This window comes from Stegodyphus dumicola, chromosome 1 (assembly GCF_044657685.1).
Source record: "Stegodyphus dumicola isolate Sdum_Otavi_A_Nest chromosome 1, ASM4465768v1".
NCBI lineage: Eukaryota > Metazoa > Arthropoda > Arachnida > Araneae > Eresidae > Stegodyphus > Stegodyphus dumicola.
In genome coordinates, this window is record NC_140768.1 from 392613 (window position 1) to 464701 (window position 72089).

Sequence of the window (72089 nt, forward strand, 5' to 3'; positions counted from 1 at the left end):
AGTTACATAATTTGGACTTTAACTCTTTATAGTAGTGTCTTTTGCCATTTTTGTTTTTAAATATTAAGTTCACTTTTTATTTATTTATTTTTGTTTGAAACAATCTCAATTTCAGCTTTAAAAAATTACTTAAAAATTACTAATTTATATAATTTAGTTTTTTGTTTTAAAATGCCAATATGTGCCGAAAACGTTTTATAAACTTCCGAAAGAGAAATACATATTATATAAGTTTCGCAATTTAAAAACCTTAGAAGTTCTGCAATTAGAAAAGAATCATTTATTTATTACATAACAGTGAATGGTTTAAAAACGAGTAATTTAAATCAGAATCTCTCTAATTCATTTAGCAGAAAAAAGTCATATCAATCATGAAATTCGCAACTATAATACAAGTTCAAAAAATTAAGGAAAAGTCGCTTTCCAAATAATTCTTGCTCTAAAATACCGGATTTATAATCTTATTAATTCACAGTAAGGGAGGGGGGAACGAGGACCATAACGAACAAAGTTTCGTTCACATCCTAATACCTATAGTAAATGGTTCATTGTGCGATAATAATCACGAACAATTTTGTAATTAAACAGTAACCATAACAATACGATATGCTACGAAATCGGTAGCACCCATATAGTGCCACCTATTCCAACTGCGCAGAGAAATACGAAAGATTAAAGCAAGTCACAATTTTTCCTTGCTGTAGTATTTTGTGAACCGAAGTGGTCCTTTCATTTATATCCATTTACAAAAAGATTTACAACATTTCCATACATTGGTCAAACATTAACATTCAAGCATATATTACTGCAAACTGACAAAACAGCAGAGTGTGTTATGAAGGATTTCAACAAAGGTGTGTTTCTTCGTTACATATATACAAAAAATATCTCGCTACAGAAGTAATAATAATATTGTTACGGATTTGGTATTTAAGTAGCTAATGTTAGTCGAATTATAAATTAAATTGTTTTATTCCCCGTGCAGTGCAGCGCATGACGAATATTATGAGAAAGCTAAGCCGGAAAAATTAAAAATACAAGAGCACGTGCATTTAACATTTAATAAATATCTCTTTTTGATTTCGAGAAAGTTCCAGAAAATTCTCTCGCGCGATTTAAAAATCTTATAAAAGGAGTACAACTTCTCAATTCGTAGTGAATGTGAGTGATTAGTTAGTTTGTTGTTGTTTTAAGAGTTTGTTTAGAAAACTGCTCTTGTTGACTGTAGCGAATTCGCGGATTAGCTTTCTCTAGCTGTTTTGAATTAAGTTCTCTTGCACGTTTGAGTAGTTAAAAGATAACTACGGTGAGATATTGTAATACTGCACAAATACTTCAGGAAATTTAAGCATATTTGTTGTGATTGTTGTGATAATAATAAATTTTTGTTCATTTTTCATCGGACTTGTGCATTCATTTCGTAACGAACCCCTACGCACGCAACAATATTATTGCAAATAATATGATTTAGTATCACAAGAATAACAGTCTTTTTGGGGGGAACAATTTACTACAATATGCAAGTAAGAAGCTACATTAAACAACATGGTCTCGTAGAACAGTTCTAATTCATTAATTTTAATTAGTTTCGCTAGCAAAGCTTTTGAAAGTAGAACTCAAGAAGTTATATTCTCGTGTACTTTTAACTCAATTAACATCCGAGTTATAATTTATAAGTATAATATGGGCATACTATAATATATAAAATCCCTTTGTTTTTAAATCATTTAATCTAATGATAATTTTTGAAGCAGCTGCGTGATGCCATTTTTAATAAGCAAACTATGACTCTAATGATTGTATTCTACAAAACATAGAATTTGTTATTAATAAAATAGTTTAAATAGTTTTCGACACACTTCAATCTGCGTATCGCTTTGCCATGAACGCTTGTTTGTTTAACATTTCTTAAACAAACAATTTTTGTGTTAGGTTAATATACAATAATAATAACAAGTTTAAAATTTTGTAAAGTACCTAAGAATCGTAGTAGAGGATTCATGAAGTATTCCTACAAAATTCCAAGTATTCTGGAATGGTAACTTTCTCCTCTTATAGATAATGATAACAAAAGCTGTACATCGACAACAAATTTCGAAATCAGAACTGTAATTAAAAAATTAGTTTGAACGTTGTAATAAATTTTACACTTCTCCATTTAACGCGTTTGATTAATTCTATCCAAAAGTGCTCAAAAACTTTTCTATGATATCACTTTACTAGCTTTCTATGAATTATAAGCAAATTTCTGAATCAATGATATCCTCTCGCAAAACATACAACATTTTCTTACATTGTTGCACTTCAGTTCGTGAATTTGTAATACATTTTCTGCCATCAGTCTGAAGACGTTTAAGGTTCGTGCACAATAAAACAACACAAGACTGCACAGAAATCGCCTCTTCTTCTAAAATGCACATTTCACAAAGTTTTTTGCAAAAATCTTTCTTTTTTTTTACTTAAACACAGTAAGTGTTTGACAGCAGTTTTTGTTGCCTTATTAATGTGTTCCTTTATTCTTTCTACCATGCGTTGGTCTTCAGAAAAATATGGCGACTGAAAAAAAAGCTAGAATGATGGATAAGAAGCCACTGCTAAGTGGACCCATGGGAGCACCCGATTTGGTAAGATCACGCCTCATCATCATTACACGATCGATCACATGTATGACGCCATTGACAGTTTGCACATCTGGGGCGGACGATACGAGCTTGACGACCTTCCCATTCCAACAATAGTTCACCTAAATTCAAACGATATTAAAATAAATATTTAGTCACTATTTAAATAAATATTTATTCATTCATTTAAACACATAAAACATAATAATATTAAAAGAACACTGTTAACATTGTTATTTAAATATTAGCTTTCCCGAAAGCTAAACAAACATTAACAAAATTTAAATATTTTTTATTTAAATATTAGACGAAAATTAAGATATTAGCTGAGAAGCTAAATATAGAGACATTGACTAAGTCAATATTTAAATAAATATTTATTCGTTTAAACACAAAGAACAAAATGCTATTAACAGAACACTGTTAGCAGAACATTGTTACGTAACGAAACATTGTTATTTAAATATTAGTTTTTCCTATGAAAATTAAGATATTAGCTAAATTGACGGAAGACTTGGAATATCATAAGGCTTACCTAGACGTTCTCTTTTGACTGGAACTGACCCCGTCTGATGATGTCCCAGCCAGTTATTCAGATTTTCCCGCTTATGTGTTCAAATTTTAAAAGTCCGGAATACACTCAAATGATATTAATACGAGCCCACAAGAGCTGACAACATTTTACGACACATTCTTTCGGACACTGAGGCATGGGAAAGAAGTTTTGATGGAACAAAACCTTTTATTTGGATATACAGCAATGAATGAACATTTTCTGAAATTGAAGCTTCGAGTGAAAGTATTAATGAAGTTCTCGCAAATAATGCAGTAAGCATGGATCATCCTTTAGATGAAGTTGATGCTTGCAAAGGCTTTTTGGCTAGCTATTTGGAAAATCTGGACCGGGATAATTTGCAAAAATAAATACTGTGAAGAAAGATGGATACTTTTCGGGCATTTCAAAGGAAACATCTGATGTGTACACCACATTACTTCCTTGTAAATATTAAACTATACGCATTTTTTCTGCATTTCGTTTAATTGAATTGAATTGAATTTACTTCGTCGATAGCGCATAAACCACAATAAAATAAATGTACTCTTTAAAATTCAGTATTTATTTACCATTACTCTGGCTCTAGGTTGCTTAACAGCGTTACATTTCATTCATTTTATAATTCAATGCACAAAAATTATGTCATCTGAAGAACTGCATACTTTCCCTAGACACTGTATATAATACCTAAGCTCTCTATAGAATGACAATGATCTTTATTAAAAGATGTTCATTCCTCAAAAGTACAAATGTTATTTTGAAAAAGTAATGAAAGAGTCCCATTAAAAATCTATCATTCAAAATACGTAAAAAAGTAGTGAGATGAATTTGATACAACATTATAAATTTCTATTTTTTATCTGGCCGAGACTGGGAATCAGGAAAACAACAATCTACCTGACAACGGAAATTAATTTCAGAAATAGTCATAAGTTTCACAAACAGAACCTTTACCTTTTAACAAAAAGGTTATTAAACAAAAAGGTATTTAAACAAAAAGGTTATTAATACCTTTTTGTTTCTTCTGGCAGGGCTCACAAAGGTGGTTGCACAGCTTATAAGGTATTTCTCCCACTTCCCTAGCGTGCCTTCGTGGTGTAGTGGTTCTGTACGCTGAGCCGGTATTCCAGAGGTCCGTGGGTCGATTCCCGGCGAAGGCGGTTGCATATTTTTCATCTTTTCTGCTTCCAATTAACCTAATGACTCTACAAGCTCAGTGTCATGACGTGTAACATTTTTGTATTTGGTGGAAAGTTCTTTCAACATTCTGTGGCCTCGTCCGTTCCCAGTACTCAAATGTGCTTTTATGAAGTATGGGAAATAACTCGGCGTCCGTGACGTAGTACTGTATAGTACTGATGCTTTCTTTAACAGAATTAATGAATGTACTTTTGCCTTCCACAAACATCCCATCCTAGCGATTCAGGGGCCAGTAGTCCTGTGGTTTCTTCTGAGTGGTCGTATTGGCTATTATACATCATTTATTAACTTCTAGTTGTAAGTAGTTTCGGTTCTTCGAAACGAATCGGAAATGTATTTCCTACTTTGCCATTTTGTCATTTAGCATTCCATAGAATGCCTAGGAAGTGTATAAAATATGAATATTTTCATAGTATAATATGAATAGTTCATTGCCGGCTAGCCAGGAAATATGAATAGTTCATTGCCGGCTAGTTATAGGTATTATATACAACCGCCTAGGCATTCTACAGAATGCCTGATTTTATACTCTGCCGGTAACATATATAATATGAAAATGTAAGATTCGAGTTTCCTTTTTGTAGTACTAAGAATTCATATTTCACGAATCAGCTTCAAGAATTAGATATAAAATATACAAACTAAAAAATGTGTATTTGTAACTCAATGCACATGCGTGGCTATATTAGCTATTCATATTATGTGAAAGATGTTTATTTATAAGGAAAAAAAGTTTACGTAAGAGGATACTAAATAATTTTTCGAACCACTTTTAAAAACGACTAATAGAAAAAAAAAAAAAAAAAAAGGTGCTACGGAATTAATCTGACTGCTCTACATTGAAACAAGAACTATTCTGCTGCAAATAACAAGAAATGTTAAACATTCAACAATACAATTGAAATAACTATAGTGAGCAGGGTGCATGCACATTCCTTACTCAACTAACGGGATATATTGCTCACTCCTGAATGCAGCACAAAAAGATGTGAATTAAAGGCAGGCATATTACAATTAACAAAGTGAATGCAAATTGCATTGCTTAGTAACTGCTCAAAAAAAAAAAAAAAGGGGGGGGGGCGCAGAGTTCTACATGTCCCGTCCGTTGTATGGGCCGATTGAGGAAATTCAACTTGCATTTTTTATGTCTCGCAGCTCCATTTAGGATACTCATTAGATTTATATTTAGCATTGTTCTTATATAGCTATCCTGACACAAAATCGGACTTTCTCTCAAATGACATGCCAATTTGTTTCCATGTTTCGATTCAACGACTCAAATTATGCCAAACTGGCAAGTTTTATAAAAATCGCGTGAGAAGTTTTTCAAAAATTAGCTCTCAAAATTCTAGCTCCTCTCAATGTTAATTGAATTTGATATATATTTATTAATATGTCTCTTTTATTAAACTTACTTAATTCCTTCTTCAACAGTTCGAAATTTAGTTTCGTTCCAAATAAAATTTGCCCATTTTTATGATTCATTTTTAAAATTTGTATTTTTAAATATCTTTTATAAATTTTTCAAAAACATTTTTAATTACAACCTATAAAATTTTTAATATCTTCTTAAATAAGATGTATTTTTAAGCATACATGCAAAAAATTAGAGTTTTTTTATTCAAAATTTCCTAAAACATACACGAATTTATATATTGGCGCGTTTTGAAACTTGGCATATTTGTTATAAGCGATAATAACGCCAAATTTGGTTTAAGACTTAGTTAGAATTATTTAAAAGTATGAACGATGACTATTTTTCCCCGCTCGTGTGCAATGAAAAAAAGGGAAAAAATAGATTGCTATAAATTAAGAAGCGAAATATAGAAAACAATTGGCTTGTCATTTCAGAAAAATCCGATTTTGTGTCAAAATACCTATGTCAGAACAATACCATATATAAATCTAATATATATCCAAAGTCGCGATTTCGAGACAAAAACGCATTTTGAATTTCGTCGATCAGCCCAGTAGAACGGAAGATATAGAACTGTCCCCCCTTTTTTGTGCGCAGTGTACCTTTCTGTTGATATTTCTCTTAGCAATACGTAAATTTGTTTTGTAATGTATTGCATAATAATTTTAAAATCCGTTATTATTTTAAAACTTGAATGTATCTCTGGGACATGTAAACGTACATTGCGATACCTGATAGCACTTAATACGTGAAGGTGGATGTAAGTTTGTCGTAATGACTGGTAGAGTGAGAAACATTTCGAGAAAAATATGAACATTCTGGGTGTCTTGAACATGCTGCTGAATAGAAGTACAAATGGCTTGCGGGTGCGTCGACACTTGTGGGCAACTGTTTCGATCCACAGGCGCTGACGTCACTCTGGCTACACCGGCACCCCTTGGACGTGCCACATTTCCTTGTTCTAACCATCGTCGTCACAGCCGGAGCACTATGGGCGCGTCCAGGTGTGTGTCATCTGCGATTTGGACCAACCTGGTCTTCTTAGACCAATAACCATGCCCCTCTGAAATCGTCTGTCTGCTAGAACTGCCTCTGTTAAAGACGGCCTGGCATTCTCTGTCATTACACGCGTCCTCTGAGAGAAGAACAAATTTTCTACGATAACTTTCCCGGCAGAAATTTAATGGCACGAAAATGGAACATTCTGCAGGTTACTTGCGTTATATCTTCAACGTGCGCTGGAGAACCGCTCATTTCGCAGAACTCGGTGACGTGCAACTACCTGAAATTTGCATAATTTTCGGGCCACTCCTTCTTGCTGTTACATTTTCAATGTCAGGTAGGGTACATAGCTGGTGAATAGAAGGTTGTTTGCACTCCTCCCCCTGAAACTGAGGAATTCTCCCTTTTCCTCCTCTGGTTGAGAACCTCTGGTTTAGCTCTTCTCGATTTTTGTTATTTTTTGTTGCTTAAATTCTCTTAACACAGATTCAGAAGATGCATATTTATATGCAAATGAACGTAGCACATTTTGGTGTAATGTGTCGTGTGTAACGTATCGCATTTTAAAGTTTTCTCGGGTGTAACGTATCACACCTTAAACGTACTACATTTTAAAGCTTTCTTGGGTGTAACGTATCACATTTTAAAGCTTTCTTGTGTGTAAAGGACATGCTTAGTAAAAGCCATTTCTTATGTGTAAGTGAGAAATAAAAATGCATCATTTTGTTTTGCATCATCTGCACATCCTGTGCAATAATTTCATGCAAATTACAAATAATTACATTGTATCTACAGTACTCAACAAACAATGCAAGATATACATGCATTTACTTGGGAAAACAAAACAGTATCAATATATTAGTAGCAAAAACGTTACATTGAAAATGTTCTGAATTACATTAAGTAATGCAACAAATTCATTCAGAGGATAAATATCTGGTGCTATTTAATAAAGAACAATCAATGCAGATTATTTCAAACAACTATGGTTATTTTACACATCAATATAATACACATAAGCACTTCATAAGAACTCCGTTTTGGAATTAGATTTGCTGCTTTTGATACAATATATAATACAATTTGTAATCACTCTCAATCAGAAATTATGTTAATTTTCAAAATATTATTATTGATAAATATCACTGACACCTCGCCCAAAACCACAGTTCTGGAGATCGTTTTTTTCGGGGGGGGGGTAAAACAATTCACAAATTGAATTTAAGTACATACTGCATGGATTTGATACGAATCAGAAACTGAATTTAGTAAATACAAGGATTTGTAATCCTCAAATCCTAATCCACGAATCCGTAGAAACGCAAAAATACAATACACGGATTTTGATATTTTCAGAATTCCAGCGATCTTTCAAGGACATCCTCTGACCCTTTGAAAAATCTTATTCAAGCGAGAAAAGCCAAGTAATAGCAATCGAATGCCCCTTCGAATAACCTTCCTCATATGCAGAAATGTAATGTATTGTGTACCTGCTGCGCGGATCTTCCTTAATCGCACTACACAGCTCATCATATAGCTTCACCCCATATTAAAAAAGAGAAGAGGGCTTCCCGAGCTGCTCACGCCCATGGAGAACCCTATTCCAAAATGGTGGAATTTTTAATTTTTCGTTTATACACACTCCGAAAGGTGCAGAGTTTGTAGAAATAAGAGTTTGAAGGACAAGCTGTCACTTATCCACTTCGATAGATGTTAAGAACCGGGTTCGTGTATTTTACACACCAGAGCCGAGAGCGTCACGATACAGATCTGAGCTAGAATAAAAATTCTTTTAGTGGAATCTTACTTGAGAAGAAGAATAAATATTTAACACGGCAATAATATATATCTCATGCATATTAGTATTATTTGTTTAATTTGAAAGGAAATTTGAAGTAATTTTGCACAATAAAAGAAAATTAAATTCTTGAAGTTATCTTCGATTTCTTTAGAGGTGGTATTTTTTGTCAGAATGTTAAGTGTTTCAAATAATTTTTATATATAGCACAAAGCGAATTTTGAATATTACGGTTTAAGACTCTTTTATAAATAATTAAGTAACATAAATAACATCTTTCCAGGCCTGGATGTCTTCCAGGTATTTTCAATAAGTTAGAAGAGCTTCAAGTGTTTAACATAGCTTCCAATAAGTTAAGGGGACTCATACACCTTAAACCTGTCATGATCTTCGAATATGTGACTGTTGCAAGAATTGGGATATTTTATTTATTTTAAAAGCAATTACTTCCAACTTTTTACAGCTGACTACATAATATAGCTGCTTTGGAAACTAGTAACCAGAAAGTTTGTGTTGCCACAAATATTTTTGTAATTTAATTCTCTTTGTGACAAAATATTTCGCCATGTTTCCACCTTGCGCGCATGATATTTTAAAAATGGATAATGGTACGTACTTGAGATTCGATGGAATTCTTTATATGGCACTATTTTCGAACTGAACCAACAATCTGATGAATATTTTAATATTGAAAAATGTTATGGACCAAAACATTACAAATTTTGTTAATAAAATACATTTTATAGACTCAACTCAAAATAAAATTAAAATTTAAAATGGAATGTTTAGAATTTTAGGTTCACAGTAGTTTCCAAATGTTATAAAAGCTATATATTAAATATGTAATTAAATTATGTAACAGAATGTTTAAAACATGGCGAAAAATGTTGTCGCAAAGCGGATTAAATTATAAAAATATTTGTGGCAACACAAACTTTCTGATTACTATTTCAGGAAGCAGCTATATTATGTAGTCAGCTGCAAAACGTTGGTAGTAATTGCTTTTAAAATAAATAAGTTATCCCAATTCTTGCAACAGTCGCCTATTCGAACATCGTATGGGTTTTAAGGTGTATCAGTCCCCTTAAATAAGCGAGACACATCAATCAATATTTAATTATCTTTCAAATAATTTTAATAATTATCTTTCAAATACTATTCACATATAGTTCAAAATTAATTTTGAATATTACGATTTAATGACTCCTTTAGAAATAAATAAGCAACATAGATAACATCTTCCAAAGTCTAAACTCCTTCCAGGTATTTTCAATAAGCTTCAGATGTTTAACATAGCTTCCGTTAAGTTGAATAAGCTAGACTCGCCAACAAATATTTAATAACTTTCAGTTTCTACCGAATGTTTTCTTACCTCAAATATTTATTTTTCAACTGGAAACTTTATTGGATGAATTTTCTCGATACTACTTTCCTCCACAAATACCTTTTACTGTTTTACTGGTAATTAACTTAAATATTTTCACCTTAATTTAATTTGCTCAAGCGAATGGAACTGCATAAAACAAAAGGGTATGATTTTGCAAATTAAATGAAAAGACAGAACTACAGTTTTAATGAGAAACATAACAGAATGAATTTAAGAAAAGAATTCAATAGTAGACTAGCAAGTTAAACAAGCGCAAACGGAATTATAATACTGTTGTTTAAAATAAAATTACGAAGTAATTCTGGAGTGAAGATCAACAGCAAATAATATTATGGATTCGTTACAGATATTCGTTCATTACAGATTCGAAATGTAGTTTCCTTCCAAATAAAATTCGCCCATTTTTTTATGATTTATTTTTAAAATTTGTATTTTTAAATAATTTTTATAAATGTTTCGAAAAGAATTTTGAATTATAGCCTATAAAATTCTTACCCTCATCTTAAAGTAGATATATTTCTAAGCATGCCTGCTCAAAATTTCCTAGAATAGACGTGAATTTATATATTGGCGAGTTTTGTAATTTGGCATATTTATTATAAGCGATAAAAAAGAAAAAAAATCTGAATCAGATCTTCAGATTTTATATTACATCAAAAAGGAAGTTTTCTAACGTTAAACAACTAAATAACAACAAAACCAATCATGTATATAAAAGATTTTCATATTATGTGAGTGGAAAATGCACTTTTTCTAACGATAAACAACAAAATAACAACAAAACCAGTGATGTATGTAAACAATTTTTATATTATGTGAGTGGAAAATGCACTTCCAGTATTGAAAAAGTAGTGTTGTGTAAAAATTACGAAAAGCTTCAAAATGCGTTTTATTAAGGGTAAGTGGAAATTTATAATAAAATATCTCGAAGGAGTTTTAGAATCGCGTTGAATGCAAATGAGTTAGAAGAGGCATTTAAGGAAGATTCAACTTACTTCGATAGAGAGTGCTAAGAGTCCTTAGTGGCAGCGTGAAGAGTGACTTAGCCTTCTAACTCACTTTTCACGCTGTTAGGCTCGGCCGTATTATGCATGCCTTTTGATATTAAGAGGCTAGTTTAATTTAAGAGCCAACTACGTTATATAATTGTATCTAGCCTCTTCTAAGTCTCGTTTAGTTGATTTTAGTTATTTCTTATTCTGAGTTAAGCCCGAGTAGAGAGTTACGACCCCTTCTCGGGCTCTGTAAGCCTGAGAAGGGGCCGACTGTTATTCTTATTTGAGTGAATAAAAAGGTATTTTACCCCTTCTCGAGACTATATCTTTAGTGGTTTGAACTCAGCAATAAGTCGCTAGGTTCCTCGACATTCATCTTAGACAATCTGTGACTCGCCTCTTCTAAGTCTCGTTTAGTTGATTTTAGTTATTTCTTATTCTGAGTTACAGCCCGAGTAGAGGCTTATATTTAAGCTCGAGAAGGGGCCGACTGTTATTCTTATTTGAGAGAATAAAAAAGTATTTTACCCCTTCTCGAGTCTACATCGGTTTGAACTCAGTGATCACTCGCTAGGTTCCTCGACGTTCATCTTAGACAAAGGACAGGGAATCCTACAAATTTATTCTATAATATTTTTACTGTATTAATAATCTTTGTAGTTGTAGAACATTAAAAAATTCTTCATTTTCTTCTTCAGAAAATTTATCCCATAATGCTTATTTCAGGAAAAGGCTGGCAGATGTCCTTCTGCCGTTGATGCTGATACTTGAATTTTTTTTTTCCATACTTAGAAAAAAGTAGTTTAGTACTTAGTTTTCGGATATTTTGGCGCGAAAAAACAAGGTCACCTAAAATTACGTTTCCTTATTCCGAGTAATCCAACAGATGTTTCTAAATATTGAAGAACGAGCTTCTTCGGACATGATAAATCAAAACGAAACTGCATGGGGACTTAATAGCTTACTTAATAGCTTAGCAATATACTTCTGTCTCTGGCAATTTCTGTCGGACTTATTTCGTGATTTTACTTCATTTTAAAAAATGCTGATGTGCACACCACATCAACCTTGTACGTAACATTAAAATATACGCCTTTTTTCTACAGTTCATTTTAGAACATATTTCATTAGAGATATATTTCTCATTCAATTAATACAGTTCGCACTTCGTGGCAAGGAAAAAACACATAAAATCTCAAAAGATTTTTCATTAAAAACTGAAAGACATAGAAAAACATAAAACACCAAATACACTTAATACAATAAAGAAAATTATAATTAAAATTAGAGTTTCTACGCAAAAACAAGCCATTCGGCGGCCAGCAGGCAAGAAGGCAGATTTTTGGGTGCACAAAACTAAAAGTTTCCTTTTGGTGCCACTCCGCAAAAAGACACTCACGGTGTAGAAAAACTTAATTCACTATTCTGCTAAGTTTCAAATGTAAACAAATAAAGCTGCTATGGTTAAAAATTTAGGCTTAGCCACAATTAAACAACTTTTAAATTGTTGATATTTCTACACCGATAACATGTAGGTTATCTAAAGGCATAAAAAACCTTAACCGACATAATTTAACAACATAATTTAATAATTTTTAAAGCAAACACAGTGCACAATTTACCAACATATCAGAATAAAAAATTGAGCTCCCTGAGAAGAGTAATAGAGCGAGTATATATATTCTAAATAAAAGTAAAGACCAAAATAAAAGGCCTATGACCTCTGCTAAAGCTTCAAAGTAATAAACGAATAATTTATAATAAGAATACTTTTCCTATACCGTCTCCAAGGAACAGAATTCAATTAAAACCATGAAAAATTTAAAACACTTTTTAGTCAGAATTTTAGTTAGATTTAAAAATTATTTATTAACTAAATTTATATTTATATATCTTTGGCGCGGCCGACAGCAACCAAAAAGGGATGTGCGCATCTACATATTATAGCAATTCTATGTACAAAATTTCTACGTTCTGAGCGTACTCGTTTATGAGTTATGCGAGATACATACGTACGTACAGACCCCACGAAAAAAACCTCTTCTGAATTCATTTTGAATGAGTTTTATAATTCGTTTGGGGGAAAAGAGTTCTTTATTCTGTCCTTATGTACAGGTGTTACTCAAAAACATCGATCGAAAAATTCGATAGCGGTCAAAATGGATATTTTCCTTGAAATATGATACCCGGAAGTTTTCGTGATTACAAAACTTCCTTTGCTTCGTATAAGTAAAATGAAAAATAGTTTTCAGACATTTTGGCGCGAAAAAACAAGGTCGTCTAGAATTCAGTTTCCTTATTCCGAGTAATCCAATAGATCTTAATCCTAGAAAACAAGCTCCTTTGCAGATAGTAAATCAAAACGAAAGCTGCTTAGCATCTTGATTGTTTCTTTAGCAACATACGCCTGTCTCTGGCAATTTATATCGAACTTATTGAATGATTTTACCTCATTTTAAAAACCCATTCTGAAAAATTTGATGATGTGTTTTTCGCATACAAACGAGTGGGATTTCAGCTATTCGATAACAATACCTGAATGATAAAATTAATCGCGATCGCATTAATCGGTGGATACATTAACCCTTTGCAACACAGTGTGTCCGGTCTGGACACACCTAAAAATTTCCTTCTGTACGCACAGAAAATTGAATGAAAAACGATTTATAGGTTACTCTGAACCTTCTTTTTATTTATAGTACATGGCAGCTCAACACAAACCAGTCCATATATTTTAGCCATGTTTAATTTTTTAAGACCCTCATTCTTCAAAGAAATCTTCCAGATTTTTTAGGGTATAAAAGGAATTGTTTGAAAAGAAATTTCTATGTTAATTTTGGCAGTATGCTAATCTTCTTATTCTGTATTAGTTTTAAATTTTTACCTTAAAATCTTGTCTAAAATCAAACGGCGAACCCTAGGTGTGTCCAGACAGGGTTCACCGATAATCTAGAACAACTGAGAGTCTGTATTCTTTGTTTCTCCGCATCTCATCGGTCAGTTCATTGACAACAATGTTCGTTTGAGCACTCTTTTCGAAGCTCTATTCAATCAATGTGCCCAGTTTGGGCACACCCACAGAATTAAAAGATAAGCGCAGTCTTCACAAAATTTTACTTGTGCACTCCGCTAGGCCTAATTAGACTGATAACCTTTTTTCTTTTATAAAAACTCCAACTTTAAAAGGTAGCGTGCCGGAAAGGGTTAATCAAAAATCTTAAAGACTAAGTGACTAGTCATGAGAAATTCGCATATTCAGGCACACTTGAACTTTTGATGTTATGAAGACCGCTAAATCTTAGTTGCATGCTGCCATTTAGTTCCAGAGGAAAAACTTACCAGAGATCTGGATCCGACTGCAGTTTTAAGAAGACGGTTTGATAGGGCATATTCCTAAAAGTCTGTCGATTATGTGCACCATACCGTCGATGGCTCCGATATCCTCCTTCACTGCTGCGGCTTTGACGCCCATTCCATCCACTATCAGAGCTATGGAAAAAATAAACACTCACTGTATGCTTTTTTGTATACAACTGAGAAAAATTTCAGCTTAAAAACAGATCCTGGAAAAATGTAGAGACTTTGGAATCGAGACTCACAAACGTTTTATCGATTTTAGAACAGCATATGATTGCATTAACAGAAAACTTCTCATAAAAGCAATGCATGAATTGAAAATTCCAGAAAAACTTGTTGTACTTGTAGCCTTGACTCACAAAGAAACCATAATTCAAGTATGCTAGCAGGGTGACATATTTTATTTAACAAATAATTATATTTATTTTCCTTGATATTGGAGTGGCAACGCCATATTTGCATCGTGTAACCATTACTGAGTAACGTCAGATAATGTTTAAAAATTGTTATTCTGTAGGTACCTGTAGTAGATGTAAAAATTATAAAAATCGGAGGCTCTCTTCAGCCCACCTGGACACGAGTGTCACCGTAGCTCAAAAAAGGGGCCCCGTCTCTCCACAAACGAGGGCAGCCAGTAACCCAGCTACTCCCAAACAAGAAACAAAATTACGAAATTAAAAATATGTAAGCACATCTAACACAAAATTACAAACTAACAAAAACTATAAACACAAATTCACAACATAGAGCAATCTAAAATCCATATTCAGTTTTATTCAGTAAACAGAATTCAGTTTTAAGAGAAGATTCCAACAAGTGCCCTATTTTCATTGATAAACTTCATTAGAGCAATAGTATATGATTTAAAATCTTTAAAATTAATGGCACTTAGTACATTGAAAATCAGTATATAATAGGGGCTGTTAAACTACAATCAACCACAAAATGCCTAGAATCACCATCAACCTGACAACTATTACATACACTCATGTCCATAAATGAAGGATAATGCAAAATCAGGCAAAGGAAGAGTTAGAAGCAAAACAACTTTGACTTATTTGTAGAGCTTATTTATTAAACAAAAGGTAAAGAGCCAAAAAAGATGCTATATGTTTGATATTATTATAAAAATTAGCGATTTTTCTCCCTGGAGCAAATTAGAAAAAAAAAAAAAACCTTTTTACAAAAAAACAATATTACATGGTTGGTATGATTGTTAATACATTGTATGTCTCCCAGACGATGCAATACAGTCCGTACAACGCCTAGGCATGCTGAGTATCAAATTATCGATCCGATCTTGGGGGATATTACACCACTCAAAAAGCAATGCTCTCCGAAGTTCCGGTAGACATGTAGGAGGAGGTTGACGGCCTGCAACTCGTCGGCCAAGCATGTAACACACGTGGTGTACTGGATTCAAGCCGGTGAGAATGCTGACCAGTCCATACTGGTGATATCCTCCGATTGAAGGCATTCGCTTACGATGTTTGCACGGTGAGGACGGGCGTTGTCATCCATAAACACAAATTGTGCGCCCATGGTGCCCCGAAACAAACATACATGTTCTTCCAGAATGACGTCCCGATAGATTTGGCTTGTCATGGTTCCAATATGAACATGCAGGTCAGTTCAGGAAGCCAGAATAATTCCACCCCAAACGAGCACTCCTGCACCACCGTAACGGTGTCGTTCAATGATTTTTTCTTGGTGGTAACAGGTACCTGGAGCTCTCCATATTAAAGTCCGGCGAGAATCAGACTGCAAGCTAAACCTGGACTCGTCGGAAAACATCACACAAGCCCACTGTTGGGGTGCATGCTCTCTACTCCAGGCTAACCGCAGGCTACAGTGAGTGACAGTAAGTGGAACGCATCTGAAAGGTCTACGAGCATATAGACCAATCTGCCCTAAGCGTCTGTACACGGTCTGCCATGAAATTGTCGTACCAGTGGCTGAAGAGAGCTAACGAGAAAGGTCTGAGGCTGTGCTCCGCTTGTTTCTTTTGGCAGTAACTGCCAAATAACGGTCCTTATTCGGCGTTGTAACCCTGGGGCGACCTGTGCTGTAACGTCTACTCATATTACCATCATCTTGGAATCGTTGCCAAAGCCTGGAGATGACACTCTGGGCAATTCCAACTTCGTCTGATACTTCCAGTTGGGTACGCCCACATTCCAGTCGGCCGATAATTCTACCACGTCAAAAATCATCCAAATGCGTCCTTTGTGTCATAACTATTCGGTTATTGCACTGAAATGCTTATAAAGCGCCTGGGAACAATTTTACCTCTCTGCCTGCATTCCTTATATATCACTCTCTTACACTCTCGTCATTGTGACGTACCATCGGTGTCATCTGATTACTTCCTGAAATTTGCATATCATTCTTAAAGATGTGTGTACTGATTTTACAGGTGATATATTTATTTTAGAATTCGATTTCTGCGTGACTCCAAATTATCCTTAATTTATGGACATGAGTGTATTACATAGTTGATTTTCCTGCAGATTAAATCGGTTGAAATAGAACAGAAACCTACCATGTCCAGTTAAAACCTAATTAACGTCAATATTGTTCATACATTTCATTGTAATCCTGATTTTAATTAGGAGTAGATGTATGAAAAATTGATAGAGAAAGAAACTAACAGTAAGCTGGATTGTGAAGCTGTAACGGACGTAACTGTATTTAAATTATCTATCTCCGTGAATTGAGATTAAAATTTATGTTTTAATAAGAAGCTCATCTCCTATTTCGTTACATACTGCAAAATACGTTACAAGTGTGAGCTTACACCTTGTAACCATTTTTTACCTTAAGCTGTTACAGAACAGCACGAGGTAAAAAATGGAGTGCGACATTGGCATGCCTCCTGTTTAACCGTCTGGCTGATCATCCCGCGATTTCCGCGGACATATGTTTTTCTTCCTTTATTGAGGAGCGCATTCCGTTTTTTCCCCGTTTAATCATAGAAATAAATTATATACAGTATTAGGCGTTTACTTTACGTTTCCGCCAACAGATATTGTTCAGATATTCCGCCAACAGACCACTAAATTGCGACATTTGAAGGCACGTGGTATTCACGCTTAAACTTCACTTTTTCCCGCTTTTTTCTTACAGAAATGGCTGCTAGAAAACGTTCAGTGATTATCTTGATTATTTAATTAAATTATTTAATTATTAATTATATTTATTGATTAGATTAATAATTAATTAATAATTATTAATTAGATTTATTGAATCTGGTGCAAAGACTGTGATGAATTGTAACCTGTTTTGAACTCTATCATACTAAACTGCATTTCTAAGGTATTTTCCCCTCAGCGCTTCATATTTTCGTAAATTTTATACATTTTACTTTATTATGTTATGCAATAAATAGAAATTAACTGTAATTCGACTGAAATTTATTTAAAAAAAGTTTTTTTTTTTGTGATAACATCTGAAATTGGTTTTTCTGGCAGCTTAAGTTTCTCATGATAAAAATCTATATAAAAGATATTTTCTAGAAAGAAAAAGTGCATTTTTCAATTCTCGAAAATATATAAATTATAGATTTAAAATATGAAGAAAAAAAAAACACAATTTTGAAAGCGATTTCATTCCACAAATTGAGCAGTCAAAGGGTTAATATTGTAGAGACATTAGGATTTTTCGGAAGCAAGCAAGATAAAAAATTAGCAACTGCCTTCGCCGGGAATCGAACCGCGGACCTCTGGGATATCGGCCCAGCGTGCATAACCACCATACCACGAAGGCACGCTAGGAAAGTGAGAGAAATACCTTATAATATAGCACTCGAAAACGTTATTAGAGGTTCAAAGATCAATATTAGAGGAAATATTTTTACTAAGTCTTGAAATAATGTATTATGCTGATGGAATCGGCATTATTGCCCCAACCTCACTGGCTCTCAAACATGGCATTGGAACAAAGTGAAGAACAAAATTTATTTTTAAACTAAAATAAAACTAAATATTTACCTTCGTTAAAGTCTGACTTACAACTTAGTCACTTCGAAATTGGCAGTTGTAAATTTGAAAAAGTTGACAGTTTTACTTAATTGGGAATGGAGATAGATAATAAAAATGTCTTGGCCCCAGAAATATGAAAGAATCATTGCTGCAAATAGCTGTTTTTATATCCTGAAGAGTTATTTAAAATCCAGCTTTCTTAAATTAAGAATTAAATTGCTTCTTTACAGAAGTCTTCTAAGATCTGTCTTGACTTATGCATGGCAGAGTTGGACATTGACTTTACGCGACGAGGAAGCTCTGGGAAATTTTGGGCGAAACATCTTACGTTGTATTCTTGGGGAAGTCCAAGATCACGGAGAGGAAGATCGAATTTAGAACTTTATAAAATTTACAAACAACCTGATATTATAAAAGTCGTCAAATTACAGATTTAATTGGGCTGGCCATCTGGCTAGAATGAATCAAGGTCGCTGTTGCACAAATATCTTTCTGACCTCCGGGCAGAAAGATTTTTTATATATATTTTTATATAGATCCCGCTAAGATCGATCGATTGATTGTGTCGAAGAAGATCTTAATACTTTAAAGGTTAAAAACTGGAAATCACTTGGCGAAAGTAAAGAAGAGCCAGGCCATGGAGAAGGCCAGGGGACCACCCAGGGCTGCCGAGTCATTGAAGAAGTAGTTTGCATTTTTACATTGGTGCAAGAAGACATTTTAAGAATGTAAGTAAGTATCATTCATATGTATAATTATACAAAATATTTATCATGAAAAGCGGCCGAGTGGTAAAATCGCTGAACGCTGCTTGGGTTCGGTTACAGAAGATCTGGCTGACTTCTTGAACGTTTTCGTGGTTTTTCATATGTGCAGCTTGCACCATATATCGAGAATATCAAACAGAGAGTGGTTTCTTCAATCAATATTCTGGAAAAGACCACGGAGATATTTCTCCAGAGATGATGAAAGCCTGCTATCGAGTCATAACACAAAAAGTAATCTTATGTGGAATCTCTGTGTGGGGATCTAGACTTACCTGCCATACGAGAAAGCTGCTACTTTGGATCCAAAGGGCAAACATAACTCCTCTTGGTCTCGAAAATATTGAACCACCTTTGCTGACTCGTTACAGGTTTTGTCAGGACTCCCTCTCCTGGATCAAGTGGTCAGAAGAGTGGCAGCTTTGACACGGACTGCAAGCATTATAAGACTACGTGGGTTATTACTTCGTGGTTTATGAATTATTACGCTATGGACTAAAGGACCATTGACCTGTTACTCTTGGACACGCAGCTGCTTCGGATCATGATGAAGCAATCAGCCTAGAGTATAACACTCCTCATTCGTCATATCTGAATATATATACAGAGGGCTTCAAAAGGAAGAAAGGCTCTGAATGCAGATTTTGTGAAATGAATGACCAAACTGTCAGACATGTTTTGTCTAGACGACTTCATGACAACAACACGGCAGAGGTAGCAGCAGTTGTTTACGTCTTCAACAATTTAACACACAGAACCAGAAGATTCAGTGATTCTTCAAGGAACTGGTCAGAAGAGCGGCATTGTTGAGTGACGTTAGGAGTATGCTTCTGCGAATATCTTTCCCTAACAGAATCTTCCCCTGTTGGGTTTTCGCACATGCTGAAATACTTGGAAATGAGAAGGCAGATAAGATAGCTAAATCCACAGCCAAAAAATCTAAAATGTTAGAGGTGGAGACTTCGTATTCGAAACGAATAACGAAAATAAGAATGATGGAAATTTCGAAACAGAGTTGGGATTATTCTTTAACGGGAAAGGGAGAACCTTCAGCTATTTTCCAAGCTTCAGTATGGACCTGAATATAAAGACGGGTTTATGACCCGCTTTTGAATGGGACATGGACGGGCCATTATTTGAAACGCTGTCACCGGGCAAACACTGTCAGCTGTGAATGTGTGGTTATTGGACATACCAACAGCTATGTGTTTCGATGCCCATACATTGAAAGATTTCACCTTGAGTTGCCTAGTGCAACGAATTTTAATACACGGGCTTTAGTTTTTACAAACATTAAAAATTAACCCCAGAAGAGATCTGGCGTGTGTACGTATCTCGCAGAACTCAAAAAGGAGTAGCTTCGGAAAGTGGAAATTTTGTATCTAGGACGGTTATAACATTTACTTGTGCACCTCCCTTTTTGGTTGCAACCAGCCGCACCAGACGTATATATATATATATATATATATATATTATACACCCCCTCTGTTATTCGGCTCGTTGAGCTCTATTCTTATCTGTTGGCAAATTGTGCATTTTTTGCTTTAAAAATGATTGAATTATGTTGTTCTTATCTTCCGGATTTTATGCCTTTAGTTAATCTGCATGCAATAGTTTATAAGGTGTTCCTCCTGCCTTCTTTGCATGCCTTTATGGTGTAGTGGTCAGCACGCTCGGCGTGTATTGAAGAGGTCTCTGGTTCGAATGCTGGCGAGGGCATTGCTCATTTTTCATCTCTCCTGCTAGCAATGACTAGGATGACTTCCTAATCCTGTAGTGCCATTAACTTAGTTTGGCGGAACAGGTTACGTAAAGTGACCATCTCTTCTGCTACAAAAATTCCTAATGTCTCTACAAGTTGCAGAATTATCCTCGATTTAAAAGTTATTTAAGTGCGGATAAGCCTAATTTTTTAACCACAGTAACCATATTTGTTTACATTTGAAACATAGCAGAATAGTGAATTAAGTCAGTTTTTGCACCTTCAGTGTCTTTTTGCCGAGTGTGACCAAAAGGAAACTTAGCTTTGTGCACGGAAAAATCTGCATTGTTTCCTGCTGCCCGAATTGCTTGTTTTTGCGAAGAAACATTAATTTTAATTGTAAAAAATGTTTTTTAATTGTTTAAACTGCGGTATTTGGCGTTTTATGTTTTTCTATATCTTTCGATTTATAATGAAGATATTTTGAGATATTTAGCCTTGCCGCTAAGTAAGAACTTGACTAATTGAATGAAAAATCTATTTCTACTGAAATTCGAGGAAATAAGTTTAAATGAAATGCAGGAAAAAATGCGTATAATTTAATATTCCGTGCAAGGAAGTCATGTGGTGTACACATCAGATTTCTGGATATTATTTTTAAACAGATAATAAATTGCAATTAACTCACTTTTGTTCTTCTGTCCCAAAATTCGAAAATGCAGGCTGTTTTCTGTTGTCAGCCGATACGTATTCTCTATGCCGTCCATACAGCATGGCATCAACTTTTCATCCCCAGATGAAGCTTCAGTAACTAAAATACATAAAATAGGCTTTAATAAATGTATTAGTATATTAATTTTCCTAAAAATGAGTTTTATCTGTTTCAGTTTACACATACACATAGGATTGTTAGCTCTCACAAATCTTTTATGTACATGCATATATACAAAATAAAAAAGCATCTCAAAACATTAATCTAGCTGCGAAACTGACAGCAGCAAGAAGGGGTGGCCATAATGCAAAAATTTTAATAAATGCTACATTTAAAATCCATCCTACATTCAATTCGGAATAAATCAAGAGCAGAAAATAATAATCAGAAGCACAGTGGCAAACTACACATAAGGGGCAAAAATACAAAAACCAAAATGAAAAAAAGAAATTTCATCTTTCACTGCATCATCATCAGGAGGTTGGTAAATACATAAAATACAAACCCGAGCAAAGTAAATAAAAACCTGAACAAAGACCCAAATTAAAAGTCGAATACTTAAAATAATCTCAGTAATCTGTGTCATCATGAATTCGCTCCCTACAGGCCATAGTAAATAGTGCAAAAAATTATAAAAGTACTCTATCAATACCACAAACAAGCTTAAAGGTTACAAACAAAGTTTAAAATTTAAAACATTTATTTTGAGTACGCAGTGTCAAAAAACCAAAACATGTGAATGCAAGCAAACTAATGTATGAAAAAAATAATACATGAAAATTTTAAAACTATACAGGCCGAAATAAATTTAAAAAAAAATTAAAATTGTAGCATCAAAATTATAACCAATAAATATAATAATAAATGTATAGCTTAATATCAGATTTTATATTAAGCTATACATTTATTATATTGTTATTATAACATAATTACTAGACAGTCTAATCTAAATAGAAACTAATGTAATAATTTTTGCAAGAATACCTAATTCAGCTGTCTAAACAAATCCAGATCGTACCGCCATGATGGTTTAGTTGAAGTCTATCATGAAAAACTCCCATATAATATTTAGACTGACAGCTGTAGTTCAGCAAGCTGTTTTCTTGATGAAATTATGTTGAATTACTTCATCTTTTAGCTCTTTAATAAACATAGCATTCATAAATTCATATTTTTAGCATTCATAAACTTGCAGGACTAGTTTCGAACATGCAAATTTACGAATATTACCTTCATTCTTGCTGCTTTAACTTCTCTAATAATCTTTTTCGGTGTTTATTTTTTACTCAAATCTTTTTTTTTTTTTTGCTTGTTTATGGTTTTGATGCTATACTTTACTATGGACTGATAAAGATACCTATTACTTTACTTGATTTTCTGGAATTTTTGTTTCCTTTTTAAATTAAGAAAACAAATACAAAACTCTTCGTATCCCATGAAGTATTTCACAAGGCTTACAGATATAGTAAATAACTCCTAGTAAAAGGAGTTACATTTCAACAATAAAAGGTCTGGGTTACATTTCAAAATCTAGGTCTGGAGAAAGCAAAGCAAAAATATAAAATACAATACTGTCATAATAAAAATACTAAAAAGTAAATATTATTGAATTATTTTCTACAGTTTTCTTAAACAAGCAAGTTTTATAAATGGCAAACATAGTACTCGAAACAGTTTAGATTAAGTTTCATGCTGAAGTTAGTTTATGCAAGGATAGAACTTGTCTTAAATGTTGAGTTTTAAAACGAAAAAACTTTCACGAAAAAAAGTCACTTATGCTTTTTACTTCCGTAAAAAAAATTTAACGAAGTAAAGGAAGTATTGTACTGAAGAAAAATTTCAGGTATCATATTTCAACGAAAATATACATTTTGAATTTTGACCGCTATCGATTGCTATTTAACGATGTTTTTGCGCGACAGCTGTATTAGCGACAGAATAAAGAACTCTTTAGCTATAGTACTTACTGATTTGTAATCTTTTTCACGCCATAACTTCTTAATAACGCGATCTTTTGCTCTGAATTTGTAATCATTTGTTTATCTACTCATGCATTACATATATGTTAAGTAGTAGTTTGTTTCCTTCTGGGTGCCCTTTTTTTTTTTTTTTTTTTTTTTTTTTTTTTCCGTGATAGAGTGTACTTTTAAGCAGATTAGAAAAAAGCTCAGCAGAAAGATATTCGCATTCCTGATTTAATGCTTTAGTCCAGCCCGCTTTAGAAATCGCTGAGGGATAATTCCTCAAAAATGTGCATATAAAAAATAAAGAGAAGTAAGAGGCTAATTTCGCTTTACAAAGGATCACTAACATACAATCATGAGAACAGGTATAATGATAGTAAAAACGAGTGAATTTCCAACTGCATTATATCATTTTCAATAATGAAATACATTCATGAGCAGTTATATCCAACACCTTCAACTCTGGGCATTTATCAGTTTATATATACTGTTACGAAATGTCCAGCCGCGGTAAGATAGCTTCCCTGCAAAGTGGTTTAGGGTTGCCAGAAAATGTCAAGGAAAGACAGGGTTGCCATATTTGGCGTCAAAATTGGCGATATGTCATAGACAGAGCAAGAATATTCTGGAACGAATTTGCTGAATCTGATTAATCTTCAAATTTTGCGCAGTTTTTTGCGATTTAATCATCAAGAAATTTCTCAAGTTACTGATTATGCCATATTGTAAATGCTCTGACTTCTACACTTCATTCAACCACCTATAGATGTCGACATCTTCTCAAGGCATCATTAACCCTATCTTCAATTTTCTGGCACAGCTCTGATCTCTGACGATAGATGGCGACACCCAATGAAGATTCTCATTTACTACTTCAGATATTCAAATGCAACTAAAACTCAAGAATTTCTCATTCTATGCGCCCTTATAAGTCCTCTGTAGGATAGAATGATCTAGTAGTGTACTTTAGTTAGTACGAAGGTAGAATTTTACAGGAACCACTGACCTGACCTGGAGTATCGTCAGTTTTATCCTGAAGCGTTTCTTGAGTTGTATCGTGGAGTATCGAGAATACGTTGAGCTCAGTAGTAGCATCTTGAGTTCCGAGAGCGATCAAAGAGGTACTTTAGTGCTTTGCGGTGAAGCTATCTTATAGCCCGATAGACTGAGGGCTGTGTTGTTGGCTATTTCAGCGTGTTTATCGTAATTTTTCGACCGCTGTCAACGTGTCTTTGTAACTCTTCTGTCTAATACATTGTGCTTTGATTCTTCAACAAGTGTTGTCTTCAATCATTCTAGATTCACGAACCCTTAAAACTCAACAATATTATACCTCTACCGCCTTTGAAGTGGTCAGTTACATATACAATAAAATGTCAGTTACATCTACAATAAAACAATGTCAGTTACATCTACAATAAAACAATGTCAGTTACATCTACAATAAAACAATGTCAAGTAAACAATGTCTTTATAAACAGCAAGAGGTTCATGCTAGATAAACTGCTATTGAAATCATCTGACTGAAACATCATCTGGATTGGATTGGATTATTGTAATTTGGCACAAAACCTGTCAAGGTTATCTGGTAAAAATGCAATTAGTCATTTGTAAAACCTTCCAGCTTAGGTAAGAGACAGATTACAGTCTATGATAAGAGCTGATATCTTAAAAAAAAAAAAAACAGGTTAAAGTCTATTATAAAAGCCAATATCTTTTAAAAACAGAAACAAATTACGATGATATGCTTTTCCAATTAAATTTTTTAATTCCAGTTCTGAACTATTAAAATGTTTTTGGCGAAAATAATTAAAACTCTGGCATTCCACCAAGATATGATGGACTGTCAGATCTGCATTGCAGTTTGGGCAGCTGGGATTCTCTTCTCCCTTCAGAAGATACTCATGGGTCAGGCGACAATGGCCAATTCTCAGTTGAGTCAAGAGGACATCTTCCTTTCTATTAGCCATACATGGCCAGTATCCAATGGTGGGTTTTACATTTCTCAGCTTGTTACATACTCTGTCATCCCATTGCTTCTGCCATTTGCTGAGGATTTTGCTTTGGACAAACCCTTTGATGTCTGCTAGTGGAATCTGAAGATTGTACATTGTGGTTGCAGTTTTAGCTGCAATATCTGCCAATTCATTCCCCTTAATGGCAACGTGTCCAGGGATCCACGAATATAGAATCTGGTATCCCCGAATTTTTAAAGAATGATTCAACTTTAGGATTCTGATTGCAACTGGATAAGTACATTGAGCGTGATCTGTCATCCCATTGCTTCTGCCATTTGCTGAGGATTTTGCTTTGGACAAACCCTTTGATGTCTGCTAGTGGAATCTGAAGATTGTACATTGTGGTTGCAGTTTTAGCTGCAATATCTGCCAATTCATTCCCCTTAATGGCAACGTGTCCAGGGATCCACGAATATAGAATCTGGTATCCCCGAATTTTTAAAGAATGATTCAACTTTAGGATTCTGATTGCAACTGGATAAGTACATTGAGCGTGATTTTTCAATGACATTAAGGCACTCATGGAATCTGTGTAGATAATAAATTTTGTGTACTTTTGTTTTGAAAGGTAAGTCAAAGCCAGATGGATTGCAATAAGCTCAGAAGTAAGCACAGAGCAAACTGTATGTAATCGAACCCCTACTATTGTTTTCTCTGTGACCAAAGCAGCGCCAACATGATCCTGGGATTTTGATCCGTCTGTATATAGAGGGATATATTTCCTATATTTGTTTCTATGTTGAACAAAAATCTGCTTGTAGATGATTTCATTAGTTTGTGATTTATTCCAGTGTCGAAAAGTATCCAGAGAATGGATTCTCCAATCCTCCCAGGGAGGAATTCCAAAAAAATCCTCCATGTGTATATCTATATTAGACAAATTATACTCCTCCACCAAAGCACTCATCCGCAAGCCGAAAGATGGGACACATGATGGTCGTGCCTGATATAAACGGGAGTGTTGGTCATTAAGCAATATTGACCGCGTAGAATTTTCGGTTTGTGATAAGACTTTGAAATAATGCTTAAAACAAAGATTTTCACGTCTTAACCGCAGGGAGGTCTCGTTACTTTCCACATATAAGCTTTTCACTGGAGAAGTTCTAAAGGCACCAGTGCATATCCGAAGTGCATGGTGATGTATCGGATCAAGTTTGGCTAATACTGAAGTCCTTGCCGACCCATAAATGATCGATCCATAATCTAGTTTCGAACGAATGAGAGCTCTATATATAAGAAGCATTGAGCTTCGATCAGCACCCCAAGAAGTATTTGACAGTACTTTCAGAATATTCATAGTTTTTAAACATTTCTTTTTTAAATATGTAATATGGGGGAGGAACGTACGCTTATGGTTAAATATCATTCCTAGGAATTTTATTTCCTTTTCTACAGGAATCGGCACATCTTGTAGATAACGTTCGGGGTCAGGGTGAAGAATTTTCTTTCGACAGAAATGTACACACACAGTCTTTTGAGTAGAGAATCTAAAACCAATCAAAATCGTAAAAAACAACCTTATATTTAGCGTAGGTATAATGAAACACTCAATCGATTTCGAGGGCAGCTAAAGGTCCCTTCTCATCAGGAGAAAGAAATACATGTATTTCTTTCCTAAATCCTAAATATAATTATATATAATTATTATCCTAAATATAAGGTTGTTTTTTACGATTTTGATTGTCACATTAGCGTGTTTCTCTTCTAGTCTAATCTAAAACCATTTTCCTGTGACCATTTAACAATTCTATTGAGAGAAGTCTGCAATTTACATTCGATGTCTTTCAGGTCTTCTCCCTGGCAACTGACTTGCAGGTCATCGACATAGAGCATACCCTGGACTGCTGGAGGCAGTTGTTTCAAAATAGAGTTGATTTTTATACTAAATAATGTAACACTTAATACACTTCCTTGCGGAACGCCCTCTTCTTGATGGAACATGTCAGAAAGTGTATCGCCTATCTTCACATGAAACTACCGATCCTGTAGGAAATGTTTGATGAATATCGGCATGTTTCCTCGTAAACCATTGTTATATAGGTCACGAAGGATACCGTGACTCGTGGTGGTATCATAGGCTTTCTCTATATCAAAGAAAATGGAAACATAATGATTTCTTCTAACGAACGCTCTACGGATACCTGTTTCTAAGAGTAGGATATTATCGATAGTTGCTCTTCCTTTTCTAAAACCATTCTGATAAGGGGAGATACAATTATTTGTCTCTAAATAATAAACCAGACGAGTGTTGACCATCTTTTCAAAGAGTTTGCAGAGGCAGCTAGTAAGGGCGATGGGACGGTAATTCGACGGATTAGTAGGGTCTTTTCCCGGTTTAACAATGGGGATGACAAAAGCTGTTTTCCAGTCATTTGGAAAGACTTGTTCCTTCTATACTCTATTAAAGAGAAAGAGCATGGTTGCCAATGACTTGGAAGGAAGATGTTTCAGCATAGGATAGGCAATATCATCTGGACCAGGACATGAATTTTTTGTCTGCAGCAGAGCTCTTTTCAGTTCAAGCACAGTAAAATCCTGATTATATGGTTCAGTATTGGGAGAGTTGAAATTAATTAGTTGTTTTTCAATGCATTTTTTTGCGGAAAGAAATTCAAGAGGGTAGTTGTTACTGTGTGAGACGGCTGAGAAACTCTGTCCAATAGCGTTGGCAATTTCTTCCCTACTAGTAACTGTTTCACCACTTGTCTTTAAAATGGAAAGTGTGTGCTCTTTGTAGATACCGGACGCTTTCCGGACTCTCTCCCACACCTTCTTACTCGAAGTTGAAGAGCTAATCGAAGACACATACGAGATCCAAGAATTCTGACTTTTCCTTCGCACCTGCCGAGCTTTTGCTTTAGCCCTTTTGAATATTACGAGATTTGATTCTGAAGGATATCGCCGAAAAATGCTCCAAGCTTTCCTTTGTTTTCTGATGGCGTCCTGGCATTCAGGATTCCACCAGGCCTTTGGGTATTTTGGCTGTTTTACCAACGTTTTTGGTATACATATATCAGCTGCTTGAATAATTTTATCTGTAATGATCTTCACAGCCTGATCAATGTGCACATTCTTTATTATTTCTTCACTAAAAAGAGCATAATGTAAGAAAGAGTCCCAGTCGGCTTTGTCCAACAAAAAGCGTGGTGTTCTAGGTATAAACACACTCCTATTTCCTGTAATACTTATGATAATAGGAAAATGATCACTATTATATAGATAATTCTCGACATTAAAGAAACAAAAAGGCAAAAGCTGTGGAGAAACAATAGCAAGGTCAATGGAGTGGAAGGTCCTTGTTGGCTGATGAAAATAAGTGCTTTCTGCGTTGTTAAGGATACAGAGACAGTGGTCGTGGAGTAGCTGTTCAATTTGCTTTCCTCGTGGGTTGGTGTCTTTACTACCCCACAAGGGATTGTGTCCATTGAAATCACCGACTAGAATAAACGGAGCTGGTAGTTGGGCAATTAGATCCTCTAAATCTCTTAAATTAATGTTCTCATTAGGCGGGATGTAAATACTGCAGACAGTAGTCAGTGTTCGAATGCTCAACTGTACTGCAACTGCTTGGAGAGGAGTATCCAAAGGAAAAGCACTCGAAGGGCAATTAATTGAGGTGAGTAGACAGACACCAGCACTTGCGCGTTCACTGAATGTCTTATCCTTTCTTGTCATCGAGTACCTACGTAGCTTTGCAAAATTACCAGGTTTGAGGAATGTCTCTTGTATCGCTATACAAATAGGTCGATATTTATTAATAAGTTGCTTAATGCCATCAATACCCTGATAGAAGCCCCGGCAGTTCCACGAAATGAGAGTAGCCATTAGGAATGTTTATTGCTTCGATGCTGTTTCTTTGTTTTGTGAGGTAGAACATTTTTTGAGAGATCTCAGCCTCCATCTGTTTCCATCTCAGATTCGATAAAGTCTGAAAAGGTCCCTTCAATAGAGCTTCGGCTTGAGCTTCTCTTTTCTGAGCTTTTGATTTTCTTTTTTGAACTCTCTGTTTCTTGTGTTTTTATTTCTCGACTTTCTATTGTCTGTTTGAGAGGAGGTAGAAGAAAGACTTTTTCTTTGTCATTTGTTTTGGGTTCAGGTATCTTCTTCTGTGTGCTATGCGATGTTTGTGTACTTATTGACCGATATGATTTAGTGGCTTGTGCATAGGAGACATTTGCTTTTGACTGACCCGTGCTAAAAAGATTCTTAGCTTCAGGATAGGAGATTTTTCTTGTAGTCTTAATATGCTGTATTTCTTTCTCTTCTTTCCACTTAGGGCAGTTTCATGAGTATGCTGGATGATTGCCATGACAGTTTGCACATTTTGGATCAACTACACAATCCTAACTTTCGTGACCTCCTGCAGAACAGCGAGCACATGCCAGGTTTCCCCGGCATGCGGCCTTCGCATGGCCAAACCGTTGACACTTGAAGCAGCGCAGTGGGTTCGGCACATAAGGTCTGATGGGGCAATTCAGGTAACCTGCCTTAATGGCTTTCGGTAGCTCTGGAGAGGAGAAAGACAGAATAAGATGTTTTGTGTTGACGAGTTGCCCGTCTCTACGGACTTTTATTCGGCGGACGCCACATACATTTTGCTCGGCGAGTTCTTTTGAAAGTTCATCCTCAGAGACTGATATCAAGTCTATTTCCGAAATGACACCTCTTGACGTGTTCAAAGACTTATGTGGGGATACAGTAATAGAATGTTCCCCCATTTTGGTCATTTTTAGGAGAGAGGAAGATTGTGCATCAGATGTAGTCTCGATGAGCAGAGATCCTGAACGGAGCTTTTTTATGTGTTTTGACTCGCCTGCTGAGGCCACAATATGCTTATGGATGAAGAATGGTGATAGATTTTCTAGCTCACCAGTGATAACTAAGAACTTTGGACATTTGTTTGTGCTAATTAAGATCGAAGTACAAATTCTTTTAGCTTTCTTTTAGCTATTCTTTCTCAAATTCCAGAATTTTTCGTATCCATATGGTTAAGAGAAGAAGTTAAAGTATTCATATTGAAAAGAGAGAAGGTTTCGGGCCCAACCGCCCCATCCACCATGGAGCCCAACAAGGGAACACAGATCCCTGTGTTAGGGCTAGCCGGGCCTATATGCAAACTGAAGCCCCACAGTCGGCTTTCCCAAAAGAAGAGACTTCCGAGAGCTTATCCCCTAGCCACTGACCAATAGGACTAGTGGCCAGCCGATTGACACTAGCGGGGACATCTAAGTGCCTCCCGTTTTAAGTAGAAGCAGAGGACAAAGCAGTGTGTTGGGGACAGTACCTCGCCCCTCAACTGCCAGGATCCTCCTTTCCCACCCTACGGGTCACCATGCACGGCAAACGCATAGGCTAGCCGGACCTATACGCAAACTGAAGTCCCACAGTCGGCTTTCCCAAAAGCAGGTACTCCCGAAAGCTTGTCCCCAAGCCACTGGCACAAGGACTAGTGACCAGCCAGTTGACACCTGTGAGGACGACAAGGTACCTCCCGTTTAACTAAAGCAGAGGCCAAAGACAGTTGGCTGACGTTGGGGACAGTACCTCCTTTCCAGTGACACGGGCCTCCACGCACGGCAAACACGTGGGAAGTTTTCTCGCCACTCAGAGAACTAGGGACAAGGTTGTTCCAGTTTCTTATGATGAGCCCGAACCTCAGAAGAGGAAACAAGGGAGTAGGAAAACGAGAAAAGTTGCAGTTAAGAGGAGAGGAGGCAGAAAGGAGGAGAGATCACTGGGCTCTAGGATTGTGACACCCGATCACCAAGACGGTAATCCCCTGAAGGATCTTCACCTGCTACGCTTTAGCTGGGCATGTTGGAACGGCTCTTCACCCCTAGGGTGGCCCTACCAGGAGCTATGCTTCCGACGTACTTCACCCATTCCGCCCAGTGACACCCCCCCGCCACGTTGAGGCAACATAACAGGACTGGGGGGGACAAGGTCTTGGGATTAAGCTGCTCACTTTTTTCCGTCCATACAATTATATGCCCATCGGAATAAAAATAAATTAAATTTGCTTTCATCTACAAATAAGACATGATTCTAATACGCATCGAGCTTATTTACAATTGATTTTGAGAAGAAAAGCCTAAGCTTTCTTTTTTTTGAAACTTCCAGAAAATTTTCTTCGGGCAGAGCGCCCGTGTCATTCAGCTAAGTAATCAATTCGTCGAACAGTTTTAAGAGAATCTGAAGTAGAAAAGTTTTCAGAAAACTCTGTAGGAATTTTAAAAATACTCAAACATGGAATTTCCATATATTTTTCTAACTATAAATCTCTAATTACGTCGAGTCCTCTTTGCCGGGCAACCTCTCTTATTTTGGATCCGATTTTCTTCTTTAAGCATTTTATCACATACTGCACCGTAAAATGAGATAAATTTACTAATTTAACGATATCCTGAATCGAATTTCTAACCTTACGATAAAAAATGAGCAATCTTCGAATGCTATTCGTTGTCGACAAGGAGACCTTTTTAAACCGTAAAATGAGATAAATTTACTAATTTAACGATATCCTGAATCGAATTTCTAACCGTACGATAAAAAATGAGCAATCTTCGAATGCTATTCGTTGTCGACAAGGAGACCTTTTTAAACATTAAATAAAATTTTTCTCACTGGAATTAATATAAATTATTTTATCTGTTTCCAGAATCCAAATGAATGCTTAGAAAAGAGTACTTTGTATATAACTTCGTAATGCGAAACCAATGGAATTCATTAAACCTAACACACAACATTAGCATTCACGCAATATTTAACATATAATAATAACAATTTCCGTAAAAAAAATTAAATCAGATTTTACATTACTTTCAGATTTTACATTACGCCCAAGGGGACGTAGTTAACGTTTTGTTTGTTACCTTTATTTATTAAACACAATGTTCTTCGCCCTTAAACCATAAAATTCAGTTCACTGGCAATATCACAAAATAATTTTAAAATGAGCATAGCTTTAGATTTTCAGATACACAGTCTCGCGCATTGGAGATAAAAATATTCCCCCCCCCGTACCTTTCTGCCATGTCTCGCTTTGAAATTGTTTGTTAATGAAAAATTCGTTAAAGTTTTACAAAATATGAAATCGATAATAAAGCAAATTTCAAATTAGGGCTTCCAGATGCTAACATTTGATGGAGGATAACGTTATTCAAAATTGGATGCTCTAGGTACCGTTATGGTATCACAATGCGAGAAACATACATACATTTATGCAGATTCTTTATTATTTAATTTCGTTAACTATAACACAGGGCAATAATATTGGGTGGCAACAATTTGAAAAGCGAACCGACATTTATAGTGAATCAATATAACGAAATTAATCGCCCTTTGGGCTAATAACGAAGTAAGCAAGCAAACATATAAAGGCAAACAATTTTTTAAACATCACCAAAATGCAAAAATAATAAAAAAAAGTTGTACACGATAATTGTATTTAGGAAATTTAAGAAAATGTTTCGGCGTACGATCACTTTTGTAGCGTGTTTTGTCTATGGCTTCTTACATTTTTCAGTTAAAGAAAAAAGAAAATGAGTCAGTATAAAAAAGTTTGATTTTATTCAAAATCAAATGGAGATGATATGAAAAAATCTTGGGCTTTATATTCGAATTCATTTCCGGATCACAGCGCTTTTTCTCTAAATTATTTAATTGTGAGACTCTGTAATTAAGAATTCATTTTCTTTTTTGTTCGAATTGCTGGTCATTAAAAAGATAAAGAAATGCAGCAGTATAATATAATGCAAAAACAATTCTGCAGCTTACAGTCACTGAAATTTTGCAACAAAATTACATTTGGCGTTTAAGAATCATAAATATTTGAAGATAGCTTACATTTGTAATGACAGTGATGTTTGTTTTGATGGTGTCTATAGCTTCAGGTAAAAGATGAAGAATTGCTGCATTAGTTGGCGCAAAGACTTTTCTTGGAAACTGTTAAGAAGTTTTATTATTACGATTATAAATTAATTATTAGCATTATTTAGTATTCGTATTTATTATTATTTTTATCTATTACGCAGTTTTCTTGAAATTTGGTTTCTTTAATAGTCAGCATTATGTGCTCACAACTTTTATGTTCATGCGGCCAGATGTAAAATCATTTTCTATAAGATATAAGATACCATTAGAAATGTATATTCCATTTTTATGCAGAGCTCTTAAACACATTGCAAAGTTTATTTTAATGTAGATATTTTTACATTAATTCTTTTCTGTGCTTTCTGTTTCTTTCATCGGCCATCACCAGTTAAGCAAGATAAGCTGAGTTTAAGCATCAAGCGAATTTGTAGTGTAGAGACAGCGTTGTTGCAAACCGCCATTAGGCTATTTATCCCCGAAATCGGGGATAAATTTATATTTTGATAAGAAAGGCTCGTTTAGTATGTTTAAAAATGTTTAATTAGACAAATTCCATAGTGACAGGAATTTTACGCCCGAGTTGATGCCGTAAACTGTGATTCTTCCCCCCCCCCCCCAGGTACTTTGAACTGACGGTGCAGGAGACAAATATGTGACGTCATTTAAAGTCCTTGAAAGAGGAGTAAAATGTACAGAAGAAGATAAAATCTTACGCACATCCCGTGGGCTAAGTATGTCAAATACCTCGGTGTTTTGTTAGATAAATCTAAATTTAAATTTGTTAGATTAGATACAAGGAAACCCCACACAATACATATTAGAAACAAATTCCGAGCGGCTAAAAGTAAACTCACACCCTTAATTATTCGGAATTCAGTTTTATCTTTAGATAATAAGTTATAACATATGCTTGTCCTGTCTGAGGCTTTGCCAGTAACAGACACATGAAAAAACTGCAAATTTTGCAAAATACTACTGTACGACAAATCACCAGAAGTAGGTTCATTAGGAACACTACAATCCACGAGAAACTCAAAATTCTGCAAATTAAAAAATTCATGGCAAAGATAGCAAAGAGATGCTTTGAAAATATCCATAAAACGGGTAATGAAAGTACACCAGAATTGGAATAATATAATTTTAATTTAGTTAACTACACCAGAAGACCTGGTGCGCTAGTTAGGGCACTAAACATAATTGATCGGGATTTTAGTAGTCTTTTTCCCACTATCTCTTTTTCAAGTACGTATTTTTAATTTAACTTAATACTGCTTCGTTGTCTTTATAACTGGTAGAAAAGTTTGTTTTAAGATAATTTTATGCCTTTACTTAGTTTACAAACCTTAATGCTGTAAAAGTACTTTAACCTAGGTTATCTTGATGGGAGGCCATCTCCCATCGACGCCCTTGCTCTAACGCCGTATTTCGGCTCCACCCCTCAGTAAATTAATGTATGGCTCTGACCCCCCTATTATGCCTGCAAATAGTCACTCAAGGATCAAGGAAGTTAATTTTCGGAGTGAGCTAAGCTAGGCCTTTAACTGCACATCATCAGAGATAAAAATAATTACATCAAAAGAAGGGTTCATCTAATAAGGGAAAATTTTGAAGCCTAATTATAAGAAATAAAAGCTTTTCAGATAATACCTTCCACATGAGAAAAAGGTAAAACTCATAGAAAGTCTTTTTAATTAAATTTCGTGTCTAAAAAGGGCCAGAATTTAATTTTGAGAGAGCAGTCAACATTCATAAAATTTTGAAAAGAATAAAAAGGTGCAATACATTTCCTTGATATCAACAGTGAAAATAAAGTCCTTAGAACAAGCAGTCCAGATGTAAAGAGCTAGCGCAGGTTCAATAAACTCGCACCCACTCGGAGAAATGGGCGAAATGGGCTGGGGGCAGACCCGTTAGACAGGTTCTAGTACCAATTCAGAATGATACAGCTGATGGAGGAGAAAAAATTTTAGTCGCTATTCAGTGCGACGTTTAAAGGCCAGATAAGAGCGCCCCTTAGGGGGGTCGAAAGCAACCCGTTTAGCGGGTGAAAAGAAGCTATTAAGAAATTAAATACAATCGCGTGCGGCTGCGGAGATAAGTTGTCCCTTGTTAAAAAGACTCTTCTTAAAGAGTTAAAGAACAGGGTTCCTCCGCATTGTTAACGCGGGGGTTTAGGAACGTGAGGTAAGCATCCACTTGGGCGTCTGTATTCCAATATCGGCGCCGTTTAAAAGGCAGTTGAGCCTATTCAGGTTTTAAGATAGCTGTGGGTCGCTTTTTAGAAGAGGCAACCGCAGGATCGTATACCGGCAGGGTATGTAATACTGGATTCCCAACGAGATGGATGCTTTTGAAAAATCTTTCCGAAAGTCGCTGTATAAAGCGATTAATGGGGATAATTTTGAGGTGGTTATGAATGTCATCGCTCCTTATAAACCATTGAGCGTTTAATATCTGTAGTAAAAATTTTGATTGAAAAATTTGAGTGTGTTTACGGTTAGTCAGAGCAGCTGAGCCCCCAGATGCGACTCGCGTAAGGGAGAATAAGCCTCACGATAGCAAGATCTTGTAAGATCTTGTAAAGCAAGATCTTGTTGTCAACTGACAAGTCGCTATTTTTAGCGAAAAAAAGGGCGCAGGTTGGCTTTGACAGCATTCGCAATAATTTTTTCATAGTAAAGAATAGTCACTCCGCACTTTGTCTGTGCTCCTCCAATCTCTTTTCAGATGCAGATCACCTGACTGAACTTCACCTCCTACTCCTGCTTTAGCCTCGCCAGCTACGAACTCAGACACTCAGAGACTTCTCCGCGGATCCAGAGGCAACATCGACTTGAATTTATCACCCCGCAAAACGCTCTCATGCAGATAGAACTTTGCACTATGGAAATAGGAATTGCTTACTGACTTCTCGTCAATTATGCCAAAATTGCTTTCACCGTATCCCTCAATAATCTCTAGTTGCTTTCGCTGAACAATGCTATGCTTATCAAATGATATGTCTCAAAGTTTATTGTATGTGCTACACACAGGATAGGGTTGGACCCAGGTGCCTGGAAAAGGTGCCTGACTTCGTCACCTCCTGATAAGATAAAGTCCCAGAACAGTAAACCTCTTTTCAGTGTAATGGAAAGCTTTGAAACAGGGAATTCTCAAACTTTTCGCCCCATTAAAATATAGAAAGTGTTGATAAATATCAAAACTTGAAGAAAAGTAATCTTTTAGCCCAAACGGCGTTAGCCCAGGGCTATTCACTTCGTTTTGGCATTTTGCGTTGAAATCTTTAAACATCCGTTTCACTTTTCAAATTGCTGCCACCAAAAATCGCCTGAGTTACACTTAAAAAAAACATTAAACAATGAAGAATCTGCATAAATGTACGTATGTTTCTTGCATTGTGATAAAACTACGGTACCTAGAACCATCCAGTTTTCAAAAACGTAATCCTCCAACGAAGATGGTCATCTGGAAGCCAGAATTTGGAATTTGTTTTATTATCGATTTCATATTTTGTAACACGTTAACGAATTTTTGATTAACAAACTCGACGATTTTGAAACGAGCAATGTCAACACAGTACGTACAAAAAAAAAAAAAAAAAAAAAAAAAAAAAAAAATTATCTCCAGCGCGCGAGACAGTGTATAGGAAATTCTAAAGATATACTCATTTTAAATTACTTTCCCGTATTGCTGTTGAATTGAGTTTTATGGTTTAAGTGGGAAAAAACCTTAAAAACACTCCTTTAGGCGTAACGTAAAACCTCAGATTTTTATACTCATAAATTCAAACTAAATATTGAACTACTTATGAAAAGGCTATGCGCAATGCGTAGCTGTCTCTTCTCCCGACATATCCGTCATTCGAGCGTGCGGAGGTGGTGATAGACTAATGCTGTGTGATGGTCAATATGATTTGCTATGTGCACGTTTTATTCATTATTCGAGTAAATAAGGTGTGTTGTCCTACGATGGTTTCTTTACTCTAAATATGGGCTTGTGAACAACAAATGGTAGCACAGCGTGGTTATATCAAGGAGAGTTGGATTTAATACCAAGTAGAAAACGAAACTGTTTTAGTGGAAGCCAAAAATGGAGAAATAAAAAGTGATTTGCCGTTTACAGTTTTCAAAGTGCCAAAACGAAATTAATAGTTCTTCAGGGAAAATCGCCCCTTTGGACTTAAAATAATATAACTGAAATTACTATATGATATAATAAAATCATATATTTTATATAATACAATAATTGCAATTTTTTTTATATACAAGCGTATTTGAGTATTCTTTGATATACAAGCGTAACCCATGCATGCCCGCGGAACAATCAAGCATGACCCACCGGTGGGTCAGGCCGCCCCACGGAACAGACAAGTATGACCCATCGATGCGTCAGTCAGGCGTCAACGTGTTTTAATCTCAGGGCTAGTTTAAAGAGTTGTAGCGTAACTCTTGTAGACTAATTCCGTTGTAGAGTTAATAATTGTAGAGTAATTCCGGTATTTATGCTTAGTGAATTTAAACTTTTTAGTTTTTTAGTAAAGTGAAACTCTTTAGTTCGGTGTTCGATACCTTTCAGTTTATACTGATATTTCCCGGCTAGGCTTTGCTGCGTACAGCTGATTTAGCGTTAGTTTATGCTAAGAAGCCAGTAATTAGAATTGTTACATTCTTATTTTCTGTTTTCGTATCCACAAGTGGTGCTGAACTGTGGGCACGAAGTGCGCGCATGTGTTTTAATTTCAGTTAAATAAAAAAAGGTTGCTTAAACCTTTCTTCTGCACTATTTTGCTTTTGAATGTCAGTTCTGCAAAATTTGGAGCGAAATTTACGGTGAAATTCAAAAATGTAACTTAGCGTATTTCTTTCGCTTTTGACCAAGAATAATTTAATCGGTAAACTTCTTAATTTATAGCAATATATTGTAGCTAATGTTATTTGAATTGTAAATTAAATGGTTTTATTTCCTGCGCAGTGCAGCGCGTGACGAATATCAAAAGAAAGCTAAGCCGGAAAATTGAAAATACATTCAACATTTAATAAATATCTCTTTTTGATTTCGAGAAAGTTCTCGCGCGCGATTTAAAAATCTTATAAAAAGGAGGAAAACCTCTCAATTCAGTTAGTCAGTTATTTTATTTTATTTAGTCAGTTCTATGTCTTAAAATTTGAAATTAAAGTTAATGACCTAAAACTGCAATAGTATATTACAGTAAAAGAGAAAAGATTGACAGTTTCACGCGCATTGACAGTTCACGCGATTGACAGTTGCGTAAATCCGACACGTGTGTGTCGGATTTGCATGGGGTTCCACAAAATTTTCGTAAATTTTATGGAGTTCTGGGGGTGGCGAAAGAATCTCATTGATGAAAAGGAGTCGCGACTGAAAAAAGTTTAAGAAGCCCTGCTTTACGGGCTACAAACTAAGTATTTAAATACAGACATGTTTGAACATAATTGCATGGTAGAAGAATAGTACATAGTATTAAAACATACACATACGGTATATATAGTATAAAAATAGTACATAAGCAGAATATAAGTACTGATGTTGCATGTATCCGGCATTACCAATACTACTAAATACGGCATGATGAGAAATTTTACAATAATAATTTTACAACAGTAAGTTTCAACGATTGTCAGATGAAAACTGAAAGATATATTCAGAATATACACTCAAGCAATTGTATGTTAACAGTAGTGTGTACTGCAGTACTGAAATATACTGATCAATTTATTAAGTGCACCTTTGTGCCTCATTAAATACAATGTCCAGTCTTTCCAGTACTCGCTAGAAAACAAGTGGGTGCAAAACGGAGCAACATGCCATGGTTCCCCTCCCCCAGGCTACAAATATGTCAAAATTTTCTATTCAAAGAATGTGACACCGTGTGAGTTCTATGTATTCTAAGTTACCTCTGAGTAACTGTCACCTATCATAAAAGTGATGACATCTTTACGCTAAACTGCCATTCTCTATCAACGTAGAAACCTTCTCAAGAATACCCCATTATAAACATGCCCACACCCTCATCATGCTTTAAGTTCAAGAAAGGAACTTTCATAAGCGTGTGACACTTTTGTGCTGGGATAGTGTCATGCAAAAAGAGTTTTAGTTTGCTACTGCGATTAATGAAAAGAAGCGAAAATTTTGCTAGCACAGCGAAGCCGCGCATACAGAGGGTGAGCACCCACTTTTGTAACGATTTGGATTTTCTCCATTAATTTAAATATTAATTTTAAAATAATAATATGACTGGAATCAATATCCAATTTTGAATGATGTAATCCTACTGCGAATATGGGCATCTGAAAGCCCGAACTTGAAATTTGTTTTAAAATTGATTTCATGTTTTGTAAAACTTTAACGAAGTTTTGATTAGCAAAAGCAACGATTTCAAAGCGAGCAATGGCAACACTCTATGGAGGAGGGGAATCTTTTTATCTCCAGCGAGCGGTACTGTGTATCGGAAGTTCTAAAGATATGCTCATTTTAAAATTAATTTGAGACATTGCTGCTGAACTGAATTTTATGGCTTAAGTGCGAAGAACATGATATTTAATAAATAAAGGTAAAACACAAAACGTTAAAAAAACGCCCCTTTGGACGTCATTTAAAATCTCAAACCTGTCAGATTTTTTCTTCTTTTTACAATGAATGCTTGTCCATCTGTGTGTATGTATGAGACGCCTATTTCTCTACGTTAAGTCTTATGTGAAACCTCGAAAAATTTCTATTTTCCGTATTTAGGCTTTCTACATCCACATAAAGAAGTGATTAGATTTTGTGTAAAATTAGACAATCGTAAGAACAGGAAGCCCATAAAACAGTATTTAATGTCACAACCGGAAGTGTTTATTTTTATACACTCTGTATGTAATAGGTATTTAGTAAGGAACTCTGAATAGCAGTTACTGGGAAAGCGAGTTTGCGAACTTCGTAGAATAAAAGTATTACATAATCAGTCCACAAAACGGCGAAGACGCAACTGTAAATGTGCAATAATTTTGCTTAATGCAATAAATGAATAAAAAAAATAAAATAAAACTATAAATTTTCCAAAAATATCCTGTAATGTATCGCTTATGCATCAGATTATTTTAAAAATAACAGCTAAGATAACCGACACACAGTATCTGTCAAAAGTATGGGTAGAATAGTTTGATATTTCAAAAGCCTACAAATATATTAAAACACGCTATTAAACGCGCACGAAAAGCAATAGATGTTTAAAAGAATTTGAAGATATTCTTATCCACCGCAAGCCTTGTTGATTTCCACGTTAAAAGAATTTCCCTGCTAAACTTACATATTATATCGCTACCGAAAGCTACATGTTGTCGATTTTTCAAAAATTTGTAACCTTTGCTTGCTAAAAAGAAATGCTGCTGCAGTACTCATTTCAGCAGCATTTTAGTTGGCTGAATTTATAAACTATTTCTTTTCAAAAATTATTACTTAACTTTCGAATGTAGACAAGATCAGCCTTGAAGGAGAAAATAATGTATGATTCATGTACTGAACATTTTCTCCCTTTCTCACAAAGTTTTCACTTTATCATCCAAGTAGAACCTTGTAATATTAACAAAATACAGCATCTCGTAAATCTATTGAATTTTTCTGATTTTATCTGAAATGACATATCGAATTTTTCCATATTTCGATTCTACGACTGTACCGAGAAATTTAAAAATTTATCTTGGCGTATGTTTTCAGATTGCGCGAAGAATAATTCACTTGGCGAACTTCTTAACAAAAAGAAAAATAGATTGCTATATTTAGAGAAATCTATTTTTCTTTTTGTTAAGAAGTTGTTGAAGAAACACAAGTTGAACTTCGTCAAGCTATCTATTTTTCTTCTTTCCTTTTTTTTCATTGTAAGAAAGTATATCTTGGGGAATTTTGAATAAAAAAACCTAATTTTTGTAGATATGCTTAGAAATATATCTACTTTAAGATATTTTTAAGGATCCTAATTCAAAATGTTTTTGGAAAAATTTATAAAAAATATTTTAAAATGCGAATTTTAAAACTAAATCATAAAAATTGGGCGAATATTATTTGGAATCAACCTAAATTTTGAAATGCGAAAGGAAGAATCAAAAAGTTTAATATAAACAGATATTAATAAATATATACCAAATTCAATGAACATGGAGGAGCTAAAATTATGAGGGCTAATTTTTCAAAACGACTCCTGCCTTTTTTGCAAAGCTTGGCACTTTGGCCTAATGTGAGTTGTAAAATCGAAATATGCAAAACATATAGGTATGTCATTTCAGAAAAGTCAGATTTTGTGTCAAAATACTTATATTAGAGCAATGCTATATATAAATCTAATACATATCCTAAGTCGCGCTTTCGAGACATGAAAAACGCAAGTTGAATTTCGTCAATCGGTCCAGTAGAACAGGAGATGTAGAACTGCCCCCACTTTTTTTGGCGCAGTATACCTGCTCTTTGATTCATTTTCTTTTTCACATTATCATCCCAACAGAACTTTGTGATATTAACAAAACACAGTATCTCCTAAATATGTTGAATTCTTCTGCATATTCTTTATTTATTGAACAATGTATACTAAAACAACAAACCATTTTAGAGTACGTATGCAGATCCTAGATCTGAATTAAAATCTGTAGAAAATCATTCATTTCACTGAAATTGTAATAATATGCATTTGACGTTAGAATCTATCTCCTCTTTTGATTCTTTTTTTATGTTACCTTCTATTTCGAGATCGTCGACAGGTCATTTATCATTCCAGGTACCAAGCAAATTATGAATTCTTAAAACAGCTGCAATATTGCAAAATATAAAACTTAACATTTAAGTTTCAAACTATAACAGTACACAGGTTAAGTCATAAATACAGCTACACATTCAGTTGTACCGTGTAATCACAGTATTATGATTCAGAGAATTAAGATAATGTAACAGTAAAATCAAGTGTCCAAACTGAAGAATAATATACAATAATTACCAATCAATCTTGCTTGACTACATCGAACTGTTGCCCTTTTCGGAAATTTTATTATTTTATTTATTAAATTCCTGGCTATTGCCCATCAGATCATTAGACAACGAACTCTCCGATGCTTCTTTACAATATAGTCCAAACTCTCAATCTCATAGCACACGTCCAGATGAGCAGCGTCCATGACTTGTCCAGAATCGCACAAAACACGTCAGATTACAAGAAAACAAATGAGCACCAAGTATAATAAACGACCAATTTTTGCTCTTTCCTCACAATGATAGCACACACACACAAAAAAAAAAAAAAAAAAAAAAAAAAAAAAAAAAAAAAAAATGCTGCATTACTATCTTATCTTTCCAGTCCCATGCGCTCAAGAGTATTTTCGTGTGCTAACACCCACGTTTCCACTCAGGTTTGTTGCTGCATCTGATTTCACTCAGATTGACTGCGTCTGTGCCCTCTAGGCTGATGATCTGAGATCAGGCAAATTACTGGTAGTGATAGGAGAAAGCAAAATTTCAAATTTAATAGTCCATTCAACATTTTTCAGTTGCAATATGCAACAACATTGCCAATCCTAACGGGGGGGGTATGATGGTACACACCATGTGGGCGGCCAAATTAAAGGTCGGCGAAATGATTATTAGGTTATTTAATTACGGCAAAGCCTTGAGGGCTATCTGCCTAAGGGTGGATGCCTTCGTGGAGGAAGGAAAACTGGTCCGTATAGCACGTTACACATGGGGAAAACCACGAAAACACCCATGCAGCCAGCCCTTTAGCATAATTCGAACCTCGGACCGAACTACCAGTGTTCAGCGACTTTACCGCTCGGCCGTTGGTAGGCAAATGATTACCAGCTAACGTAGGAAAAATAAAGACCTGAGCTAAATTTAACAAATTCTGTGTAAACATTTAATAAACAATCAATAAACTCTGTCTAACCCAACGATTCTCCACTGGTGGAAAAACAAAGAAACAAAGTATTTTTAACTATTAAATTCAAAAATTAAGTATCACAATACCCTTTTCACGTTTTTCCCCTAATACTCGTAAATTTATGCATCTGAGCTTTTTTTCAAGCTCAATCTCCGCTCATAGACCTTAGCAAAATAATCAGTTTTAATTTTCACGAATATTATTTTAGCCATAGACGTAACAAAATTTGTCATAAATGATGTTTTTAAAAGGAGTAATGGAAATGGATGTTGTATATAATAGGAAATAAAAATAAGCTCCTATAAAAAGATAAAAGTATCTCATTGTTTAAAACTCATCGATTTATTAGCATGTCTACACTTTATGTCCTCAACTTTTCCGGGCTCTATTTTCAATTAGAATCATTTTTTACGCCGATTTGCTGTCTGGGTAAGAAAGAGGAAAGAAGTCCACCCGCCTGGCATTGCTACCTTATGGTTTTTGCTGTCTGGGTATTGAAATATTTGTGAAAAATTAATAAAACAAACCTAGATTTGCAAAATGAAAAAATGGCTAGGATTGACTAAGCGGAAATGGGACGATTCACAGGTGATGGATCCAGAACTAAGAATGCCTACTTGCACTAAAAATATTGAAAACAAAAAATTAAAAGAAAAGAAAAGAAAAATGTGTTATATACTAAAATATAATGAAAGGTACAATGATTTGGATTTCCTTGGAACGCAGATGAAATGGACCCTTAACCTCGATGTGTTGTTTGAGGTGAACTATTATCCAAATCAAAGTATAAAACCATCCTTTCTTGGAAGACATCTTGAATCTAAGGATAAATCTGAAAAGTATTTTGAGAGGAAACAATGGGAGTTTAAAAATAGTAAAGAAGCAATGAAAGATTTTGGTGCCGCATGTGAAAAAACTTTGGAAGCTAGTTACCTAGTAAGAATTGCCAAGAAGGGGCAGGCTCACATTATTGAAGAAAACCTTGTATTACCAGTAGCTAAAGATATCGTTTTAACATTATTCAGCGAAAACTCGGGTAAGATACAGCAAGTCGACGAATTCAGGAAATGGCAAATTCCATAAAGGAGACTAAAAGTAATTGACAATTTTACGTCTGATAATGATATTCCTTCGAATAAATGCATTGCCGTATGTGCTGACGGAGCTCGAGCTTTAACAAGAAAACATTCTGGTGTTAATCGCACCTAAAACCAAACTTACCGACTGCTTACTGCAAAGTTTAAGTAGCCAAAGAATTGGATAATATTATTTTAAGCTTTTTACCATTTTCAGAGAGTTTTCTAACCGAAAATAATTTGAAAATAAAAGAAAAATTAGCATCCGACATTAAAAATCATTATTTTTTATCATTGATAAATTATTTGAACATGTATTTCCAGATGATGATGGAAATGAAAATTGGATTAGAAATGTATTTTGTTGAAATGTACCTGAAATTTTATCTCGTGAAGAAACAGAACAATTGATATAAATTTCTTGTGATCGAACAATCTGAAGATTTCAAAAATAACGATCGATCTGAAGATTTCAAAAATAACACACTTGTTAACTTTAGGCTGAACCGAAAAAAAAAGAATTTAAATGCACTTCAAATTAAGCTATTACATTTTAATGCCTTTTTGCACAGCCCATTTTCCTTCATGATAATTTTCATAAAACAAGGATTTTCTTCCATGTTATATTTGAAAAATAAATACAGAACAAAATTAAAAGTGTACCCTAATTTACGATTAAAAGCAAGTGAAATAAGATCAGACATAAAGAAATTTATCTCCCTAAAACAGGCTCAAATTGCACACTAAATGTTTGAAGTAAAGTATTATAACTTAAATTTCGATGATTAAAATGGTAACCAATTTTTAATCTAATATTTTTTATGTGTGACTATTTAATACAAATAGTCAACAGGTTGTGCAAATGACAATATTTATTATTTCTTTGATAACTCTGAGAAATAATCATTGTAAAATGTACTGGTGGTACTAAATTTTTTAAATTTTTGTTTAGATGTTACCCGTCAGTCAAAAGGTTGAGAACCCCTGCCCTAACCCCTAATCAACCCAGCTCGTAAATAGTAGGCCTAACCACCCAGTATTGTGTGATATCATCAGCTTGTGACTCCTATTGGCAACAACTCTGCTATAGCGAGCGGATGAACTGGAAATATCCGACTTCTTCGATTCGTATTCTTGTTTACTTTGTTTAATTTAATAGAAGGCAAATACTTCTAGTCACAGAAGGGTTCCCCCTTCTGTGAATAGAAGTTTGTAGAATATTCTAGAACCTCTCAAGAGACTTTATCACCAGAACCAATCAGGCACCAAAAGAAATAATTCACGAGGTGTAAGTGGTGTTTAAACACCAGGGTACATGGGCATAATGCCCCACCCCTAGTCGAATAAACTTTAAAGTTTCGAATTCATTTCTGACAGTACCTGCAAAAATTAATTCTAAGCTCATAAGTGAAACGTAAGAACAATGCCCAGAAGTTAAAAGCTTTTGTTAAGCGAAATATTTTAGAATTAGAGTCACTAATATTAAAAGTGAAAAGTCACAAGCTGTTGAATCAAAGAACACAATGTGAGTCAGTGAAAAGTCACACGTGTGAGTCAGTGAAAGTCACAAGTGAATCAAAAAACACAGTGTGAGTCATTGAAAAGTCACACACAGTATGAGTCAGTGAAAGTCACAAGCTGTTAAATCAAAGAAAACACATGCAAGAAAGTACGAACGCATGGGTCCCAGAAAAAGAACGCGTAAAGTAAACATCAGAAGGTAATATTCTGCGTGTTGGTAAAAGTTTACAATTGGGTGCCTCTTGCCTTTTTGGAGATTCATTTTTGACGCCAAGATCGGCGCCAGGAAGGCACAATTTCAATATGGCTGCTACACAAAACCAAAATAAAAAGTCAAAATTTACAAAAACTTAGTTTTTATGTACACATCGGTCTATTTCCACTTAAAAAAAGAATAAGAGAATTGCACAAACTTGGCATTGAGCACTGCCTTGACTTTGTATATGTACACATCGATCTATTTTTACTTTAAAAAGTCAGAAAGCTAAAAGCAAGTTAATACTATCATGGTAACCAGAAATAGAGTTTCATCGCCAAAATTGAACAAAATTTGTCGCCAATCAAAGGGGAACCCTATTCTACACTAGAGGCCAGAAGTTAATTAGAGAAAATAATGTACAGAACCAATTTACACTATAATAAAAATTTCATCAGAATTAGCAGACTTATTTAGCACTTTAAAAATTTCTCCAGAAATAGAAAATACAAAAAATAATTTATCGAGGTATTTTTCGTAGTCTGTATTTCAGGAATACGGTCTGTAATTTTTTTAACAAGATTGTGCACAAATTACAGACCGTATAGATTACAAACCGGTATTAAAAGGTGTAAAATATCTTCAAACATTTTGCTTAACTCCTTGAAGATGCAGCATATATCTTTGAAAACATTCAACGTACCACCAATAACTTGGCATTCCCGGCTGATCTGAGTTATTGCTACGCGTGTCTTTACGAATACGTGCACAAGTTTGAATAACATCAGCAAATGAAATGCGAGTCGATACATTCACACTACGACTTTTTATTACAGAATTGTTATTTGTATTAGTATTTAAACTGGATGCTCGATATTTAGGCCATCCCCGAAAATTTGCCTACAATATTTAACCACGTCTAATAATTTTTAGATGCAATTTTCTGCTATCTGCTGACAAGCACATTTAACGCACCAGTTCCTTAAATTACATTTCAGAAACTGGACCACGCCGCCTCTTCCTCTGTAGGGAACTATTGTACTACTAAAATATAAGAATCTAGTAACTTCATAAATGCGTTCGCCAGCAGAAACAAACTGTAACTGTATTTGCTACAAAGACATTGGTTTCTTGAAATATTTGTGCTATATTCTTTATTGTAAAACCTAAATTTTGCAGCTCCTTCTCAATTTGCCCTTTATGCATGTACACTGCGCAAACAAACAAACAACAACCAAAAAAAAAAAAAAAAAGGGGACCTCTCCTGTTCTACTGGACCGATTGACGAAATTCAACTTGCGTTTTTCATGTCTCGAAAGCGCAACTTAGGATATATATTAGATTTATAGACAGCACTGTTCTAAATACAGGTATTCCGACACAAAATCGGACTTTTTCTGAAATGACATACCAATGTTTTTCCATATTTCGATTCTACGACTCAAATTATGCCAACTTTTGTAAAAATCGCACGAGTAGTTTTTTTAAAAATGAGCTCTCCAAATTTTAGCTTATCAGAGTTAATTGAATTTGATATATATTCTTCCAGAATTCGAAATTTAGGTTTAATCCAAATATAATTCGAGCACTTTTTATAATTTAATTTAAAATTCATATTTTTAAATATTTTTCATAATTTTTCGAAAAAATATTTGTATTATAATAAATTTTTCGAAAAATATTAGTATTATAATAAATATTTGTATTAAAACGATTAACATTCTCTTAAGGTAGATGTAATTTTAGGCACTCCTGCAAAAAAAATTAGGAGTTTTCTTATTCAAAATGTTCTAAGATATAGGTGAAATTACAAACAGGCGCGTTTTGAAATTTGGCATCCTTTTTTTGAGGGATAATAACGTCAAATGTGGTTCTTTGTTAAAATTATGTTAAAGTATAAACCATGACCTTTTTCCTCTCGCCTGTAATGCAAAAAAAAAAAAAAAAAGGGAAAAGAAAATTAGGTTGCTACATATTTAGAAGTTCACCAAGCAAATTATTCTTGGTGCAAACTGAAAAAAAAAAAAAAAGTGGCAAAGATAAATTTTTGAATTTCTCCGTAAATTTCGCATCAAATTTTGCATAATTTAATATTTAGGCATAATTTGAGTCTTAGAAACTTATATATCTTATATAGATATTAATAAATATATATCAAATTCAATTAACATAGAGGAGCTAAAATTTTGAGAGCTATTTTTAAAAGAGCTACTCGTGCGATTTTTACAAAATTTGGCAGCTTGGCATAATTTGAGTGGTAGAATCGAAATATGGAAAAGAATTGGCATGTCATTTCGGAAAAAGTCCGATTTTGTGTTTAAATACATTATATATATATATATGATTCTTCTAATATATGTATATATATATGTATATAATACGTATCCTAAGTCGTGTTCTCGAGACATGAAAAACGCAATTTGAATTTCGTCAAGCGGTCCAGTAAAACAAGAGATATAGAACTGGCCCCTCTTTTTTTTTCGCAGTGTACGTGGGTAAACCCCTAATTACCATCTTAATTGGACGTTCGAATTTCTACCGAGTTCCTACAATGTAATGATCTATCTGCTTATCTATAAGATATTTAGAAATTACTTTGTGATTATTATCCCTCTTAGGATACGTTTTCAGAAAGTCACCAGCGAAAAAAAAATTCAGAAAAATGTGTACCCCTAACCTGTTTAAGTATTTAAAAAAATTCCATGAACTTAACATTTGCCTGGATCATCGTATTTTAGGGCGTTGGATATGCGTAACACTTCTTCGCTCGTCGTTATCCATAACTTATTATTGTCCATAACTTGTCACGCACTTATCATTGATAGCATTACTTTATTCACACATTTATCACATGCTTTACACAATCCCTGAAACTTATTTTAATGAGGCAGATCAGGAGTTCTCAACCTTTTGACTAACACGTACCATCTAAACAAAGATTGAGAAACCTCTAGCACCACCACTACTAAGTACTACTACCACTACCACACTTGAAAAAAGCTCAGATCGCATAAATTTACGAGTATTGGAGAAAAAACTCAATCAGGATGTTGGGGTTTTTATTTTTGAATCTAATAGTACCACCTATTTTTCTCTTTACGTATCACCGGTTGAGAACCCCTGGGGTAGACCGATATCGAGCTTCAAAGTAGCCGTGTTATTTAACCTCTCAAGTATCCGTATTATTTCTTAGGATAGCAGACATATACCAGTTTCCTTGGAAATGCTTTACTTATCTCTTTAGAACTTACTTGCCTTGTCCCTAGTTTGGACCGAAACAAAGCCAACGGCATACAGAGTTCCATTCGATTTCTTAGAACAGTTTCTAATGTTGCTTGCACTAGGTTCATTTCCGCACTTAAAACAATTGGTACTATTCCGTTTTGAGGACCGTAAAAAAATTGCAGCGAAAATGTATGCTCAAAAGCGCCAAATCTAGCAAACGCGCCCATTTAACAGCGCGCCTAATCTAGCGTACGCACCGATTTCACATTGCGTAAGTTTATATAATTCTATGTTTCTTAAGACGCCATTGAAATACTAGTTTAATTTTTAAATCCTTTTTTGATATCCTATGGATTTAACAATTTGGGAATTGCCCATGACGAAAAATCTGCGATAGAATTTTGGGTAAAGTGCAGAATCACCCACTGCTTGACGCGTTTTTAAGAATTGCACATACTCGGTGTGCACATCGACCTATTTTCATGTGCATATACAATGTGCGACCTATTTTCATGTGCATATACAATGTGCACATCGACCTATTTTCACTTAAAAAAAATCCCAGAGTTGCACAAAAATGGCACTTAGCACACCCTTGAATTTATCTATGTACACATCGACCTATTTTCACTTAAAAAGTAAAAACAAATTGACAAAAATCCAATTTTTTTACCCTTGTAAAAAGCGGCAAACAAATAAGTGGGCGATTCTGTACTTTAACTGAGAAATTTTTCAAAGAAAAGGCATCATTCATTATAGAAAATTATGTTTGAACAACCAACGAGATGAAATTATGCTTTAGCGATAACTCGGTAGCGAAATAGCAATGCAGGTATCCATTAAGTTATGTTAGCAATTTTTATATAAATTATAATAATGATTTGAAGTAGATATTTACTCTTATGCTTCCATTCCGCCATGTTTAGCCTTTTTTTATATAAATTATAATAATAAAAAAGTATTATACGAAATTAACCTTTCATCTAAATTAAAACATCAATCTTAGTTATTTACTACTATACTTCCTTTCTTGCATTAGTGTTGCCGCAATTATTTTTGGCAGCACTGGCATCAACAATAGTTTGGCGCTTTTTTACGGCCCTCAAATTCGAATAGTACCCAAAAAATCCATTAGATAAACATTGTCACTTTCAGGATTACTAATAGCCGAGACATTATTAGAATAAACATTGGTACAATCAAAGATAACATGGCTACAAGAATAAATTTTTAGAGCAATTATACACAACATTAAAGGGATTGGAACCAAATTGTTCGAACTTACCTCGCGCCTGGTCGATCATCACCCAAAGTCTTTCACACCGAGATTTTCAAAACAATAACCGCTTACGTACTTCGTGAATCGTAAGAATCTTTCATGAGTCTTTTATGAGTTATTATAACTTGAGCCAAAAATCTGAAGTCACCAGACAGAGGTCATAACTTGGAAGCGCAGAATCCGGTTTAGGAATAGCGCGGTTTTCTCCTTCCATAGCTGGGAACATGAGAAGTGAGTCCCCGTTCATTTCACTATCCGAAAAACACAATTACAAAAATCCGAAAGCACAGAAGTACACACACCAGGGTTGGCGGCCGAATGACGATCTTTCCGCGTATCATAATCCACCACTGGCGTACTTGGGAATACATAAACCGGACACCATCAATACCTACAAACTTGCCGATGGAAAGAAGTTCGAAATTTACATTAACAAGCACCCCCCAGCCCAATGCATCCCTCAACACAATGGAAAATATTGATTATGCAACAATTAAATAATAGTATCCAGAGCGCACATTGCAATTCCATTCCGGAAGTAAATGAAAGGCACGAGATTCACTAATTCAAGCCTTTTTGTAAGCAAGGACCGTTAAGATTTCCAGCCAATAAGAAATCTCCACATTGAAAATAACAGCCGATTATATAATTCCTCTTGTTTGTCAGATAAACTCAATTGAAATGAATTTTTTCTGATGAAATCACTTACTTATTTACTTACAAACGCATTGGCGAATAATTTCGTTTCCATTAGAAACTGATGAAGTCTCAACTGATTTCATAAAGCTGTAAGACTTCAAATTTATGCGACGTCATCACACATATTGACAGTGGAGGAGAATCAATACATAAAATATTACTTATTTAGAGGATTACGAAAATGACACAAAGAAAAACCAACTGTCATAGTGGCGATTTTTACAGAAAAGAAAAAGGAAGGAAGCTGGGGGGGGAAGACAAAAATTCTAAAAGGTTCAGGATTTCAAATGACGCCCAAAGGGGCGTTTCTTTAACGTTTTGTGTGTTACCTTTATTTATTAAATATCATGTTCTACGTACGGAAAACTATAAAATTCAGTTCAACAGCAATATCTCAAATTAATTTTAAAATGAGCCTATCTTCATTTTTCATTTTTCCTAATTTCCAATGCAGTCTCGCGATAAAAATGTTTTTTTTAATCCATCGCTCACTTTGAAATCGTTTAGATTTTTAATCAAAAATTCGTTGAAGTGTTACAAAATCTGAAATCGATAATTAAACAAATTTCAAATTCAAATTAGGGCTTTCACATGCCCATATTCTATGGAAGATTGCTTTATTCAAATTTTGATGGCTCTAGGTACCGTTGTTTTATCACAATGCGAGAAACATACATTCATTTATGCAGATTCTTCATTATTTATTTTTTTTAATATAAGAGAGGGCGATCATATATGGTGGCAACGATTTGAAAAATGATACAGCCTATTAAAGGGTTTCGACGCAAAATGCCAAAACGAAATTAATAGTCTTTCAGAGCAAATTGCCCATTTGGAGTAATAAAAAAAATAATAATAATAAAAAAACGAGGGCACGAGGGCAGTTCAGTGTGTGTGTGTGTGATTAAGGCAAAGCCTCGAGGGCTATCTGCCCAAGAGGAGGGATGCCTTCGTGGGGGAATTTCTAAGGGAAACTGGCTCGTGTACACGTTACACATTGGGGAAAACCACGAAAACCCCCATGCAGCCAGTGTGCAGCTATTTTTCGCTCGGCCGCTGGAGGAGGGCAGTTCAGAGATAGAAGCAACAGAAGAGTCAAAAGACAGTTTGGATCCACCACCTGATAATGTAACATTTTTCGCCGGATGAGACAGTTGCTTGAGTGAAGTATTGTTAGCAGAATGGTTACCTAAAAAATAGTTATGCGCATGGTTACCAAAATCTGGCGACTTCTACTAAGGTGCTTGCGTTAATAATACGTAAGTGTGAACACTGGTGGTTTGGTCAGGGATTCACGTTCCCGGCGAACGGGTTGGCTGCATGGGCCTTTTCGTGGTTTTCCCCATGTGTAACGTGAATACGAGCCAGTTTCCCTTAAGAAGACCTCCACATGGCATCCCTTTCTTTCCGTATAGCGCCTAAGGGAAGAGCATGTAAGACGTAAAAGAAATACCCAAGTGTTTAGGATTAAAAATAGAAGAAAACTAGTAAATATTATGGGACAAAACTGTGTTTCTAAGCCTGGCACAGAACTAAGCTTTTTACGGAAGAAAGCGTACTTTTAAACTTCTAATTGAGATGCATTTTCAAAAATAAATGCAGTGGATGGGTTAAGCTACTTTTACAGCATTCTAATGTTAATGCTAGACAGTGTGCTCCCAATGTGGCAAGAATACAAGTTTTTGTTGTTAACTTTACAGAAATGCCTCACTTACTTTGAGAGAGCATACCCTATTTGTTCCGCCTCTCAAGTACTCGTATTATTTCTTAGGATAGCAGACATATACCAGTTTCCTTGGAAATGCTTTACTTATCTCTCTAGAACTAATTCGTTTTATGATAGAATCTCACCTGGTTTTAAAATTCACAATTTTAGTGAATGAAATATCTACTTCTATTTCATTTTGCAAGATAAGTATTACTGTGGGTAAAAAAAGTATTTGCACACCTACATTTTTGTTTGCAATTCATAAAAAGAAGCATTAAGAAATAAAAAATTGGTATTGCCAAATCAGAATACGTTTAATCATCCAAAACAAACAGAAAAATTACAATAATATAAATAACAATGCTTTTTTATAACAAAATTAAAATATCGTATCAAAAAAGTATTTGCACATCTGCATGAATACAAAAGAAATAAAATATATAAGCAAATTTCAAATAATTAATATTTAGTATGCATTCCTTTAGCATCTATTACTGCTTGTAATCTTGCTGGCATTGATTCAATTAAATTTTCTGTAACAGTAGGGTCAGTATTCAACCACTCTTCAATAAGGGCTTGTTTAAGGGCAGATTTGCTTGAAATATTCCTTTTTCTTATTTTTAAATCCAAAGAATTCCACAAATTTTCCAAAGGATTTAAGTCTGGTGATTGTGGTGAAGTGGCAAGTTTTCTGGGTCCATTATAAAGCAACCACATACGTGTGTATACCGGCAGTGTGCTTGGGATCATTGTCTTGCTGAAAATAGTACGAATTACTGATACCCAATTTTATTGCACTTTGTGGCAAATTATCTCGCAACACATCAATATAGGTTCGAGCTGTCATATTCCCATCAATGAAACGCAAATTACCAACTCCTTTGCTAGCCATGAACCCCCCAAATCATAACAGAACCTCCTCCATGTTTAACTGTAGGTAACACATTTTGGGTATGAAAAGCAGTACAAGTTTTTCTCCAAACTAATTTCCTGCCATCTGATTTAAAGATATTGAACTTACTCTCGTCGGAGAATATGACATTTTTTCAGAAATCAATTGGCTTATTCATATATTCCTTAGTGAATTCAAGTCTCTTCAGTCTGTTTCGTTCAGTTATGAGAGGTTTTTTCCTTGGTGATCTCCCATAAATGTGTGCATCGTGCAGGACATTTCGAACACCTTGGGCACAGATTTGAACTCCAGATGTTGAAGCGACATCATTGGCTAAAGTAATTGCACTAACAAATGGATTTTTTTATGCTTCTCTTATGATTTTTTGCATCATTCGCAGTGAAAGTTTCTTTGGGCATCCAGAGCGCAAGTTATTTGATGTAGATCCTCTTTCTTTATAACATTTTCTAACATACTGAACAGCAGAGAAGCAAACATTTACATTTTTACCTATTTCTTGATAACTTAGGCCATTTTCACTTAGAGAAAATTTTTTTCCTCGCAACGAAATCGGCAATTCAGATTTCCTAGGTGCCATTACAATTTGAATCGACAATCAACTGATAACGTTTCGACATCACCTCCTTTTATAGTCGTCTTACGTATGTTATTTACTTACTGCGAGATGACTGTCAAATAATAGCATAAAAATGCAAATTTGCTAAAGTTGAGTTGAATGTGCAAATACTTTTTTTGACATAAGCTATTTTAATATTGTTGCAAAAAATGTTTTTTTATTAATATTGTTGTATTTTTGTAATTAATTTAAATGAATAAGCTTATTCTATTTTTTAAATGCCAATTTTTGTATTTCTTAATGCATTTTCTTATAAATAGTGAACAAAAATGTATGTGTGCAAATACTTTTTGTACCCACTGTATTTGGTAATGGTATTCTTTAATTCCAGTTACTCGAAGTAAAATACTCAAAGAAATCACTAACAGCTAAATACTTTTACATACTACCTCTTTTTATACCTTTTACACTCCGTCGAAACTTTCGAATGAAAAACACGAATATGAACTAAATTGAGATTCCTTATTGGGAGAAAAGTATTTCGAGAATTTTATTTCCGTTATTGCTAGGGAAAATGAAACAAGCCCTTAACTTTTGGATTTTTGCAATTTATTCTAAAATGCAATCTCAGAAACAAAGTTCCAAGTATTGTAATTCTCCTGCGAACTATCCTCACAATTGCTGTTAAGTGCTGCTAGTTGTGAGAAGAATTTTCTAAATAAAAATTATTTCAGTAGTATTTCTGAACTGTAAATGTTTGGATTTAAGAAATCTTTCTATACTATATGTATTAAAGCCACTCTAAACATCAAGTATATGTTTATCATTGAAGGTTTTGAAAACATACAAACGAATTTAAAAAAAAAAGCAGAATGATATAATTTTAAAACTTTCGAATTAAAACTTTTCTTCAAAAATAAGTATAGAGTTTAAATTTATTTCCCATTATTTACACATTTGTTTAGTTATTTCTTTCACTCTCAAGAGGGACGTTTAAATCAGCGACCGCCCAAGGCGGCAAAGTTCTCAACGTCGTGAACAACTTGCGTAAAGGTGAGTTATGCAAGATACGTACATACGCATATATGTACAGACAGACATCACAAAAAAAATCTCTTCTGAATCCATTTTAAATCCTTTTTGCAACCCGTTTTGGGAAAAAGTGTCCTTTATTCTATTCTGTATTTACGAAGAGATGCCACGCAAAAACATCGTTAAATTACATTCGATAACAGTCAAAATGGATATTTTCTTTGAAATATGATACCCCAAAATTTTTATAATTACAATACTTCCTTTACTTATTACAAGGAAGTAAAAAACTATAAGAATTGTTATAAGAATATACTGGGTCACATTTTCTTTACATGAATTCACCGAGATTTCTAGGCATAGATTTCGTAAGATTTTGCGTGAGATTTGCTTTCCCCCCTCCTTTTGTGGTGAGCTTTCTTCTAAGAGAATTCCTATTGAAAATTTTGTTTTTACTAATTTTGTCTTGTTCAATAGGATTGAAGTCTGAATTAAATGATGTTTTGATTACATTGCAAAGAACCCACAGTTCGCAAATTTGAGGATTATGTGTCGGATCATGTTCTGATAGCGCTTACTTATGGTGTATTTCAAAATATTTTGAAATACTCCATTTTATGATATTAATTGTATAATCACTAAAATGTAAAATTTAAATGCCGCAAGCATTTATATAGTGGAAAACTATCTGGTTACCTGCACCATCTTTTATTGAAGCTTCTTCATTTGAAATTCAACACTGGAATTTCCTAACACCAATTGTTTTTAATAATAAATATTTTAATAGTTCATTGAAATATAAAATTCATTTTTATGTGAAAATATAGCCAAATTCCAAAAAGTGACGCTTTTTAATACCGTTCTTAGGAAATTATAATCACGCCCTTCGATTTGCTTTACTGAGAAAAAATGAATTTTTCGAGTTATTCGGCTATAAAAATTACATTTTCTCGAGATATTTCTAACAGTTTCCACATTTGTAGAATTTCTAAAGATCGTTTGGGCGTTTGAAGTCGGTATGAAATTTGAGAATGATCAGATACATCTTCTTCGGAAGCAAGTGGAATGATTTTTGCTCCTAAGGAAGAGGGATCTGTGGTTGACTACTCTCGAAATCGATAGAGATTTATGCAGAATACCGTTGCTGGGTTACCTAACTTAAAATTTTACTTTGGCACGCTTATCTTCCAATTTTGTAAAGAAATTATTTTATAGAAGTACGTTTTTTACAATCATTCTTTAAATATAAACAATTTAATTCAAGTTTTAATCTAAAACGAAAGGCTTTTTTTCCCATACAATTCCTTCTCGCAGCTGTATGCGACTTCCCTCCTGCTTTTAGCAGAATATTTCTTTCAAATGAACTAAGAAATCAGTAAAGTGAAGAAACTCTCCTTTGTTACGAATCAACAAAATCCTATAAACACATAAAAAGTCGTAGATTTTTATTTTAATAATGAAAAAGATAAAGTTTTTCGATTTTTCTGCCAACACCACGTGACGAGATAATAAAAATTTATCGGTGAATGGTCAGATAAGTGAACAATTAATTACCTGCGAAATATTCCACGTCTTTACTATTTAAAACTATCACTACTAAATAGGAATTCAATTTTTCAAGCGAGAATTCCCCCTTCAGTTACCTTACGGTAGCTGGATGAAATTCTCGCATTGCTTTAATTGTAGCTATAGAATTTAAAATTCTTGCTCGTTAACATTACAAATGATATTGAAAAAATAAGCAATATTTTTCAACGTTAAATGATCCTTAATGTAACTTTTCGTTAACAGATTGAAGCCGAACATTTCCGTTTACCGTCCGCTTTTAGAAAAAAACTTCCAACGCCTTCTACGAATCACTACATCCATATTTTTACAAAAAATATGTAAGCATATAAAACAGCTATAATATGTAACAAAACAAAAAATATGTAAGCATATAAACAGATAATGAGATTAGATTACTTGTATGTTAATAAAATTAATAGTAATTGCACTGTTATTTAGATTAAATCAATAATACAACGTAATAAGGACGTGTGCTCTCGGTCATCCGTAAAGCTTTGTATTGCCATCTTGCAGAGGTATTTCTTTTTCAGATTTAATCCTAAAACTCGGCGACATAAAAGTGTTGCCACCCGAATTTAAAAAAGAAACTCGGCGGTTTAAAATAAATGTGTTGTCACTGACCAAATTAAAATATACTTCCCACGCGGCAGTGTTTTCTCATTCAACAAAGCGTAAGATTTTTAATTTTTCTTTCAAATTAACTCAAATATTTATTAACAAACGAAGCGATTTAAAACAAATACACCCAAATTCATATAAATTGTTACTAACTGGACCTGTGAAATAACAGTAATTGCACTTTGGCAGCTGAGGATGGTGGTTTGGTAAAACCATGGAAACGAGTCCTGTGAAAATTTGCAGATATAACGCTGATTTTTGTTGTTTGACTTCTAAATTAACACTGACCGAATTTAGTAGAATCACCCGTACATATAAAAAACTGTGCCCGTTTCTTTGTGTGTATACTTCATGTAAATCTACAGTTTCATTCCGATCTTGATGAAATTTTGCACTCTTGACCTTCAAAATGAGAAGAAGGCCACTTGTCTATACATAAGATTTCGAAAACGCACCATACCGCTTCCACATTCTGGGCGTTTATTGCTCTTACATCATCTGTCTTAGGTTCACGGTGCCACAGTTGAGCTCCCGCTATGAGTGAACGTCATACATACTAAGCCAGGAAGTTGCTTTTCTAAAAAAAATCTAATTTTTAAATGACGGTACTCATCTTAGATTTTTCACATCGCCATTGTTGCATTTCCGCTGCCAGTTCCTTTTAAAACGCTTACGCGAACTGTTAGTTTTAAGGGCTCTGTCTCGTTGAAGGAACTTCACCCGTAGTACTGCAATATTCCCAACTGCCAAATAGAGATCTGATAAAGAATCTTCTGCCAACCATAAAGCCACTGCTCAACATCTAGGCAAATAGCCGGTTGTTTCTTTGCGAATTTTATCTATTCTTCACATCTGAAATAATGTTTACACAGAATCATTGCAGAAGCAAAAGTCAATATAAGATGAAATGAAATATGAAGCTACAGAGTGGCTATCACAACATAAGTATGGTGCACGAAAATTAAAAAAAAGTTAAGTGCAGTTGATAGAGTTGTCTCAATTTTTGCTATTTTCGCAAAACGAGTTTTTTAATATTTAGCTGCACTTTTTTAAAATTTTAACCATCAAGTAAACCTTAAAATTTGTTTTATAATTCTGCTTACCGAAATGTATTGAAAAGACCTATTTAAATGTTTCTTTAATAGGAAATAAATGACTCAGGCACGAATTTCGCTTACAATGTGATACGCTTTCTAAGAAGTTTAATTTTCCAGAGTCAAAAAGAAACTGTCAGAATACATTAGTCCTAAGCATTAGATTAAAAATACTTATATTTTTGAATGCAAATTTGAAAGGATTCCATGAACAAGAAAATGTTTTATATCTACCGAAGTGTGATCCCGTATTTGAAATCTGTCACTTCGAAGACCTTTTAAGATTCGTTTCCCCAAATATAATACTGAAAATAAAAATTAAAGTTTTACTTGAACATAGCAATAATAATGTAGAGATTCTCCAAATCAAATATTTTAATTATACAACTTACCTTAAAAAATAAACTTATTTTAACAAAAAGTTTTTTTAACAAAACAGTTAATTTTAACAAAAGGTTTTTCCCTTTTCGCAGACGAAAATGTCTTGAAGAGCTGTTATGAGAGGGGCGAGAATTACAAATATTTATTATATTTGTGCGACTCATAAAATTACTGAGTAAGTAGATCTTGATACGCAAACAGGTTTTGTTATGAACTATTGTAAATATTTTTCACACATTTGTAACTTTTAGCATTAAACTAATAGTGTACACTTGTTATGGAATTTTCATATTTTTAGATTTCTCGACCAAATACTGAGTCACTGGAATTTTGCAATTAATTCTAGCAAAGTCCGCAATATAAGCTAATGAATTCTGTTCCGTACCTAATTATAAGCGCTATTGTTGCAGCGCGATCAAGAAAAAGAAAACGATTTAAGTTGCCATGGCAAACGCACACGACTTTTTATTTTTAGATTTTGGATGAGAAAATAGAGTTAAAAAGCGTTACGGGTTCGTAACGGATTGAATACACTGAGGTCCGATGATAGGTTAATACAACTTATTTTTATCAAAATAAACACTTCAAAGTTATGGAATTTTCTGTAGAAACACTCGCACAGGTGTTCACAGTATCACAGAGTACAATCAGCAGTTACATTTCAAACAACTAAGAACATTAAACACGACGCAATGTAAAGCGCACCTAATGAAAAGGCTAACCCGAGGATATCTCAGTTCACGCTGAACTAACAACTCGCCACAACAATAACTGAAGAGAAGATGTTCTCTCGAGTCTTAAGCAATTTTCAGACCGCCGCCGAGATATTTCTAGTACTTTCTGCTTCTCAAAATTACTGGAAAGCAATATAGGGGTCGAATTATAGTTGCATATAGTGATCAATTACGTTTATTCAATTACAATACCTATTACGGTGATACAAGGGCAGGACAAATATGTCACCAAATTGTCGTTACGTTTGGGGACAAAGGTAAGTCGCAAAAACCGTTGCCAGTTTGGCCAATTACCGAGATACCCACTCACTCAATGTTGAACACCATTTGTCCCTGTATTCGTACTTTTCCGGCATAGCTTACCTCTAGATTTTTCAGGTTACAATACGCAGCAAAATAGAAAACTTTCACGTATATTGCACTAAAAATATCTATCTATTTATAAATTTCGTAGCAATAACAATGTTTACTAATATGTTTCAACACTTTTTTTTTAAGATATCATCCTTCTCCTCACAAGAATGTGTTTAAATGGATATTTTTGTAGTAATTCAGGCAATACCGTACTTCCTGAGGTACTTACACATTAACGTTTTTAGCGTTAGGTTTTGAAAATTTTAAAAATATTCGCGCAATTTCCCTTTTCTTGTACTACACATAGCTTTTTCCTCTGAAGGTTAGCTTAATGGTGAGTTGTATTCCCTCGATTATTTTTAATTTTTATTCAGTGCATCCATTTTGCATTTGCATTTATGCTTTAGCAATTGATCCATTTAATTTTTTCTTATATTTATAATTTGAAACGTATTCTGCGCAGATTTTTCAATAATCTACACGGACGCATCAGGTGTTCTTACACTTAAAATCTTTCGAAACGTGTTATTTAACCTTGTAGAGATATTAAGTATTTTTTGTGAGCAGGAAAGATGAAAAATTAACAAATCCTCGAAATCGAACCACGGACCTCTGAAATACGGCTCAGCGTGCAGAACCACTACACAACGAAGGCAAGGTAGGAAGGCGAGAGAAATACCTTATAACCTTACTTCTGTTATTTGAGTTCCAACTCGCTACAGTCAACTTCTAAGCCACCATAGCGTTAATCATTGTATTCGATCTTTAGAAATCCGGCTGTTTCGTTCGCTTCTCTTCTCCTTCAATTTCAGGCGTCCTTCTTGCGAACTGCTGTCGAGACTTATTCGTGTGAAATTCCCTTGGGACTTTACAAGGTAACCGAGACTAACACGTCGCGTAAGTCTCAATATCCGTCAGATATTGTAATTTTAATATTACTGAGTTTTCTTATTGAAATGTTTCTTTTAAAGAAATAATATTGCGGTTTTGTTTAATATAAGAAATAATATTGCGGAAACCTGTAGTTTTTCCGTGACTGTTTTTCATTTTTTTACGTTTTTACAGTAACCATGTTCTTTGGAAATCAAATTACTCGTGTCATCATTCCTTTTTTGTTTTCGGACGATCAAAATAAATGAGCAATTAAGGTAACTATTTTCTTAGATACAAATTTGAAAAAACAGAATATCAGCCAGAATTTGATCGAAGTGACGTGTAGCACCCTGGAAACCTAATACAGAATAGTAGTGTAATAATTTAATGTATAGCTCATTATCAAAGCGACGAACATTTACATTGATAAGATCCACCCAGACGGTAAAGTGGTGTAGAAACTACAATTATAAGGAGCCCAGACGTCTGACTTCCATTTTTGGAGTTTATTCTTTTGCGAATGATACCGCGAACCATGAAATATTGTCAAGTGTGAACTATATACATAACTGGATCTAAAGTGTTTTCTTTTTGTCATGTATTAACTGTGCGGTCTTGGATTGCATAGATCTCGTCTGACAGGTAAGAAGCTTCGATTAATTAAGACATGTTGAATTAGAATTTTAAGCCAAAGCGATTTTTAGATATAATTGTATGTTATATCAAATGGTTAGGGGAACCTACTGCAATACCGAAGGGCCTGGGTTCGAATCGCGGAGAAGGCGTGCGTTTTTGTAAATTTATATCGTCTTTGCGGCATGGCGGCACTTTATATACATGGCGATCCGAAAATGTTTTCGAGAGGTTGGTGGGAGCTAGGAGAGAGAGGGTGCTAGGAGACTGTCACCTGCATAGTGCTGAAGGCTTTAGCCAACGACGGGCGCAATTTGGTTTTCCTTGCCACGAACTTCGTGGACTTGTTCTGATGTTGCTATCAGACAAGTGAGAACATTGGTAAGAGAAACTTCCCCTTAGCCAAATAAACTTCATTTTGGTAAATTTTAAATGCAGAATGTATGGATGATATTTTATTTTTATTTATACTGATTATTATTTTTTTACTATTAATTGATAAAAATATTATCTTCAACAAAATATAATCGTACAAGCTCTTTGCAAGCTAGTATCAAGGAAATCTGTGTTATGCCATCTCTATCGAGGATCTGATTTTTGTCGATCATTTACAGTATGCATTTAATGTCAAGTTGTTGATTGCAATGAAAAATGTACCTTTCGTTAAACATCCCCTTTCTCTGCTCAAGCTTCATGTCTCAAGTGAATTTTTGTTTTAAAAATAAAATGATCGCTTTCAGAAGCTGTAAAGTCTTCGGAGCAGGAAACATGGAAAAATATCCGGATTCCAATCACGATTATATTCCCATGACCACAAAAAGGTGGGAGGTACAAATATTTTCTAAAATAGAATTTCATAGTGTCCGGGAGGGAATTTCATAGTGTCCGGGAGGGGAATTCAAACTTTTATTTAGCTGTTAAATGTTTAGCTTTGAACTAAAAAAAAAACCACATTTATTCAAGTTTGGGTTGTTTACCAACATTTTCTATACTTATCTAGTTTAACCGTTTGAATCCGGCGAAGCGCTATCGCGCTTCACTTGTCGTATGCCAAAAATACGGCGCAGCGCGATAGCGCTTCTCTTCTTTTGTATCGTGAATGCGAAGACGCTGCTGTTGGTTAGTATACTTTACGCAATTATTAAGAGCAGTTGTAGTGATATCAGTAGCAGTTGTTTTATAGGAATTGGAAATTGTTTTCATTTTTTTACCAAGTGTTATACTGATAATTACGAAATAAACATGTCAAGTTCTGATTCATTTGAAAGTGACTATGTTATGAGAAGTGATAATGACGAGTATAGTAATGACCTTGAAAGTGATAGTGGAAGTGGCATCATCATTCGTTCTAAGAGACTGCGAGTTATTATTGATAGCAAGTACCTCCGATGACGATATTATTGATGAGTTTTTACCCGAGGATACAATTTTTTTGAAGGAATAGAATACTTTTTCTGAAGTACCTCGACGAACGCATGCCTCTCCTCCTGATACGAAACCAATTGAATATTTCAATAATGTGTTTTCAATTTTCAATAATTTTTTTTCAAGTATACTAACCAACAGCAGCGTCTTTGCATTCTTGATACAAAACAAGAGAAGCGCTATCGCGCTGCGCAGTATTTTTGGCATACGACAAGTGAAGGGCGATAGCGCTTCGCCGAACTCAAACGGTTAATTCATAAAAACGTTAGAAAATAGCATAAATCTAAATAAGCGTATATATGCCATTTTCGAGGAAAGGAGCAGAGGAGAATAATCATTTACCAATGCTGAAAGCGGTGTGCATGGAGCAAGAAAGGTTGAGAACCGCTGTTTAGAACATCTGGTAGGAGATACAAAAAGTTTCGTTAAAAGATAAAATTTTGATCGTACTTCAAAAATTCAGTAAAAAGTAACAAAAGAACGAAAGAAATTTTGCAGTCACATAATTCTAACAATGTCAAAATCCATTGTTATTTTATCCTTATGATAACAATAGGCTGGGGTTAGAGCCGTTGCAAATAGTGCAGATTCACCCGGGGGGGGGCAAAATTTAGGAGTAGCAGAGATTGATTTCATCAGGTGGCAAAAGGTGTAGCGCCATCCCTTATCGTTAGCATAGTTTCTAACACTGAAAAAGACTTCTGCGTGCATAATTATACAGTATGCTGTTTACTCTAAAACACAGTTCCCGATTTTATATTCCCATTCGCACTCATTCAGTTTCTTATTTTTACAATTAACAGTAGACGCCGCTTGATGCGATCGCGTTTAAAGTCAGTATTCGTATAACGTAATCGATTTTCCGACGTCCCGTCTTTTTGTATACGTAAACATGGAAAATACGTCGCTTATTGGGATCAAACAGTTCGATTAATATGAGCAAATGATTGTAGAATAAATTCTATAACTAAAATACAGTCGCCAAATAAAGACCAACAGATTAAAAAAATTACCAAGTGACAGAAAAATGTCACCAAGTGAGGGAGATACCTAATTTTTGATTTCAGTCAACCATTTAAAACTAGGCAAAAACGCATACATGTAGACTTTGAATAACTCTATTGGTTTTGAAAAAAAGGCGATCAGACACAAGTCCTCTCGCAAAAATAATACTACGCTTTTTTGCCGTTGACTATTAGTCTCGAGACTGCATTTTGCATCGACTCACTAAAAGAGTTGAATGACTTTTCAAACTGCTGCTATCAAATATTATCGCTTTGTATTACTATTTTAAGAAATTAAAAAATGAATCTGCATGAATGTATACGTTTCTGACATTGTGAAAAAGCAACGGTACCAGAGTCATCAAATTTTGAGTAACGTAGTCCTCCATACGAATTTGGAATTTGTTTTATTATCTATTTCATATTTAGCATTCATTGCAAATTTCAAAGCGAGCAGTGGCAACACAGCAGTGAATAAAACATTTTTCTCTTCTCGCGAGACTGCTTACCTGAAATTCTAAAGATACGCTGCTTTTAAATATTTTGAGCCCAAAGGAGGCGTTAGCTCAAACGCTCTCGAAACGTGTATGCATGTGTAAATGAAAAAACAAAAGCCTCTTTGGGAGTAATATATCATCATTATTTCTATGCTATTTTAATGGAAACATTTTTCTCATGGTTTAATATCAAAAGCCGTGGATAAACGTGATTACATAAGCAACGTCTGCTAGAGTATCGCATTATTTCTATATCCAAAGGTACATACTATTATACACTATTACTTGCTATTATATACAGTCATGAAAGATACTAATAATGAACAGCAAGAATCGGTGTAAAAAGGAGCATGTTCTTGTTACTTATTGTTAATATCTCTAGCATTTCTTACGTGTGTCCTGCTTGCTATTATTTATTAAGGAAAATACTTGAAATCAAAAATAGGCTAACTGCATAGTTTTGAGCAGAAATGTTTTTTTGAGAAAGGAAAACTTCTCGCAATCTACCTCAAAATGTATTTAGTTTCCAAGTTTTATCTGATTGATACAAACGTTATGTTATATTTCATTTCTAATTTTTAAAGAATGCGGAGAATTTAGTATCTTCATTAGCTTGATATTTATATCTTATGTGCGTACGTAATAAGAACTTGAAATTCTAAGTAAAGCGTTTATGATTCCTGTAAATGATGTAAATAAACGTTTAAATATTTGCGCTGATAAAAATTCAAGCAAATATTTACCTTTGTATGCTGTGTACACTACGTTGTTCTAAACGCATTATATTTGTGTAGCCGTCTTTATAATACAGAGGGTATTTACATATTTTAAAAAGATTTTGGAATTATTTCGTTAATGTTTAAAATGTAAGGAATATGGTTTTAAATGTTTGATCTGATAGTCATTTTTCTGAATTCTAAGTCTGCATCGTGATTTTCATGATAGAAATGCTTTTCGTAAAATTTACAGGTGTAATGATTTTCTCTTCCACCACTTTCAAGGATCTTTTACTTGGATTTACACTTAGAACGAACACTTTTCCAGACTAATTGCATAAACGTCTATAGATGAATGCTACGGGACAATTAAAAAAAAAATGGAATTTCTTCTGTAATCATCGAAAGTAAAAATTTCTCTCGATTGTTCATAGATATTTTAATATTTTTTATTAAATAAATTATAATAAAGCCTCAGATCACAATAATTTGTTAATTAACATAAACTCCCACACTAATAACATCTTATGCGGATACTAATGGCAAAAGATCTGAGAAATTACTGAATAAAAGAAAGCCTTATTCAGAGTTTCGCTACACATGGAAATATGCGAAATCTTTGATTTGGAAATTATTTTATAAGTGATTGCATATGTGCGAGAATATTTTACTAAGAGCTTGAATGTGGTTCTGAATGGCATAGGAAAAACGTTATTTACTTATCCAATACAATTTAGTTAACTATACTTAAGTCATTTTTCATTGTTGCAATAGTTAAGAACGAATCTACGCATGCCGCTTTCTATAATTATTAATCATTGTCAACAAGGTCAGATTAATTCCTTTTGTAAAGCTTCTTCGATGCACGTCAGTAATCTATAGCTGTTAAGTCTAAAATTTCTGCAGGAATGTGGTTTGAATGTCTTTAAAAGGAAGAGTTTGCACTGCTGTCTGACTACGAGTTGAAACAGAAATATTTCAATACATAAAATTAGAGTCTTGTGACGTAGACAGAGAAATTCTATCTGGAAGCAAGGAAACTAAATTTACATGAGTATTTAAATAAAATTACTGATTCAAAGATAACTTTTTTATTTCTTAACTTTTATCTATAAGCAATTCTTGGCTCGACAGTGATTGTGTAATGAACACTGACAGTTTGACAAGGGTTCGAATCGCGGCGACAATCGAATCCTACATTCACAATTTTGTAGTTCTCTTATGCACTGTGAATAGGATTCAGTTTGGATTAACAAATCATGTTTCACGAAGTCATCCTCCACAAAACTGCACCACAAGTGGTTAGAACCTATGAATACTGGTAATTTGTACCTGAACGAATGTTTTAACTGCATGGTTGGTTTTCGGAGATTTCCCCATCTGTAGTGTTCACGCTACAGATGAGAAAATCTCTATGAGTGAGTTTCCCTTAGAATGTTCTCCACGAAGGTATCTTTTCTTTGAAACAGATAGTTCATATGTACTTTGCCGTATTCGAATAACATTACCACATCTAAAACTCCATGAAATCGCCCCTCTCTTGGCAGATAGTCTTTGCTTTAATTAAATAACGTACACGAGTCGTATGTATGCATCTTAGTACTTAAAAAGGAATTCAACAACAGAAGAAAAATATAATTTTTCTATTAGGGTAATTTAAGAATTATATTATATATATAGAATATAATTATATATAATTCTTAATATTTTACTATTAGGGTAATTTACGAATTTCTCTTTATTCTTAAATTTCTTGCATCAAACTCTATTTTTAAGCAAACTGTTACTAATGCAAAATAATGATGCCTAATGAATATTTGTTCTAATTGCAAAGAGGCGTATGATTTATTCGAGTAACGTGAACTTGCCAAGAAGACTTATTAACCATTAAATTAGAAAATGTTTCCTATTACCTACTCTTAATTGTGATTAACAGTGACGGAATGGTTGCACAGGTTGCCAAACATTGTCATGTCTCTCACCTCTAAAATATTTTAATACATCTTCTCGGACATCCTAAAGCAGTTTATAAAAACGACAAAAACTTATTTGTTCTCTCAGATGTTCAGAATAAACAGAAATGAAACGTCGAGATAAGAAAATAATACAAAAATTAACATCTGCATAAATCTTTTAGAAACAATAATGGCGTTTTTGTTTCTGTTTATTGCATAAAAGTTTACCAAATTTCGCACTTTGTTACCAATAGCAATTCCCATATCTGCTTGTGAATCCAAGCGATATCCGAATTTTGTTTCAATCGAAAAAAGGGCACTAAATCCAGAGACATTAGTATGTCGTCGCAAATGGGATAAGCACTCGTAGTGCATTTTCACCAAGTTTCCCTGAGCGCCAATGTTGATCCAAAGTATTGCTTTCAAACTGCAGTTGGTTTTGGTTTAGTTTATTAGATTACGCCAAAGCACTCGAGGGCTATCTGCCTTAAGGCAGGGATGCCTTCGTGGAGGACTTTCTAAGGGAAACTGGCTCGTATACACGTTACATATGGGGAAATCCACGAAAAGGCCCATGCAGCCGGCCCGTTTGCGGAATTCGAACCTCGGACCGAACTACCAGTGTTCAGCGACGTTACCGCTCGGCCGCTGGTGGGCTCTCAAACTGCAGTTGAAAATTCAGTTCCCCTCTATTAAAATACCCATCAAATGGCTTCGGATAATGTTTCCAAATGATCCAAAGTTTGTGAATATGGGATTAGAGACTTGTTTTTACATTCCTTTCATTGAGTGATGAAAAATCAAAAAGATCCTTTTTTTAACTCGAGTATAATACTAAAGTTATGACTTTTCTTGGAGGCATTTTTTTTCACTCAACATGCCAATATGTTTACATTTATCTGTTGGATGAAGGTAAACTGAATTCCTGTACAAGTGAAACCAATTTACTTTCAGGTTACTCATACGACTGAAAATATCGCTGAAATTGGCTAACATGTGTTTCAAGTCTTCCGATTCTATTTTTCGAACCGGACAATCTCGTTCATAAAGGGAAAACGTTAAGGCATTCTTACGTCACAGATAGCGAGCTTTCCGTAAATCAAAACCGAATGTTCACTTCCAAATTCTTCATAAAACAGTTTAAAGAAGCGCTGGTTCAGAGCGCGAGCTCCTAATCAAATTGATAGACTTCACTGAAATACCAGGGATTCTTATTCATTTTTGGAGGTAATGCTTTTGGTTCTAACGCCATGTGGATAAGAAAAACAGTGGGTATCTTTAAGTGCGGAATCCCTTGTTTCATCAGTACACAAATTCTGATTTATTTCCTAACATTGAAGGAGCACCATGAGAACCAAAAAACTGGGTATCCAGGTTATATTTTCAAAAACGTCCTTTACAACTTCCTTCTATAGTTGTTTCCATGCCTTCCTTCTGTAGTTGTTTCCATATCTTTACAAAATAGGAAAGCTTCCATTATAGCAACATCATGGACATACCTCACCCACATTCATCATTCATCATTCAAATATCCATATTGAAATCCACAATTCAAATCACTAAATCACATAACAAAATCAAATCATTTGATATGATCTTTGAACAACATTATTTGATATGATCTTTGAAACAACATTATTTGATATGATCACTGATTTAAGATTGTTTGAGACTTTTTCTCCAAAAAAATTGTTGCCATTTCTAATGCTTGCAGTTTTTATTAACTCATCTGCAATCTCCTTGCATTTGGCTACTTTATATGCAGCGTGGTTTGAATCATCAGCACTGGTTTTTCAGATAATAATTATTGAAGAGGAAAAATCCTTAATTATTGAAGTGGTGCTTTGAGAGTCAATTTGGGCTCTTTTATTTGCGATTTAACGCCATGCCGCGAAAACCCTTAACCATAATGCCGGTCGATGAAATGCTCCGGCAGTTCAGAAGGCTTCAGGTTTGAGCTAGAAAAGACAGCGTCACAAAGTATGCACTGGGGGTTTTGCACACCATCAGTTATTATTCCTGTTTAAGTGAAACCAGTTTTCATATAATCATTATTTCATTTTCTTCTTTTTGATGTCATAGTCATTAACCATAATTTAAGAAACATATTCTAAACATGTGGATCAGGTTTATTAGAAAAAGATAACAATAAGTAAGTAATATCATAACTATACTTAGAGACAGAAAAGAAATTAGCAGGGGTTGGATATAGAATCACTACAGAATACTTTCAGAAATAACTAGCGAACCATCCGTTGCAAAATGTGACTGACGCTGACAAATCTGTTTTCGAGACATGTGCGGAAAATATGCTTTGCATATGCGCATCTATGTCGTCCGTGTCAATGTTGAACAATTATTTTATAGAGTCATTAGGTATTTTGATGCTCTAGAAATGAATGCAAGAGTCCACGCCATTTCATCATGGCCGTTTCGCCATCAAGACATATTTTTCTTTACATGACTGTATAACTCGCCGTATTATACTTATATTAAATTTATTTGATAATTGTATTTACCTTTTGTATACGTAATAATGATTACTTATATAGTTGTTTACAAATATGAGATATAGAGAAATTACACATAGGTAGTTAGAAAATTATGTCAGTATCAAAGAGAACTGATGCTAAACCTCTGATATAGCAGAAGATATATTATCGATTTTAAAATTATGCAAGTACAAATTTACACGATTCGTCAAACTTTCTTGAAATATTAATCGGCTATAGTTCAGAGAAATCACTCATGCAAGCAGGAAAATTCACATTTCTATGAACGCTGAATTGAAAACGGAATCTTGCCAGAATGAATGAATGAATCTTACCAGCACATTACTCTCTTAAAATTAATATATCATGCAAAGCGATGTACGAGGGCTATCCAGAAAGTAGATTACGTTTTGGAATAAAAAAATAAACAAAGTATAGGAACAAATTTTATTATATACAGATGAAAGCCACACTCAAATTCTACTTTTCTACATAGTCACCATACAAATTAAGGCATTTATCGTAGCGATGTACGAGCTTGGAAATTCCTTCGTCGAAAAATTCGGCCGCCTGCGCCTTCAACCACTTCTTGCAGCTGTGCGTCGTCATCAAAACGCTGCATAGCCAGCCACTTCTTCATTGCTGGGAATAGGTGGAAGTCGCTCGGTGCCAGGTCGGGACTGTACGGCGGATGAGGAAACAACTCCCACTTAAAAGATTCAAGAACTTTACGAGTGACATTTGCCGTGTGGGGCCGGGCGTTGTCGTGAATCAACAAGATCTTAGAGCTCAACATTCCTCTGCGCTTGTTTTGAATTGCTCTTCTGAGTTTTTGGAGAGTTTGGCAATACCTTTGAGAGTTTATTGTAGTGCCTCTTTCCAGGAGGCACTACAATAAACCAATTTCCTCCAGTTTTTTGCAGTCAGAAACCTTATTACTGAGCGCACCTCGCAGCTCGCGGGATTTTCAATTAACGCAGACATTTCAAACCGTCACAGCATCTGAACGGAGCACAGCACGAACCTCTCACTAGCACGGCTAGATGCAGACTGAGCTGCGCAACGCTCTGACCCCAAGATGGCCGCGCTAGCCCCGCCCCTAGCGGACACAGACGGAAACGTAATCTACTTCCTGGATGGCCCTCGTATTTATATAAAAATTGTATATAAAAACATTGTATATATTATTCAAAAGCTTCTAATGCGAGAAATTTGCTAAAATGTAAACGTTAACAAACTGTCTGGTTCTTTAAATGACAAAAATTTAGAAACTTGTTTTATGCGATAATTTTTATACTTACGAGAAATTGCAAAAGGGTTTTTTCTCATAAAATTTAAGACAGGCAGGGGTACACAATAAATAAAAACATTATTAAACTAAATAAACTTAATAATATAATATTGCAAGACATAGTATAGACATATAAAGAAAAATGTCTCTTAAATAATACAATTGGTAAACAGAATTATTAAACTAAATCAACTTAATATAATACTGTTACGAATTTGATATTTAAAAAGCTAATGTTAGTTCAATTATAAATTAAATGGTTTTATTTCTCGCGCAGTGCAGCGCGTGACGAATATTAAAAGAAAGCTAAGCCGGAAAATTGAAAATACAAGAGCGCGTGCATTAAATAAATATAAATAAATAAATATGTCTTTTTGATTTCGAGAAAGCACCAGAAAATTCTAGCGCGTGATTTTAAAATCTTATAAAAGGAGAAAAACATCTCAGTTCGTAATAGTTGCTTAGTTTTTTGTTGTTTAGAAAACTGCTCTTGTTGATTGTAGCGAATTCGCGGATAAGCTTTCTTTAGCTGTTTTGAATTACGTTCTATTGGACATTTGAGTAGTTAAAAGATAACTACTGTGAGATATTGTTAACACTGCATGATAATTTGAGAAAATTTAATCATATTTGTTGTGATAATAATAAATTTTTGTTCATTGTTCATCGGATTTGTGCATTCATTTCGTAACGAACCCGTACGTACGCAACAATTTTTGGTGTCAGAAGTGGGATTTGAATGCCAATCACAAGAGCGATGGAAGAGCAGTTAAGACAGCTAATATCAGCCTTTGCTGCATTTAAAGAGGAAATGAAAACGGGCCAGCAGGAAATGAAAGCGGGACAAGAAGAAATGAAAGATGATATGAATCTGGTCAGGGAAAAATTTAAGCTGGTCAGAAAAAGATGGAAGAATCCGTTAAAAAGGAAATGGAAGCCGTGAAAAAGGAAATGGAAGCCGCTCACGAAAAGTTGGAAGCTGGT

General features: G+C 34.5%; 1 long non-coding RNA gene across 4 annotated transcripts; it reads right to left on the minus strand.

Moving 5' to 3' along the window:
* Positions 1-2196: 2196 nt before the first annotated feature.
* Positions 2197-59049, minus strand: LOC146999032 (uncharacterized). 4 transcript variants are annotated; one of them, XR_015039952.1, is made up of 4 exons: positions 58985-59049; positions 21468-21590; positions 14316-14465; positions 2197-2743 (listed from the first exon to the last, which is right to left on the minus strand). It is a non-coding gene; the product is annotated as an uncharacterized LOC146999032 (long non-coding RNA). The 4 variants fall into 4 exon arrangements; XR_015039936.1 differs by lacking the exon at positions 58985-59049 and adding an exon at positions 50568-51087; XR_015039946.1 differs by lacking the exon at positions 58985-59049 and adding an exon at positions 42329-42596.
* Between the last annotated feature and the right edge of the window lie 13040 nt (positions 59050-72089).